General features: G+C 50.5%; 1 protein-coding gene and 1 long non-coding RNA gene across 8 annotated transcripts; both read right to left on the bottom strand.

The window, feature by feature from the left end:
• Positions 1-1,678: 1,678 nt before the first annotated feature.
• LOC149997144 (uncharacterized) lies at positions 1,679-6,226 on the bottom strand. Its single transcript, XR_016514192.1, has 3 exons — positions 6,138-6,226; positions 5,470-5,595; positions 1,679-2,122 (listed from the first exon to the last, which is right to left on the bottom strand). It is a non-coding gene; the product is annotated as an uncharacterized LOC149997144 (long non-coding RNA).
• A 3,506-nt stretch (positions 6,227-9,732) lies between these two features.
• On the bottom strand, positions 9,733-36,140 carry PPM1F (protein phosphatase, Mg2+/Mn2+ dependent 1F). Of its 7 annotated transcripts, none has more exons than XM_090290982.1 (9): positions 36,022-36,140; positions 35,018-35,168; positions 29,910-30,158; positions 24,957-25,099; positions 20,214-20,416; positions 19,446-19,634; positions 17,551-17,694; positions 15,116-15,209; positions 9,733-13,794 (listed from the first exon to the last, which is right to left on the bottom strand). In XM_090290982.1, exons 2-9 carry the CDS (start codon positions 35,041-35,043, stop codon positions 13,415-13,417), a joined length of 1,428 nt encoding a protein of 475 aa, XP_090147108.1. In that variant the 5' UTR covers positions 35,044-35,168; positions 36,022-36,140; the 3' UTR covers positions 9,733-13,414. The 7 variants fall into 7 exon arrangements, with proteins under 7 accessions (XP_090147108.1, XP_090147107.1, XP_090147106.1 ...); XM_090290981.1 differs by having other exon boundaries at positions 35,018-35,191; positions 36,033-36,140; XM_090290980.1 differs by having other exon boundaries at positions 36,033-36,140.
• Between the last annotated feature and the right edge of the window lie 24,808 nt (positions 36,141-60,948).

Here is a 60,948-nt window from a genome sequence, read left to right as displayed (position 1 = left end):
CTCAGCCTCATTCTTTACTGACCCCAATGGTTAATTCATGCCCAAATTCTGCTCCCTGAACTGCATAAATATTTTTTTAATTTACAGAAAAATTGCAAAGATAGTACAGATCGTACTATCTTTCAGTAGCCCACACCAGGTTCCCCCTGTTATTAACATTTTACATTAGTATAGTACAATTAATGAACCAGTATTGATACATTATTATTAACTAAAGTTCATACTTTATTCAGATTTCCTTAGATTTTTACAGATTTTGTCTGTTCCAGGATCCCACGTTACATTTAGTCATCCTTAGGCTTGCTCCTCTTCATTTTGACATTTTCTCAGATCTTCTGTTTTTGATGACCTTGACAGTTTGGGGGAGAACTGGTCAAGTATTTTGTAGACTGTCTCTTAATTGGGATTTATTTCATGATTTGGTATAACACATCTGGGTATGTAGATTTGGGGAAAGAAGACCATAGGGTTAAAGTGCTATTTTTATCACATAATATATCAAGGTTACTTATTATTAATGTGGCATCACTGTTGACATTGATCTTGATCACCTGGCTGAGGCAGTGTGTCAGATTTCTGCCCTGTAGAGTCACTCTTTTCCCACCTTTCCACAGTGTACTCTTTGGGAGGAAGTCACTATGCAATACTCATTCTTAAGGAGTAGGGAGTTATATTTCATCTCCTTGAAGGTGGTGTATCTACAGAAATTATTTGGAATTTTTCTGCATGGGAGATTTATCTCTAATATTTTTTTATTTATCATGAAATAATATCAAACTTAAAATTGGCGAGAATAGTATAAAAACTCATCTATGGCTTCATATATATTTATGCATATATGTACATGTATATGTTCACATGTAGATATATATTATCATTATCGTAACTCTTTTTCGAACCATTTTAGGGAAAGTTAAAGAGTTGATGCCCCATCATGCCTAAATACCCCTATGGGTGTTTCCCAAAACAAGAAGTCTCCTACACAGCCACAGCACAATCATCAGAATCAGGAACTCAATACCGATACAACACACTGCCATCCAATTCCCAGACTCCATTCAAGTTCCACTGACTGCAACACAATGCTTCTTTTACTTTTCTGGTCCAGGATTTGATCTAAGATCATGAATTGCATTTAGTTTTTGTGCCTTTTTATTCTTCTTCAGTCTGTAACACTTCCTTGGTCTTTCCCAATCTTTCGTGACCATGTGCTTTTGTTTTCTTCGTGTCTTTTGTGAACTGTTTTGAAATTAATTTTTAAAATTACACAGTAATACCCTGGCCAAGTAGCTCAGTTGTTTAGAGCATTGTCCTGATACACCAAGGTTGTGGGTTTGACCCTCAGTCAGGGCACATACAAAAATCCATCAACCGATGAATGCATAAATAAGTGGAATGATGAATCAATATTTCTCTCTCTCTCTCTCTTCACACAGCCTGGGATTTTTACAGCATGGTTGCAGGGTTCTGAGAGGCAGCATTCCAGGAAGAAATGCTCCACGAGATGAAGGCAAAGCTTCAAGGTCTTCTGACCTGGCCTTGAGTCACAGATCATTCCTATCATGTTCTATTGCGTATCAGTGAGTCCCTAGTGGCAGAAGAATATATGGGGTGGGAGATTTTGTTAAAACCAATTTTGGAAAATACATTCTATATTTTGCAATATTCTGTTCCTCACCAAACTTCTACCCATTATTAGGGCATCCATAAAGTCTCTTGCCTAAATCAACCCACCACTATAACAGCTTCTATTTCTGTCACCCCTTCTACATTTATTAGTTGGCTTTGTACTGTAAGAGATTTCCCTTCTCCTTAATCAATATGGACCCACAGATTCCTATGTTACTCAGTAGGTTGTAGTGTGTTATCATTTTTATTTTGATGATCCAGTTGCCCCAAATTTAGTCAGTGGGAGTCACTCTGACTGGTTCCTATATCCTTTTGACTGTCATCATAATTACTTGAATCCTTTACTACTCTCCAGGTGCCCCAGCCCTGGAATCAGTCATTTCTTCCAGGAGCTCTGATTCTTTTTGGTGTAGTTGTTGTCCATGATTTGGGTGTCAGGTGTGCTTATTCCTAATAGGATGACATTGCTTCTAGGCCTTGTCAGTAGACAGAGCTAGAGAAAAACAAATAAACAAACAAGTAAATGAACACACACACACACACGCACACACATACATGTACAGATAGTTCATACTATGTCCAGTTCCTCGGGGTTCTTTCTAGCCTTCCCCCTTTCCAATTCTCTTCTCCAACAGTGAAAACCCCAGCTACCATTATGCTCAATATATTTGCCCAACTCCCTTACATGTAACTAATTTTCTAACCACACCAGCTGCCTCCTTGGCTTCCAGCCATGTTTCCGTCTCCAAGGAAAGGGAAGGGAAGGGAAGGGAAGAGAAGAGAGAGAAAAGGAGGAGGAGGGTTTCAAACACTGCATAAGCCAGTCCTTTGCTTCTTCCCTACTCCCCTTGCCTCAGTGGGTCCCGACCACTGCTTGCCTGGTCTTAGCCCATTCACTCCTTCTGGCTTCCAAGAAGGTTTCTTTCCTTTCTTTCTATTTTATGGCATTTTTAATTACAAAAATATTTCATGCTCATTTTGACAAAGTCAAATAATACCAAGCATGTAAAGTAAGGCATGACAACCCACCTCAAAGAGGTAGCCAGACTTACGTATATTTATACAATTTAAAATATTGAAATAAGATAGTTTTATATATTTTCATTACTTTTTTCCCCTAGGCCTGAGCAGAATAAATCTACCGCAATTTTTTAAACAGACACATGAGAATCCATTATAAGAATGTACATAATGTATCTTTTGACCTCCAGACTATGCTTTTAAGGGTAACTTTCTTTTGTGCAGATGCCCTTCATGGCCACCGTTCCCCTCAGAACCCCGTTCTGCAACTGCAGGCAGGCTTTTGACTGGGCTCAGCAAGGGGAGGGTGGCAGGAGTTTGAAGGGAGAAGAGTGAGTCTGGTGATTTATTCCCTAGTTCCTTCCTTCTCTATGGCTTAGCTCCTGCAGGGGTCTATGGTGGCCTGACCCCTTGTTCCGCCCTTCTGCCCCACGTCTGTTAGTTTGAGTGTCTGTCTCACATCTTATCTACAGACTCAGCATGAATAGTCGTTTGTTAAATGGGTGAATAATAGAGAGCAGTCTCCCTGGCTCTAGTCCACCTGGGACTCCTAAATGCACCTGCCCCACATCCTACCCCCAGGTCCAGGCTTCCTAGCTCCCTCTCGGTGAGTGGTGAGTGGGCCACTCTGACCCCCATGGCCCAATGGTCCATGGCTCCCCATTCTGTTCTCCCATAGTAGCCCAAGCGAGTGCGGAAAAGCATCAGTCTGGCCACTCTCTTAGGCCGGGATTGTCCAGCAGCTTCCAGATACACCCAGAATACCACAAGCCACCAGGCCTTGTGGTCTGGCTGGAGCTTCCCTCTATGGCCACCCAGCCGTTGTCCCCTTGCTTACAACCTCCAACCCCTCACCCCATCTCCAGGTCCCCTTGGGCTTGCCTCTCTCAAATCCGAAGGTGTAGCCAAATAGCCCGGACTCCTGGCCTCTGCCCCGCTGCTTGCTCTCCCAGGCACTTCCCACTCACTCCTGGATGTGCTGCCCTGCCAGCAGCAAAACCCAGAGGTGCGGCTCCAACCCTGGGTTCCCTACCCCAAAGTCCAGACCAGCAGGCTAGCAAGCATTTGTGAAAAAACCATTTTGGTGTCTGGAAATAACGTTAGAAGTTTTTTTTTTTAAACCCTGATTTTTAAAAGTAAAACATACTATCAAATTTAGGGGAAAAAAATTACAAAAATACCAAAACCAAAATAAAAATCCAACCACTCAGAGGTAACTATGATCTAATATAGTGATTTCTTTTGACTTTTTCTGTGTGTATAGAATATATGCATTTCTTTGCATATTTGTACACTCATGTACATAATTAGACATATACTTTCATACACTGTCATTTAACATAATTTATCCTGTTTTTCTCCTAATTTATATATTTTTCTAATTATTTCTATTTCCTAATTTTTCTTTCTATTTAAACTTGTAAAAGTTATTTAGCCCTGGTTGGTGTGACTCAGTGGATTGAGTGCTGGCCTGCAAACCAAAAGGTCACCAGTTCGATTCCCAGTCAGGGCACATGCCTGGGTCGTGGGCCAGGTCTCCAGTTGGGGGCACATAAGAAGCAACCACACACTAATGCTTCTTTCCCTGTCATTCTCCCTCCCTCCCCCTCTCTCTAAAAATAAATAAATAAATAAGATCTTAAAAATATTATTTAGGAACAGCATTTTCAAATGCTGAGTAAAATTCCATCCTGCGAAGAACTCCAGCTGGTTGATATCTAGACTGTGTTCCATTTTTGGCTGCTGTGGCAGTCCGGGGTAAGTATGTTTGTTATTCATTGTCCATGCCTCTTGTCATGCACAGTGGCCAGATGTCCTGGTATTTGCCTATTGGCCCTTGCTCACTCTGCTCTCAAAGTTCATCCTCTGGACAATAGATTACATAGATCCTCCTTAAGAGGGCTCAGAGGCACCTGGAGAGGACCAGGAGTGGGTGGGATAGGGGGAAGCGGGTGGAGGTGGCTCCTGGGTTCTATTGTGGGGACCTGGGTGAAGGATGGTGACACCAGTCCCTGAGATGAGGTGGAACTTGGTGGGAGGGCAGCGAATTTTGGACACCTTGAGTCAGAAATGTCCAGGTGACTTTCCAGGGACATCTAGGGGGTAGCTGGAGATACAGTCCTTGCCCACCAGAGGTCACTTTGTTGGTGGGGCTACAGCACTGGGGATCCCCATTTTTACTTTCCTGGGGTCACTCAGCAGCTTGCTGGAAGGATGAAGTTATCCAAACATTTCACCAACACCTGCGTTAGGGCACCAGTGAGGTGGGGGGTGGGGAGAGAAGGCATCACTGTTTTTGACAATTCCTCATGATCTTGTCCCTAAGCTTGTCACACTCACAGGTCTCAGATGGCCAACAATGAAATGCAGTATTGTTCTAAATTGTACCTCAGTCCAAAAAGGGGATAGGGGCACGGTGACCATCTCAGCCAGAGCTCTAGCTTGTTGGGGTTTACCTTTTCCAATTTTGAACCTCTGTCTCTGTCAGTAGCTCTGGGGCCCATCAGCGGGGAATCAGTGATGGGCCCACTCCCCTCACTGATGGAGAAAAGATCTGGGCCCAGAGAGAGGGACAACCCATTAAGTTCAAGGTTGGATCTATGGAATGCATCCTAGCACTCAGAGTGAGAATAACAACCACCAATTCCATATCCAATTCAATCCTCAAGGTAACCCTAGCAGGGGGGTGCCATGCTCCCCATCTGCAGATGAAAAACGGAGGCTCAGAGGAGTGAAGGTCCCTCTCTCAAGGAGGTAGAGATCAGCAGAGGCCGGTTTTGAAGGAGGCCTTTGCTTTCTGACCCTCCAACTGCTACACACCTGCTTCCAGAGGAAAGTCCCCAACCTGTGCACCTTTATTGACACAGAGCCACCTGGTGATTTACAGCCTTCATTCAGTAGATGCGAGAGATGCATGTTGACGCCGTGTCTGGGATAGGCTCTGGGCTGAAGATACAAAGATGAAGAGAGGTTAGAGTTTAATGCAGAACTATAAAGCAGCATGTCTCTATGCTCAGATGAGAAAAATGTGGCCCCAGGAGGGAAGTGGTCTACCAAAGCCCACATGGTCATTTAGGGGCAAAAACAGGATGAGAGTCTAACTCTGCACACTGTTCCTTAAAGAAAAAGTCACCCAATGGTCGGTATATACATAGGCTGCTCACCCTCTCAGGTAACCAAGGAAATGCAAACTGAGACCACAAGGACATGCCATTTTACATTTGTTACACTGACAAAAATTTAAAAGTCTGATGAAGCAAGTGCTGGTGAGGATGGGGAACAGAGGACACTCTATGCACTGCCATCTGCATGGCACAAGCCCTTTGCATGACCCCATTAGATGGGTAAAGACGCAGTGGCAGGTGGCCTCCTGGTTGTCCACCTATGCAGTCACTGGGGCCTGCACCTGGCACAACACTCTGCTGGTGTTGTCTTGAAAAACCTAGTAATAATTTATCAAGAGCCCTGCATTTTTATTTGAACTGGACCTTGTAAATTCCATGGTCAATCCATCCCAGCAGCTTCACTTCTTGGTGTATGGAAGTTGGGAGACCTGTTGAGAATGTTTATAGTAGCTCTGATTCTGCAAAAAGCCAGAAACCAACAGAGGATGGATGAATTCAAGAAACAGAATGTTGAGTGACGAAAACATGAAGTAGAATACATAGAGCAAAACTTTTTTCATGTTTTTCATTATTTTTCTATCTTTTCACAAAAAGACAAGCATAATGAACATTATTTACAATAGCCAAAATATGGAAGCAACCCAGTGCCTATCAATAGTCAAATGGATAAAAAGGCTGTGGTCCATGTATGCAATGGAATATTACTCAGCCATAAAAAAAGAATGAAATTTTATGTTTTGCAACAGCATAGATAGGCTTAGAGGGCATTATGCTAAATGAAATCTGTCAGTCAGAGAAAGCCAAATAAACGAAAAAAAATTGCAAGACTCATAGATAGAGAACAGATTGATGGTTGCTAGAAGAGTGGGGGATTGGAGGACAAGGTAAAGGGATTAAGAAGTACAAATTGGTAGTTACAAAATAGTTACAGGGATTAAGTAAAGTACAGAGAATATAGTCGATAATACTGCAATAACTATGTATTGCATTGGTTGGAGAACTAGAAATATCAAGGGGAACACTATGTAAAGTATATAATTGTCTAACCACTAAGCTGTACACCTGAAACCAATACAAAACGAACAAAAGAAGATAAGCAAAATAAAATAATGTTGTACGGGGAGGTATACATATGTAGTAAAATTTATTTTTAAAAGCCACCTTTAAAGATGACGCAGAAGGTAGACTCTCAAAGGCAACATTATTGGCAAGATGATGTTTTGAGGTTGGTTGGTGGGTCTGTAATTTTTACGCTTCATATCTAATCTATGACATTGATTCTCAATGTTTATGTCAAATACCTCATATTTTAAAAATGGAAGCAGCGGCCCATGTGTGCCACGCTGTAGGGATCAGGCATGGAGAGATGGACGGCACGCGGCAGGGCTGGGTGGCCTGCATCTGTCACACTGGCTGAGCCTGGAGGGGAAGAGAGGCCGCTATGAAAGGGAAATATTTTGCTGAGGCCCGGCCCTCCTGGAAGTGAATGATGGCTGCTGAGAACCAGCTTCATGAAGACAGGCTTCATTCTCAACCATGATGCAAACAGATATTAAATGTACCAAACTGCAGCCTGGTTTTGACAATGTATAGCTCTTATTTTTAATGTTTCATCTTCAGTGACTTTACATTGTTTTAGGCTCTCTGAGCAAAAAGGTGCCTTTCATTTCAAGAAGTTTAATTTTTAATTTTTATTTTTTTAAAGATTTTATTTACTTTTAGAGAGAGGGGAAGGGCAGGAGAGAGACACACACACACACATCAATGTGTGAGAGATGCATCAGTTGGCTGCTTCTCACACGTCCCCAGGTGGGGACCTGGCCCACAACCCAGGCATGTGCCCTGACTGGGAATTGACCTGGTGAACTTTTGGTTTGCAGGCTGGCGCTCAATCCACTGAGCCACACCAGCCAGGGCTCAAGAAGTTTTATATTTAAACTGTACTTCTAAACACTTACCTTGGTTATTTTGTTCCGTATCCTACATCAAATCTTGTTTTTCTTCTCTCTTGTTCAAGTTATGTCATGTTGTCATATTGCTTTTATAATTTAAAAAAGGAGGTGGGGGGGCAGGGAGGAGGAGGAGGGGGAGAAGGTGAAAGAGGAGGAGGAGGAGGCCTCCCCTATTGTAGCCGGAATGGCTAAGAGTGGTATAAGGAGGGGCCTGCCTGTGGTGGGCCATGGAGCCACTATGGGCCCCTGTGCTGTGCCCGGAGCTGGCACCTGGAGCAATCCTCAAAGTTACTCTGAGGAGGCCATGTCCACTCCTTGGTTTTGGGTGCCCAGATGTCCGGGACTCCCCCGGCCGAATCCCAGGAGGCAGACCTAAGATGAAGCATGGCTTTATGCGTGGGCTTGGCTGAGACCTGTCCTTCAGAGCCTGGCTGCCCCAGACCAGCCTGATGAAGACAGGGGGACAGTGCAGGGCCAGAAGGGGCATCTGGGGAGTCGTCAGAACCCTCTGAGGGCAACCCTGGGGGTGGGCTAGTTAACAGCTTTCCCACCTGGGCTTCTTGCCTCTACCCACCCTGCACCACGCCCCCCCCCCCCCCCCCCCCCCGCCAAGCCCTGGCTTCAGGGAACCTGGCTCACCCCTTGAGACCCAGTCTCTATGGCCCCAGCTCCTACCCCTCCCCTAGGCAGACCTTGTGCTGGACTTGACCTCTGGGTGCAGATTGTCTCCCTGCTGTCAGATAGCCTGGCTGATGTTTCTGACCCGCACCCACCTCTGCCTGCCCAGGGTGCCCTGTCCCTCAGGCCTCCCCCACCGCACCCCCAGCCAGTGGCCCCAGAAAATGCTCTCCTGTGCGTTAAGCTCTGTGGCGGTGGGAGGAAGTGCACAACCACCATCTGGCTGTAGTGATGAGATTCAGACACACAAGGCATCTCATTAGGAACAATCAAGACAGCATATACTTAAGACCAAGGATCTGCTGGGCAGATTCTGTGGGAGCTTTGAAGGAGGAAGAGGGGGCTAGGGAGGGGGATGGCAGATGGGTGAGTAGGTGGGGCTGGGGGGAGAGCAAGGGTCCAACTGGAAGCCCCTCAGTGATAGGTGAGGAGATCAAGCTGCCTGGAAGGTGGGGGACCACTGCCCCAGGCTGCCTGGAGCAGAAGGGGCGCTGAAAGCTTACAGGGTGATCTGGGAAGGAGTAGGAGAAATGAGGCCAACCAGGCCCAAAAGCAGGCAAGAGGATCCCACAGGCAGGGAGAGTGGGCAAAGGCTGCTGGGCAGAGGCTGACAGGGAGGGAGCGAGGCAGCAAGCCCGGCTAGCTGGCCCCAATCAGCCTGAAAGCACAAGCTACCCCACCTGTTTGGGGAGTTCAAGCAGCATTTTGGGGCCCTGGCTCAGCAGCTTCTGCATGGAGGAGGCATTTAAAAAAAAAAATCCTCATCTGAGGATATGGTTTTTGAAAATATTAGAGGAAGGGAAAGAGAAATGATCAGTTGCCAGGATCCTCCATGCGCCCTGGCTGGGAATCGAACCCACAACCTACCAACTGAGCCACATGGCCAGGGCATGGAGGAGGCATTTTTGACATTGCTGACATTCTCTTGAAGTCTGAATTTAGCCACGAGCACAAGGACCTCCCATTGGGCTGCCAACCTGCTCTCTCCTGGCTGAGTGTTGCACAGGCAGGGTCTCCATCCTCAGTGGCCCAGGGACACCAAGGACTTCTGCAGATTTCCCAGGGGCTTTGCCTTGGTCCCATGACCCCTGCACATGCTCACAGTGAATGTGACTTCTTGCTGCTGGCAAGGGTGGGCTGGGATTCCATGGATGTGAACCCGGCAGGGCAGGCTGGCTGTGGGCCAGTAGGGCTCCCTCCAGAACCCACCTGCTACCCCTGCCAGATTTGTAGATGGTTCCTCTGCACTCCAGGAACTTCCAAACCCCTGGACATCCAGGGGAACCAGGAATTCAGAGATGAGAGAAGGCAGGATTCAGGACTCGAGATAGGTTTCAGAACTTGTGGTTTATTGACAATTGAGCACAGTAGCCCTGGGAGGAGACCACCTTTCTGGCCTCATCCTGGGACTTGTACCTACAGTCAGGGTAAATCACAATTGTGTCCTAGAAAAGACCCCCCACCCCCACAGAACCTCACGAAACGTGCACAAATAAACTCCTGGCAAGGCTGGCACAGCATGTGAATGGCAAAGCTTGGCAAATTTGGCAAAGCTGTGGAGCCTTGGAAAAGCACAGGCCCCAGGGGCTGCCCCCTCTGGATTGTGGGCAGTCAAATCAAAGTTTTTCTGCTCAAGGCCCCCCCAGCTTCTGTAGAGCTGGTGTGGGGGCCAGGCCTAGGAGCTGTCAGAACTGTGCCCATAGCCCTAGGAACACTGCTGAGGTAGCCGGGGAAGGGCCAGGCCAGGACTACAAGTGGCCTCAGAGACGGGAGACAGGGCTGTAGCCAAAAGCTGGCCCATGGTTCTCCTTGGGGCCGGGTATCTCCCCAAAACACACCCATTTCCTAGCCCTGGATGCTGAGGACAGACTGGGTTGCGGAGGCCATACGTCCACCTCAGAATTTCGGCAGGTTGGTAGCTTCACTAGCCGCCCTGGGGAGCCCAGCTGTGCCTGCCTCTCTCCCAGGCGCCGCCCCCAACCTGAGCTGCCTGCCTCTCCCGCCGCGGCTGGCTTGGGATCAGCTCTACCTGTAAAAGCGGTGCTGGAATTCTCCAGCTTTTGTATTACATATAAAGCACTGGCATCAGTAGCTCAATTCTTTTCCAACCCACTTATTTTTAAGAATAGACACTAGTAATACTTAATCACTCCCTCCCTGCTGGCAGTGGGGGAGGGGCCCTCAGTCCTAGCAACTTCTCCCCAGAATGTACTGTTTTCCCCTGGAGGGCCCCCCCGCACCTTCAGAATTCCAGGAGCTGTTGCACAGACTCAGTACAACCCTGTGCCCTAAAAAGGGGGAAATGAGGCCCAGGGAGGTGCAATGACTGATTCAACCCACATAGGAGCTAGTGGCAAAACTGGGACTTAAGGAGGGGCTCGAGGTTTCCAGACCAGTGTCTCAGCTGGGGGCCCTTTGGGACTGTGGCCTGAAGAGGAAGCGGACCAGGATGTAGTGGCTCCCAGCGCAGCCCAGTCAGGATGGAAAAGACCTGCTCTGTGCCTGGGTGTGTGGCGGGAGAACAAGGGCTCCTTAGGCTGACAGGCCACACCACACAGCAAAGACCTCCGCTGGGGGTGAGGGCTTTAACCCCAGCAGCCTGGCTAGAGGTTGGAGAGGCGTCAGGACAAGCCTGGAGGAACATCTTGGTGGAGCCTCAAACCAGGGCACCAATCAAACCATCAAGTGGTGCAATCCAGACCCCACGCTGTGAAGCTTCTCTCTTGGCAGCAATCAACAGAATAAGATTAGCAAAGAAAAGAGAAAAACAAGCCCATTGCTCCCTCCTTCCATTAAGGTCATGCCCTCAGGGTGCCAGGCTGGTAGAGAAGGATGGGGCCACATCCAGCCTGCCCTCAGCATTGTGCTGGGAGGGTCTGACAAAGGGGCTTCTGGCCCCCAGAAGGCAGTGGGGCCTTCAAGTTAAATGGGGTGACACAGTCATGTTGGCTGCCAAACATTCTCTGAATTGCAGTGACCGTGTGTAAGAGGCTTTTTATCACAAGACCCTCAGAAAGGCACAGATGACAAGGCCTCAGGGTCCTCATCCTGCTATAGGGGAGGGGCAAACTCAGCCCACAGGCCGTGGCCCCCCATGGCTCCTTCCCTTCCGATGGGCAGCCCAACTGCTTCAGGAGGGATGGCTTCCACCATCTGCCCCTTCCCTGGGACTCCCCTCAGCGCTGCTGGGAGCATGGGGCTCCCTGCACAGACCTTCCTGGGGCCTGGCTGCTGTGGGACTCAGAATGCTCCGACAGGAGCTCCTGGCCTTGAGGCCCTGGTACCAAGCTTCCTCCCACTGCCCAGCCCCCCAGACACTTTCTGCTAAAGGCAGCTGAGCCACCCACTCCCCCTCCCAGACTTGCCAGCCTCGGCCTGCAGCAGCCCTGCCCACCATTGCAAGCCCAGGTCCTACCTGGAGCCCTCCCCGACCTCTGCTGCTTTGACTTCACACACCAGTTGTAGCAGCCCACCTGTGAGCTTCGCCTTCCCAAGGCAGTAGGGGCCATGAATGAGCTCTCTCACAGGCAGGCAAGGCCAGGGGCAGACAGAGCCAGGCAGCCGAGGCTGCCACTATTGGCAGAAAGAGGGGCAGGGGCAGGGGCAGGGGCTGGACGGGCAGGACAGACTCCCAGCTGCACTCCTGTTGCCTCCCCAACAGACCCAGAGGCTACATCAGACTTGCCAGAACCTCTTACGTGTTTCTGAATGAAACCAATCCAACTACCAACACACAAGACATTCTAGAACATTCTAAACAGCAGCAAGGACCTGCCTGCTCATGGAGCTCAAGCTCTCAGCCTAGGATCCAGCCAGATACCGAGTGGCAGGGCCAGGGAAGGTGGGGACCAGGCAGGGACCATAGTCACCCTGAGCTCCTGGAGCCCTGCGGTCTGGCCCAGGCCACGCTCTTAGGGACCAACCACTTCACTGTCAGTGACACAACTCAAAGAGGCAGAAAGAACTCTTCTGGGAAGAATTCTAGCCTAAACCATCTACTGTAACAAAATAAGTCCTGTTTTTGTAGAAACTTAAACATGCCTATTAGAACCCACTGAAGGCTGTGCAGATCTAGCCTTACCTACAACTGTTTAAGGCACTTGAATGGCTTAGTAACACTACCTGGAAAGGTTTTTGCTTCAATCTTGAAGAAAAAAACTCAGTAATACTGCAAAAGAAGTTTCCCCTAAAAAAATATCAGTATGTTGTTTTCTAAGGAATAAAATAAATGCTAAGCTCTGCTTAAGTTATTAGCCACAACAGGTCACCTTGGCACCAACAGAACAAAGACAAAACCTGAAGTACTGCTTCTGAATTAGACTTTTCCCTGGGGAAAATAAAAGAACACAACAGACACGTGCAGCATCTCGGAGCTTCCCCTTGCTGGGTGTGGGGGGGGACGAGAGGGACTAGTGAAGCCAGGGCCACACGTCCTGGCCGCCATGGTGCAGGCGGGGGGCCACTGCAGACCTGATCCCAGATCCTCTCCCGTTTGGGCAGCGAGCTCTGCCAGCCTGGCCCCGCCAGGTGTGTCTGCAGACATGAACCCTCCCAGCTGCGGCCTATGAGGAATGGATGAGAAACCTGCACTGGGGGCCCAGGACATGCTTGCAAATGACCACGGCTCCTGAGTCTGTGCTCAAGGGTCCACACACAGTGTCCCACTGCCCCATGCACATGGCCGGTGTCTTTGGTCTGGCTGCAGTCAGTAACTATGGCCTCTGGTTCCACCCCTGCCCTGTGGGAGCAAGAGTTGGTCTAGTTCCTGGGTCATCTTCGCTTGGTGAGGCTTCCTTTGTTCTACTGTGTGTCATGAGCAAGGTGTGACACCTGCCAACCCGTGCAGGTCCGCAGTCAACAGGATGGGCCAGCAAGCAGCACAAGGGCTCGGGAATCCCAGGGGAAAGCACTGCTTGGGTGGTGCCCGCCTGCCCACCACTACCTGTTGAGTCCTAAGACATCTGAAGGGTAGGATCACAGGGTGGGGACCACGGGGGGGGCCTGGACCTCCTAGCTTCTCCATGGAATGTTGTTCTCTGGCTCTGAGAGGTCAGAGGGCAAGTCTTGACTTCTCCTGTCTGCTTGGGTGTCCTTGGCCCCCTGGACCCCACCCTCCAGCAGGTCTTGGGGATCCCTGAGGAAGACCACCATGACCGTGATATTGTCATGGGAACCCCGCTCCCGGGCTGCGGCCACCAGCTCCTCAGCGACATGTAGCCCACTGCCCTGCTGCCTGACCAGGTGGCTCTGCACAAGGCCGGCCACCTCCTGGTGGGGGACTACATCAAAGAAGCCATCACAAGCCAGCAGCAGGTAGTCCTCAGAGCCGGTCAGCTCCCGGGAGGCTGTGTCTGCCTCTCCAGACACATAGGGCTTCTGGAAGACATCCCCTGTGCATGGGAGAGAAGCACCTCGTGTCAGAGAATTGACCCACAGGCTGCTCCGTCCATTTGCCAGCCTGGTCTCACTGTGGCCACCTCTCCTCCAACCCCCATGCTCACAGGTAAGGACACAGGGTAAAAAGGTAACTTCACATGGAGGGGATGTGACAGATTTATTCTGCTATTCCAGAGGGAAGAATCAAAACCCAGCAGGGCGGGAGTTCGGCACCACAAACTCGTTTTTTCACTCTCGGTGGAGCAGGGCCCGGGGCACTGCCTGGCTGGTGGCCCTGGCCCTCCTGGGCTCCCAACAGCACCCCCCAGACACCTGACAGGCGCGCAACCAAGCTTGCTTTTCCTCCCTCGCGCCTGCCCTTCCAGGCTCCTCAGCTTGGAAATGGCACCACACTCCCCAGGTCCTTCTGCCCAAATCTAGGGGGTTTCCTCTGATTCTCTCTCACACCCCACATCCAATCTGTTGGCTTTACCCTCAAAATGCAGCTCACACTCCCCTCCCCTCCTGGTTTCTGCAGCTCACACCTCATGCAGACCCCTCTGGGATTCCTGCCGGCCCCCTCCTTCTGCTCTTGCCCGGACAGTCACGTCCCCAAGGAGCGTGAACCAGACCCTGTGGTCCCTTAGTTGGAGCTGCCCAGAACTCCCCTCTCCTTGGAAGGGCTCATGATCCCCAGTTTCCATGCGGAGAGGCCCACGACCACCTCCCTGCCCTGGTGTGTCCAGAGACTCAAGGGCAGAAGCTGCAGGGAGGAGGGCTATAGAGATGGCAACCGTTTGGCAAGAAGGACAGACATTTGAGGAGGCTGGAAGGACAGATGCCCCATCACAGGCGTTAGCAGGAAGAGGGTGATTCCTAAGTATCTGAAGAAGAGATGTGGCTGTTGAGCCCCAGACTGAGGCCTGGCAGGTGTGGGATGCTGAGAAAATAGGATGGGGCAGGTGAGGGGTTGCTTTTATTTCAGATTATAAAAGAAAGAAAAAAAAATCATCAGCATGAATGGGGGGAATACACTTCACTTACAGAATGTTTAAAACTCATCTCCCAGCTAACCAAAGATTTCCTTCTAGATATTTTGAGGAAGTTTCAACAAAGAGATAATGACATAGAAGTTGACCCACGATTATCTGTGCAAGATGGAAGTTTCTAAGGTATCTGTGTCTGCACTCTCCAAACTCCCTTCACAATCTGACTGCTAACAAGACCCCACTGATGACAGGCACCTTTTCAGCACATGGCACTGCTGTCCCCAACAGCTGGCTCCAGAGGCCTGAGCCCTCGGTGACCTTTCTCTCCCACCCCTTGCCTCCTTACCAATGGCTCTAGAGACAGCCAGGGTCCCGTTGACTCTCCAGCAGTCCATGTGCGACACAAAGCCACCCAGAGCTTCAATGCGCTCCTTTTCGTCCTGTGGGAGACAGCCAGAGTGGGGGGCCTAGGCGCTCCGACGGGGCAGGTACCCAGCACTGCCACCTGGGATGGGATGAGCTGGTTTCTAAGACAGTGCTGGGAGCCATAGCTCTTGAAAGATGCCCAAACGAGGCTCTAGTAACACAGTGAGGAGTTGGGAATGACCTACTCATCACTCGGTTGCAGGGATGGCTACACAGATTATAGTGCAAATACAGACAGGCCACACTCAGCCTGTTCTTGAGCAGCACTTCAGGGTCAGGGAGATGCTCACGAGGCAACAGAAAGAGCACGAGGAGCACGAGGAGCCCCGGCATGAGACGGCAAGACCCCCAGCAGCTCCCTTTTTGTGCAGGACACTGTCCCTTCTCTGTACAATGCTGGGAGGAGACCAAGCGTGTGCTACATGCGGCCATTTGGCAGGGCTGGATGAAACCCAAACCAGGCCCTAGACAAGCCCTATGGCCCTGGGTCCTTATCCTTCTGCCTGCAGACCCTGCCCGGCTCCCAAAGGACGGTGATGCTCCCACCCTGAGAGGACAGGACAGAGGCCCAGTCCACCCATGGCTCCTAAAACCTCTTTGGTCCTACAAATTCCCCTGAACGGGGTTTCCAGACGTGAGCTTGCTGCCCGAAGGGTGGTAACAAGAGTGTCTGCTGCTTGATGTGAACCTGCAGCTTGGAAGGGGTGGAGCCAGGGCCAAGCACGGCCACCTGTCCTTGCTCTTTGCCATGGTGCCACACTCCTGAATTCAGGCAGTGTTTGGAAAATGCTGCCTGCAAGAAGCACCCAGTGGGCCTCAGAGGAGGTGCTGGACGCTGAGCTTACACAGATGAGGCCAGTGGGTGCAGAACCAGCACTCCAAGCAGGAGCCGTATTTAGCACTAACCTGGGCCACAATTCACCCAACTGCTTGTCCCAGGGGAGGAGGGCCCACTGGAGAGCAGGCACTGGAGGCCCTGAAGTGACAGAGAATACCTGCCACTTTCTGGCTCTGCTTTGGGCAAGTTACTTAACCTCTCTGGGCTTCAGTTCTTCCTTTATACAATGGGGAGAGCACACGTAGGAGGCTGAGCACAAGGTAGGAGCTGCCATGAGGCTAAGAAGCGCTGTCATTCCTGGCTGTTATGATACTCCCTGCAATGCTTTCTAGAAGCCACAGAAAAGAGAGTTCCACACAATTACATAAAACCAACACTTCCATGTGGAAAAGCCCATAAAGAAAGACAACAGAATTTTCAAATCACTGCACAGAGAGCCAACCTTCTTAATGTATGTAAGATGTATACAGATCAATAAGAAAAAAGAGCAATAGTTCAGGACAAAAACGGGCAAAGGACAGAAACAGTGTTCTCAGGGAAGGTGATGTAAATGATCTTCAGTGTTTGAAAAGAGGCCCAAGCTGGTTCCTTCACAGAAATGCAAACTAAACAAAGGCCTTCTCAGCTCTCCTATAGCAGGACCCCACACAGCCTGAGGGGGGAGTTTGGCAAATCTGTACTGTGTAGATGTACCTGACCCTGACCAAGGAAATGCTGTTAGTATTGTTATGTATTGCTGCCTTGTTTCTAGTACCAAGACTGAAAAAAAAAACTTTGAGAAGAGACAGAAATGAATGGAACTCCAACAGCCCTAGGAGAGGGTGGAAGCAGTTTATGTGCTGACGTGGAACCCCCACCAGGCGTGTAGAGAGGTGAAACAGCCAGTGCAGAGCAGTGTGTGGGCCCCCAGGCACCCCCAGAGGTGCACACTCTTGGTCTCCCACCTCAGGAGACAGAACGGACACTTCTGTGAGATATGGACTGAGAAGGAATGTCATCCTTGGTTCCAGGTGAGAATCCTGGGGCACAGTGGGTGACTGGCCTCAGGGTCTCAGTGTAGCTTCTGCCTAACAAAGCCCCAAGCCTGGTTCCTCCCAGCCCAGCCTCACCTCTTCCCTGAAGCCCTCCTTCCCCGTAGCCTAGGTGGGCCACTCCTTGCAAGCATGCACGACAGGACCCTGCACATTGACCCCATTTACTTGGCTGCCTGCTGGGTAGTCTAGCTCTCCCCTGCAGCTCTGCGCACCGTGTCACTGTGACAGGAGGGGTTCACTTGAGACCACTTGCTGTTATAGTGTCCCAAGTTTTAGGGGACACTTGGCCATTGGAGTTTGGGAGGGGAGCTCTCCCTATGGAGAAGCACCAGGGGTTTCCCAGGAAGATGGTCCAAGGCCCCTTTGACTTCCTAATCTGCCCCAGTAACCCTCAGCCAGGGCTCCCTGACCACCTGCTTCCCTGATGGGTGCAGCACAATGGGGCCAGGGATGTCCCAGGGGTGGGTGGAGGGAGCCCCTTACCTGTCGCTCAGGTTTATGTGGCTCCATCAGCTTCACCACCTGTCCCTGCTGTACCAGGATGACCTGGGAGTCCCCGAGCCAGGCGATGTGCAGGGTCTTTCCTGTGATGAGTGCGCACACACCTGTGGTTCCGCTCTGCAGCCGCTGTGAAAAGAGGAGGCCGAGGGAGCAGGGTGAGGGCGGGCCTGGCCCTGCCCCGCAGGCCCGCACGCTCCGGACCGAAGGACTGCTGGCAGAGTGCTGAGTAAGAGGGGAGGGTTGCAGATGCATGACGGGCACCGTGAAGGTCACAGGGTCACGCTGCGTGGAAGGACAGCACAGCCTGTGCAATCTCATTCATATCAAGCTCTGGAAACACCAAGCAGCACCTGTTGTGTCAGAAAGCAGAGGAGTGGGGAGCAGGAGGGGAGAAAGGCGGGAAAATGGCAGGAAGAAACTTCTGGGGGTGAATACGTTCATTGCTGTGAGGGTTTCATGGGTGCAGACATATGCCAAAACCTAGCACATCGTGCACTTTAAATATGTGCAATTAATTATGTGTCAATTATATCTCAATAAAGATGTTTAAAAATACTAAACTAAACCAAACACCTGCTTCAGAGAATCCTTACTCAACTATGAGAGGCAGCCCTGAGCTCAGAGACTTTTCTTACCTCGTATGGGGGACAGTGGCCAGAAGGGCTGAGGCAGGTTAGCACTTCCCTGGTTCCCGCCTCGCCGTTTTCAATGCCTTACGGTTTTCTGTTATGTCCGGGTTTGCTGATTTCCATTCTGTGCTCACAGCGTCTGATGATGGTGCAGCTCCCACCCCAAGTCGCCCCACTAGCCATGTCAACTGGGGCACATCAACTGGGCCTCAGTTTCCCAATATCTAAAAGGGACCTGATCTACCCCACAGGGCTACGAGAAAACCCACTGAAAAGAACAGGTAAGGTTCAGTGGTGGTGGTGTTGGGGGCGGATGTACTCTTTCTTCTTTCAGTAACAGACGCCTCATCCCTGTGTGGCTCTAACTCCCACAGAAAGAACCCTCCCAGCGGACACCAGCTCCTGCTGAGACCCTGACAGGAGAACAAGGGGAACTGGGGGGGGGGGGGGGTGTGCTAATCACGCATTTTGTTTTCTGTATTTTATGATGCTTTGATAAACCTGGGGCCTTGCTAACCCTGGGGAGAATCCCCACCTCCACCCCCGGCCAGCTAATTCCTGAAGATAGCAAGCGTCTCCCCCAGGAGCTCCTTTCATGCACAAGCCAGCAGGTCTGGAGCCCATGTCTTCAACCATCTTTGTCTCTCCTGCTGGGCCAACGTTCCCCTGGCCCGGATGGCTGGGGACTGCTCCTGTAGCTCAGGGCCTGTAGAGATCATTCCAACTAGCCAATCCTAAGCTTGCTGTGACTTGCTGGCCCTGCCTCACCCATGCCTTCCTGCGGCCATGCCTTCCCCTCTCCCTCTACCTCCCTCTGCCATGCTTCCCATGTGGCACTGTGTGGCATAGCATCTCCTTTTGAGAACTGTAATGAACACCTCTAAGTAATAAACTGCTCTTTCAGGACATTTGTCCCTGTGTCTGTCATCTCACACGCTTGATTAAAACAAAATCCTGGGCACATTCTAATACAGCCAGCCTGTCCTTCCCTGCAAGGCCGGCACACCCTCTGCAGTGGGGCACGTCCATATTGCAGCAGGGCCTGGCTTTAGGGTGCCTCTATTCAAATGAAAAGCAAGCCCCCCTTGGCTATAAGAATGAAATGACACGGCTGCCAGCAGCAATTAGTGAGGACCTTCCAGCAACACCAACCACGTCTATTTCTGTCCCTCTGCAGGGGCTAGGCCTTTCCGATGCTCATGGCTACTGGCTTCCCAGCTGCACAGAAGGTCGTCCACCTGTTCTCACCTCCCGCTTGGCCTTCCAGAGGAACATCTCATCGGTGCGCCGGAAAGCTTCTCTGAGGGCCCCCTCAGGGTCTGTGGGCAGCTCCGGCCGGCGAGCTGCATTGCTGTGTATGTGCACAGCGGCATACCTCGCGGCGTCCACTCCTCCGTGACCGTCAAACACTGCAAAGTAGGCGCGGTCCACGGGGTCCTGGTGGGGAACACAGTGGGAGTCACTGCCCTGCTGGCCTCATGCCCGACCAAGGCTGTGGCCCAGCCAGAGACTCTTAACAGGCGCTGACTGAAAGGGTCAGGAGGGTTCTGGAAGAATCAGCATGGCCTTCGCCATCAGACAACCCTCCAGCACATCAGATCCACCTTCTGCACCGAGATGCTGGGAACGTGAGATGCAGCAGGCGGCTCCCAGTGCTTGAGACAGAGCAGGGCTCTGCGATCCTGAGTCCAGGTGAATACGGTGCCCAGGGCCTCCCCCCACAACTGACTGGGAAAAACCGTTCCTTGCCTCAGTCCCTCAGCTGGGGAAGCAAGGTGGCTAGTGGCCGCCCTGGTCCAGACGTGCTGGGATGATGAACTTCCAGACTCCCTGGAGATGCTTTGAGAGATGTCCAGCAACTGGGCCTTCAGATGGAAGCTGTCATCATCACTCCTGCGTCAGCTCTGCTTGGCACCCAGAGTAGTTTCCCATCCCTTATGCACGTCTCCTAAGCTGTCCTGACTGGGGACACTGGCCTCATGAGCTGCCCTAGAGCCCAGGAGGTGGCACACTCACCGACAGGCCAAAGAGGTGGTTGAAGGCAGGAAGGCACACGTGCCGGTCCTCCATCCTGCGGCGAGTGTTCCGGATGGCGTGAATTGAGACCAGCCACTGCCGCTGCGGAGCCCGGGCAGTCAAGGGCACCTGTTTCTGCCACTGGCTGCACACTTCCCAGAGCTGGTTAAAGAAGCTCCGTGCCAAGCCCTTGGCATCCAGCACTGATGGGCAAGATGGAGGATTGTTAGGAAAGCCCCAGTGCAGGTCAGCTGATGCTCCGTGTGCTCACCCTGCACCCCCTCCCTGTGGCCCCTGCAGCTCTCCAGACAGCCTCATCACAGGCCTGCACAGGCCCCTCTAACCCATCACTGCCCGGGCACACCAGCCAATAAATTACATGTGACAGGCTGTGTCCTAAGCAGTGAGAAGTGTCTGGTTTAGCAACAGGCACCAAGAGCCTCCTGTCCCACGTGGAACACCTCCACTCATGGGAGCTCACCCGAAGGAAATAGCGGAAATACATGGGTGATTTAAGGACAAAGTATAGACTCCCTTATAATTTTGCATTAATTAGAAACAATATATATCCATGACAGAATAAATGACAGTCTATTCTTCTGACAAAGAATTAAGATGCTATTAAAAATAATTTTCACTACCAAACATGTAACTGCCACTGGCCCAGCAACTGCACCCCTTGGCATTTATCCCAGATAAATTAAAACTAGTTCATACAAAAACTTGTGCCTGATGGTTCACAGCAGCTTTATATGGAATAGGTGAAAACCGGAATCAGCCCAAACGTCCTTCGATGTGTGAATGGTTAAACAAACCTGGGTACATCATGCCACAGAACACCACTTAGGAGGAAAAAGGAAGGAGCTACTGATACATACAGAAACCTGGATGAGTCTCCAGGGAATTATGCTGAATGAAGAAAGCAAGTCCCCAAAAGTTACACCCTGTGTGATTCCATTTATATGCATTCTTCACACGATAAAATTATAGCAACAGAGAAGGCGGGTAGCTGTCAGCGGTTGGGTGGGGGTGTCAGGGCAGTCATACAGGGGACATGACTGAGGGATGGAAGTGTTCTGCATCTCAACTATGTTAGGATCCCGGCCATGATATTTCACTAGTTTTGTAAGACGTTACCATTGCGGGCAACTGCTTAAAGGGTGCTTGGGATGCTGATGTGTTATTTCTTTTCTCTTTTTTTAAAGATGTTATTTATTTTTAGAGGGGAAGGGAGGGAAAAAGAGAGGGAGAGAGATATCAATATGTGGGTGCCTCTCGCATGCCCCCAACTGGGGACCTGGTCCGCAACCCAGGCATGTGCCCTGACTGGGAACCGAACCGGCGACCCTTTGGTTCACAGGCCAGCACTCGACCCACTGAGCCTGTTATTTCTTATAACTGCATCTGAGGCTATAGTTCTCTCAAATAAAGTTTAATTAAAAACAAAAATGGACTTTTACAGAGTTTCAAAGTACATAAAATGCTTATGCCATGATATGAAGGAAAAATACTGATATTAAGAAAAAATGTTGTGGGGAAAAAAAAAAGGGATGGAAAATTCCATGTACAGTTCAATCATGAGTATATGAGAAAGTTTTCAACCACATGGACCCAGAAAATAAAAGGCAGGGAAGGCACCAACCACAGTGTCAGCAGTGGCTCTCTACAGGTGGTGGTTTATGGGTGATGTTTCTTCTTAAGTACACTTTGTTAGTGCTTTCCCAATTTGCCATTTCAAGTGTTAGCCCCAGGCAATGGTTTTAAAATACATCCATACTTTCACTGATACCTCTCCCTTTAAGAGTGGGAGCTCAGTTTGCTCCCCTTGAGTGCGTAACTTCATGACCTTAGTGACCTGCTTCCAATGACTATAATAAAACCAAAGTGACCAGGAGCGGCTTCAGATACTAAGCCCTAAGAGGCACTGTGGCTTCCATCTTGTGTGCCCTGTCTTTCTCACTGTCTCTCTCTCCTCTTCCGTCTCCCTTGTGAATCACTGGCTCAGAGGGAAGCCAGCTGCCATGTCATGAGGATGCTCAAGCAGTCCTGTGGAAGGTCCACATGGTATGGAACTGAGGCCTCCTGCCAACAACTGTGTGACAACAATTTGGAAGTGGCATCTCTGCTCCCAGTGGCCTTTATCTGATCTCATGAGACCCTGGGCAAGATCCACCTGCTGAGCTGCTCCCAAACTCCAGACTCACAGAAACTGTGAGACAATAAACGTTTATTGTTTTAAGCCACTAAATTTTGGGGCAATGTTATGCAGCAACAAGTAATACCGTCTATAATACAGATTTTAAAAGAAAAACTTAAATCCTACCTAAACCTGGCTCTAACATTAACATTAACAATAAACAGGTCCAAAGGAAACCTCAGATGCCACACTTCAGAGACTCAGTTTATTCTGATGTACAAACCCCTCCTGAGACCCCTGCTGGCCCAGGTGCTGGTGACAGATACCGGTGAGTCAGTGCTGGTCACCTATGTGGGGGACCCCAGGGCAAATAACTAGAAATGGCAGATTCAGGAGTGTTGCAGGCCACACTTGAAGAATTTGGGGAGTTAGAGAAGGAACAGCTTGTGCCCCAAGGAAGTGGCTGCAGAAGGAAAGGAGAAGAGCTGAGGCCAGGGGAGGCATAGAGGGCCTGGGAGTGCAGGAAGCCCCGGAGAGATACTTCTGAGGAAATCCATGCCATCGGGGTGGCTGCTGCAACCACACTCAGGACGTGGTGGCCATTCAGGCATTTTTTGAGAACTGGGTTTTATCAGCTCTTAAATACCTAGGGAGGCACAGAATACCGTTGACTCTCTTAGGTCATGCAACTGTTTTCATCAGCGTGTTTAAACCTGAATCTTGGCTCCAGCAAAGGGCAATTACCAATGAGAATGATAAGCTATGGGGAGGATCACCTGGCCCACACACGCTGAGGCTGCTCACAGGACACGCCGGCTCTCCTGGCACCTATAGGAACTGCTCACTGGGGAGGGGCTGTGGGTAGCGCCACCTGACCCTACCGCCTGGAGGTCTTAGTCACATCTCTGCCCTTGGGTGATGATTCCCATAACACCCACTGATAGATTTTACTAAGTCCTACGCCCATGACAGGGACAGCTGATCCAGGACTGCACGGAGGGCAGGAGCAGGAGCCCCCATGTGCAAGGATCTGCCGCTCTCAGCCGCCGCACTGCTCCTTCCCGCCAGCAGGCGGCGATAATACTCTGCCAGGACGCGCCGGGCGGGGCTGGAGGGCGCTCCCTCTGCAGTGGCCGAGAGCCTGCTGGTTTTGCAGAGGCAATGGCTGCCTGTCAGTGAGGTGCTGTCTCCTGCAGGGGGAGACAGGAAGCTGTGCTAGGAAGGAATGAGGACAGGGAGCCCAGGAAAAAGGGCAGGGGAGTCGAACATATGGGCCCAGGCCCAGCACCTACAGCAGGGACAAGCTGCGTGTTTTTCTTCTCTTTTGCCTATCTGTTCATTGCTTTGCCTTCAATGCTCCCACTAGTGCTGAGACAGTGGGAAAATACAGGAATACCTTGTTTTATTACGCTTCACTGTATAGTGCTTGACAGATGTTGCAGTTTTTATAAACTAAAGGCAAGACACTCCCCCACCCCATCCACCACCACCAGCAAAAAGATTATGACGCTTTACTGCAGTGGCCTGGAACCAAGTCCCCAATATCTCAGAGGTATGCCTGTAATTAAGTGACATAGGGGAGGTGTTAGCAAAAGTAATGTATACATGAACCAAACAGACACACTGTACACCTTAAACTTCTGCAATGTGATGTGTCAATTACACGTCAATGAAAAAAATGATAAAAGTAACACAGCCAGATAGGAAATGGCAAAGGAAGGGGAATCTGTTGAGGCTCCCACTACCTTGACAACCAGGCCGCGCCCCAGGACCCATTCTGTCTTCTGCATCCCAACTGGCCTCACCAGCAAGCACAGAGAGACCGAAAGCTGGTGCCTAGCCTGGCCCACCACACACTGTGCCATAGGCCACAGCTGAGCAACCCTTGCTTGCTGCATGTAGTTCTGGTCCAACATGAACTGACATTTTGGTGAAATACAATAGAAACGAATTACTAGGAAAGTGAAAGGAAGACATGCAAAATAAGAGCCCGCAGGTTTTAACATGAGGCTCACTCCCTGCTTCTGGGTCCCTCTTGCTATGTGGCTGGAGGCCACCCTGCTGACCAATGTCCCAGAAGCAGGCTGCTTTCTCAAGCTCTCATGGACCAGCCCAGGCAATGGGCGAAGCTCTAACATTTTCTACCAGCTGGACATCAAGGCTGCCCCTGGGAACCCACTCCCACATCATCCTCCCAACTCCCACATCAGCATGGGGTGATGTTGGCTGAGGCAAAAGAGCAGAAGCATGACATAGTCAGGACCTTGGGGTCCTCCCGTGTAAAACGGGCCACATGTTATTCATCCCCTGGCTGTTCTGAAGCTCAGTGAGTGGCTGCTGTGCTCCCCCTGATGATTTCAGGCTATGAGTGCTTCCTCTGCATCCTGATCCTGCCCCTGTCATGAGCACACATACAGGCTGTTGCCCCTCCGAGGTTCTCAGTCATATGCTGCCACAACCATCTTCCCACCAGCAAAAGAGGAAAGAAGACAGAGGCCAGGTGAGCCCTGCCCTCTCCCACCAGTGCTCACAGTGGCCTGCCCCTTGCCCAGCTGGTAAGTCAGCTGCCTGCTAAGCCTGGGGTCCCAAGACAGAGGTGAACTCACAGGTGACAGGGGTCTTCTCCTCCACTTCCCCGTTGTCTTCCTCCTCCTGCCTGGGCAACATCCTGAATTCAGAAAGGTCTTTCTGCAGCAGCTGGGAAACTGCTTCGTGGGCCAGAGATGAAGCAAGTGGTGGCGGAGCGTTCCTGGGATGGGAATACGAAGTGAACTGGGGCCGGCTCCTCGGCAGAAGTCAACACTCCAGCACCAGTCTGACCCCTCCAGGAGACCTCAGGCCCCTTCCACCCAGGGAGGCCCCCCTGGAGGTAGCAATGACCACTTGCACTCCCTTGTGGGGCCACAACGAGCAGGTTGGCCTCTGGTCCTTGGGGAGCCCATGTCCACATGGTGTCGTTTACTGGGGCCTGTGCCGCACCAGATTTGGGCTGAGGTTGGTGGGGAGGGCGTGTCACAGACTTGTGAGCTGTGTCCATTGGCCTGCAAGGCCAGCCCAAACAAACTGCACAATGTCCAGCCTGGTGACAGGTGCCTGATCACCAAAGCAGCCAGGGACCTCTGGGTATGGGGGAGCTTATGGATAGAATTATGTCCCCCCAAATTCATATGTTGAAGTTCTAATCCCCAGTGCCTCCAAATGTGACCTTGCTTGGAAATAGGCTGGTTGCAGATACAATTAGATGAGACTCAGACACAAGACACACACAGAGAGAACAAGGTGAGAATGAAGGCAGAGATCAGAGTGATGGACTCACAAGTCAAGGGTGGCCAACAACCACAAGGAACTAGGCCTACTGACACCTTGGTCTTAGACTTCCAGGCTCCAGAAATCTCAGACAATACATTTCTGTTATTTAAGGCACCCAGCATGTGGCCCTTCATCATGGCCATCCCAGGAAGCAAATCTTGGACTACACTAGGAAGGCTAGGCTGTGCATGGCCCATTGGGTCCCTGGTCCATCAAAACAGCTGCTACAAGGGGATGCTAGGGGGAGGGGTGCAGGTGCCAGGGCAATGGGGAGCCATTACTTGGTGTGTTTTAAAGAGGCATGTGACAGGATGGGATAGGCTTGTCTCTGGCCTCTCCATTCAGGATGGATTGCAGGGTAAATCCTGCGAGGCAGCCAAGGCCCTAGCTAGGCAGGGCCTCGTGGTGGACAGTGGGGGACAGAGCAGGTGCTGGGCAGGGGATGGACAGGTTCCACGTCCACAGTGAGTCTCAGTTTCAGCTGCATGTTGAGAGGCCTGGGGCTAGTGGGCATGTGGTCTGGAGATGGGGCCTCTAAATGAATGGGGGTGAGGGCTACAGCCCAAAGGAGCACACCTGGGCAGACAGCAGCTGGGAAGCTGGGAGAAGCTGGAGGGGTGGCCCCCCAGGGCTGTGGAGGAACAACTCTGGAAAGCAAGATTTGGTTGAGTGCTTTGAAGGTCACTGCCAGGCCACCCAGAACAGCCCGGGCGGGTAGGGAGGTGGCGTAGGCAGGAATGGGAAAGCAAATGGAGGGAGGAAATGGGAACCTCAAGTACAAGAAAAGAGGGACAAGGGGCAGCTGGCTAGAAGTCATGGGGATAAAGAGACTGAGGCCAATGGAGAAGGACTATCAAAGATTCTGCCACAGGTGCACTTTTCCACGGGCTCTCTGGCCTGCCTGCTCAATCCCCAGCTTCGGGGCTGGCTCTAACTCCCTGTTCCTGGGCAGCTCTCCCTGGCTCCCTAAGGCATAGAGGTCGTTACCCCTGGTGCCCCTACAGCTTCAAGAATGTATCCTGACCCCAATATCTGCCTCCCCACCAGTGGGAGCTTCTTGCAGGCTGGAAGACATGTGTTCACCCCCATGTGCCTTTCCCTGAGGGCTGGGGGTGGGTAGCCCGTGATTTTCCGCTGCACTGGGCTTCACCCTGATGGCATGGGCCTCCCAACAGCCTGGTGGACAGTTCATGTCCCCTTGCACCTAGGCATCTGTGGTGTCTATAGATGGTCTTAGGAATCTTCGGGGATGAATGAAGGTGATTGAGGGGGAGGAGCCTCTGGAACTGCCTTTGAGAAACAACCAGCCAAGACATGAGAAATGAGTTCCTCTGCTATTTGGGGATTTCCTGCCCACCACTGGGTTTTCCATTTTCACAGGAGGGGGAAGGGGCGCCTGTTCTCCTTGTTCCTGGGGAGGTCCAGCTGTGTCTTCCTGAAGTCCCATTGCTGAGGCCACTGAGCTTCCGGCCATGGGGACCCAGACAATGCCTGGCTTTGTGCCACAGGCTTGCTTCCTGGATGCCTCTCCCCCAGGGTCCCGCCCAGTACAGCCCCAGGCACTCAGGCCCTGCATCAGTCAGGGCTCCTGAAGTGGCCCGAAGAGGCAATATGAGTGGGACAAAGTGTGTGTGCAAGGCACAGGGACAGATAAACACTCCAGTCCTGTACACTTTGGGGATTTTTCAAGGAATTCCCAGTTTAGCAGCAGAGAGGAAAACACACATAAATAATATAGTGTAAGGTAGGCACTGCTCAGGGACCTGGGATGTGACAGGGAACTGCAAACGACAGGGGGAAAAACAAGATGTAAATTATCATACCCCTGAACTCAGTGATCTGACTTCCAGACAGTTTCGTAACAGATACCATTCACAATCTGAAAAACTCCATGGACCAGTATGCCCGGGGCTCCTTACACTCAAGAGCCGGCATGCTCTGGCTCTAGCTCCAGGGCTGGAGCCCAGTGGGAACATGTCAGGGGTGCTTCTGACAGTCACATGCAGGGTAGACAATGTGTGAACATCTGTGTCTACACAGGAAAGAAAGACTAGGAAAGGACAAAAATAACTGAAAATAAATCTACTAAGATGGCTGGAAAATATAAGACTTTAAAATATCACATTTTAAGGTAATTTAAGGTGGATTCACAGAGGCGTGCACAACCCCTCCAGGGGGCTGTGACCCTGGTCTCTTTAGTCACAAACAGTCTCAGGCCTGCTCTGTGATCCTGCTAATTAACAGGGTGCTCATTTAACACCTGAGCCCAGGGCCTGCTGCCACCTCCCGCCCTCTCAGACGCTGTGGCCAGGGCCCCGAGGAGTCCCACCCACCTCCAACAAGTCCTGATTTCCCCTGCATTTAGCTTGAGACACCTGCCCTGCATCTAAGCTAACACTTACCCCCAAGGCCCTGCGCCCCACCTCCCAACTTCTCCAGCTCAGGCCCCTCTCTGGGCAGAAGTGTGGTCACCTGCTCCTGCTTGGCTACCCTCCTCTTCCTCACCCCCTGCCATTTCCACTTATCTGAAGAAAAAGCAGCCTCCCTGCCCCCATCCTTAGTCCTCCTCCTCCCTGCACATCCCTTCTCTGAGCCCTCTCCTTCCGTGACCTGGGAACTGACCCTCAAACTGGTGTCCCTCCTAGGCTCACCGCTGTGGCAAATCCCTCTTCTAATGCTGTACCCCTTGCCCAGAGGCCCAGCTAACGTGAGGCTCCGCTGTCACCCAGGCTGGCTTTCCCACCTTGGTCCTGTGCCACTCGCAGGACAGACTCTGCGGCCCTGGGACCCTCCATTTCCCTTCTCCCCTCTGAGTGCAGCTGCTGTGCCTGGCTGGCTCCCCCTCCTCCCGTCTGTCCTTCGCGCTCCTGGCCGAGGGAAGCAGAATTCTAGGACCCCTCTTGCCCTCCCCTCCCATCTCCCGCATCGCCAGCACCCATCCAGCACCCCCAATGCGGCGGCGTCAGGTACCAGGCCCGCTCTGCTCCACCTGCTTCTAAAATATTTCCTCAAAGCCAGACAAGCTGGCAATCTCCTCTTCACATGCCATCCTAAGGGACACGGTGACTGGGCCTTTTCTCCTGAGCTGTGTGGGGCCAAGGGAGATGCTAGGATGGGCATGGCCACGAAGCAGGCCCACAACCAGAGGCCTTTGTGCTCAGCTACCCAGGCTCCCACACTGCAGCAGCACCGGCAAGAAAGAGTGGGTAGCTCTGCTGGGGGTGGGGTTTAGCGGGCGGGGGATGGAGCTGACCTGCTGAAAAGGAAGCAGACCAAGGCCAGGGCCTTGTCCTGATTTTACGGGTGATGCAGTGACTAGGGACTGTGGGTATGGTCCCTCAGGGTAAGATGAGGTTCACGTGAATGCCACATGGCCCGCCAGCCCACACACCAAGAGCTTCCCTGTATCCTTCTCGGAATTTGCTATGCTAGTCACACTCCTTTCCTGTGTCTCAGCTTCCTCACCTGGGAAACGGGGGAAGTATCACTGCCTCTCTGTGGGGCAGCGTGGTCTGCATGCTGGGTACACGGCCAGGCCTCACCCTGCCCCCGAATGGAGGCCTTGGCCAGTCTCCTAACCCATCTGGCTTCTGTCTCCCCATCTGTGAAACAGAACAGAAACAGGACCCCGGAACCCTCCACTGCTTAGCACCTGTCATGAACTGAATTGTGTCCTACAAAATGACATGCTGAAGTCCTAACCCAAGTGGTTCACGATGGGACCTTATTTGGAATTTGGGTTTTTGCAGGTCATACTGGAGCAGGGTGGGCCCCATATCCAATAGGACTGGTGTCCTTACAAGACACATGGAAAGACAGGGAGATATGCCATGTGAAGACAGACACATGGAAAAATACCATGTGACAACAAAAGCCAGAATGGAGTGGTGTGTCTCCAGGCCAAGGAACACTAAGGGCCACTGATGACACCAGAAGCTAAGAGAAAGGTCTGGAACCGATTCTTCTAGACAGTCTTTGTTTGAGGACATGTCCCCACTGACATGCTGACTTTCGGCCTCCAGAGCTGAGACAATTCGTTTCTATTCCTCTGAGCCACCCAGCCTGTGGGGCTTTGTTATAGCTGTCCTGGGGAACCAGCAGAGCGCTGTCACAGGGACTCACATAGGGAACATAAACTGCATGGGGCAGGAAGTGGGGGGTAAATGCCAGGTTCAAGGTCACCATGTGGCACATGCCATGCCTCGTTCTCCCATCCTATTCTGTCTCCTCCGGGGGAATACATGGCCTACCTGCTGCCCAGGAAGCCCACTGCCAGCTCAGCCAGCTCGCCCTCCACCTCCTCCTGGCTCAGCACTGTCCCCGGAACCTTCCACGGCAAAGGGCTCTCTGGGCTAACTGCAGCTGGGAAGTCGCGGAGGAACTCGTCCAGGAAGCCGGGGGTCTCCTCTGCCATCTGGTGGCTCTGCTCTGGGGCTCCAGAGGCCATGCCCAGAGCATCCCGAGAGGGCCTGCAGCCAGGGTTCCAATCAGGCTTCACGCTGGGGAGAGAGAGGAGGGTCAGCACAACAGGGAGCACTCAGTACCCTGCTGTGGCGTCTTCGGGCCCTGCAGTGCTGACTTCCTGGTGCCTCGCTATCGCCTGCACCTCCAAGCAGCACATGGCAGGGGCCACACCAAACCAAGGGCCTAGGGCAGAATGCCAGGGCCATAAGCTTCACACACAGTTCAGGGGGCCCAAGTTAAGTGGGAGGGCCCACGCTGGCTGGTCTGATTTGAGAGGGGACTTGGGAGAAGCTAGAGAAGCAGCTTCAGGAGACTGAGCCAAGAGCAGCGACTGCATGATGTCCTGAAGAAGGAAGGGGTGCTCCTGGCAGAGATGGCAGTGGAGTTAGTGCTGGGCAAGAGAGGGACATTAGGACCAGGCCACTGAGGCAGGTGAGGGGGTTCAACCTGACCCAGGACCTGGGCACCCAAGAGGTGAGGAAGTGATGGCACCACGTCTTGTGAGCCTAAAAGTGGTACCCAGAGTGGAGAAGGAACACCTGTTAAAGGAAGAAAATGCCCTGGACAGGCTGGCTCTGGGCTATTTCAGAGATGGACCAGAGGGGGAGCAGGAAGGGCTCCACAAAGGCTGTGGGGCACCCCAGGCTGTGGGCAGCAGGAAGCAGAGGGTTAACCCAAGACAGTCAGGAGACTTCTGAATGTGTAAGTCCTCTCCAATGGGAAGAGCCCAGGCTTCCCATGGCCGGCTGGAGGAGAAGCCACTGACCCCACAGTCTTGGACACAGCTCCAGCCCCGAGGGCACATCCTCCCAGCAACTTTAGGAAGGTGGAGGGCTTACTAGCTGCTAGCCTCTCAGGGTCACAGAGGGATTATGGAGCCCAAGCCTGTCATCCTCCCCCACTTCCCACAACCCACTTCTCTCACATCTGGAAGAGGGCGTCACTCACCCCCATCCTCCACCCAAGGTGGAATCCAGCTCCTCCCCCTCAGCTTGGGACCACTCTTTCCACCTCACACCCACTCTTTTTTCCTAAGGCCCTGCCTGTCAGACACCCAGATAGCCCCAAGGGCCACTGGACTCCCGCCTCCCACTCACAGCCTCCGGATCCAGTCACATAGGTCTTCCATTCATTGCCTCTTGGGGTCAGCTCTGCCCCCCACCCTCCCTCAATCCCACTTAGGGGCTGCAGCCCAGCCCTCTCCAGGCCCCAGTTCCTAACACACACCTGGGCAGTCACCTCCCATCGCCACCTGCTCCTGACAGGCTCCTCCCTCTCGCCCCCTCCTCTCTTCCTATCCATAGCATCCAGCTCAGAAACTTTCTTCAGACTGAATCCCACACACTTATCCCCCTGAGAAAGTGTTAACAAACTGACTTGAGAGCCCAAGCAACTCCCCACATTCTAGGAGATTTGGGGGAGCATTTTCATAGCCCATTCCCTCCTGAGGAGTGAACAGAGACAGCAGGGGCACAGGAGAGAACCTTCTGGAATCAACCATCTTAGACATCTACAGACCACAGCTGTTAACTCTACCAAAGGGCAGCTGTAGGCAGCGGTTTGAAGTTGGAGGACAAAGGCAGCTCAGAGCCCACTGCAGAATGTAGCCAGGGGAAGGGTTGTCCTTGTCAAGAACTAACTTAGCACAAGTCTTCTGAAGAATAAAGATGGAAAATGTGAGGGTGGAGGGGAGAGGGAGAGTTAAATGTCTAATCAGCAAAGGATTCGAGGGTAACGGGAAAATGGTGGTCAATTAAAAAACAAACACACACAGGGGGGCAGGGAGAGAAGGGGAGTAAGTAGGGGAAGGGTTAGTAAAGAAACTAGTATAAATAACCCACGGACATGGACAATGAGGTGGGGATTGACTGTGGGAGAAGGGGTGGGCTGGGGAGGCAGCAATGGGGGGAAAAAGTGGGACAACTGTAATAGAAGAACAATAAACCAATAAAAAATTAAAAAGAAACCAAAACACAAAATCTCTCCCTTCTTCCAGAGACAGGAATCAAAAATTAATTTTTAAAAGGAGACACACAAAAATAATATAGAAAAGGGGCCACTTGTAATAGGACACGGGGACAGATTTAAGTTCATTGTTATCCTTCAATTTACTCACCAGAAGTGCAGACAATGCAGCCCCAGGTTACAACAGCAAATGAGTAAAAAAGGTCAAGAAAGTAAAATAAAGAAGGAAGACCGCTCAGTGCATTATAACGAGCAGGGTAAGACTGTGAAACGGGGAGATCAGGAAAGGCTGGGAACCCATGGGGTGGTGAGGGTCAGCTGTGGAGGAGGCCGGCCAGGCCACACCAGTGTCCACAAATACAAGAATCAAGCCAATGAAAACAAGATGACAACAAGAATTTCCCAGCAGGCTCGGACACCCTTGGGCAGAGAAAGAGGCCTCCTCTGCTTTCCCCGCCTCTGCATTCAACCATTCTGGTCTCCTGTTGCTTAGAGAGAAATGTAAGTAACACAGAGCTGCCTCAAGCAATACTGAGTGCCCTGGTAGGGTTGGGAAATGCCCAGCCCAGAAACAAATACTCCAGAGGCACTGAAATGTCGGAATCCGTGTGAAATGACAGTGTGCTCACTGACCTCCCCAGAATGCGCAGGAGAGCCCCTTTGAGAACCCTGGCCCACAGTACAAACCAGAGTTCAAGGCCCTTCACCTTTGACCTCACTTGCTGCAGGTGGCACCGCTGGACATTTTGTAATATAGGAGCCTCCTAACCTCTTAGCCTTGGGATACTGTTTCCTGTGTCTGGGACCCCCTCACCCCAAAGTGGGCCAATTTCCCTGGGGGTTGGGGACCCCTCCTCTCTGCACTGCAGCACTGGTCTCTGCCATGCCCCTGCTCACCACGCAGGGGGCTGCGGTCATGTGCCCTGTGCCCACTGCCCTAAGTCCGGGCTCCAACGTGGGCCTGGATGGCAGTCTGAGTGGAACATGTGCATCAAGGGAGGTCTGGAATTTGAGGCAGTGCAGGAGTGACAAGTGCTCATATGCAAGCTCGACCTGCAGCCTGGGGAGCAAGCTGGCTTATTCTCAGGGCCTGCACCAGCTGCCCTCCTTCGCTACCCTCCTTCGCTAGACAGGTAGGTGGCCCAGAGCTACCCTGCCTGCTGGCTTGTTTCTGCATCACCTAAAGGACATGAGGTGCCAGAGAGGGACCAGGACTGGCTTCCGTTCTCTGGGGCCCAGCTGCTTTATAACTTACAAGTAATTTCCTTCCTTGCCCTTCCTTTTTTCAACAAACTCCCGACTCTGTGATGAAGTCACACGGATATGAGCAAAACAATCCCTACCCTTGGGAGCCCAGGGCCTTGAGTTGAAGGCATGAAGACAGCAGGAGGGAGGAATGTCCCAAAGTGGGAGCCAGAGGTGGTCCCGGGACTGTCAGGAAGGGCGGGGGACAGTGCTGTGGCCCTGAGTTCTCATAGGACCAACTGAAGAGACAGAGTCTCTGGAATGCAGCAGCTAGCAGGCAAGCAGCAGGACCAGGCAGGGCAGAATGAGGTGGAGCTGAGCCTGGTGCAGAGATATCCCGACTGGGGATGATGGTGAGGGACTCAGGAGGGGCTTGGGCATGAAGTTTGTGCAAGTCACCAAAGACCTGGGCTGAGTAAGGGAGGGACACTGAGCCCCCAGCCCCCAGTGCCACGTGCCTTGACCAGTCCGGCTAAGCCTGGCTCCTGGAGTGATGTCCTCTGAACTGCTCATCAGCGGGCAGCCAGGGTAGCCGGAATGACAGTGCTGCCAGCTAACAGCTGCCAAGGGTCCAAAGGTGCCATCGCTGCTCTGAGCGCTCACCCTGGATCACCTCTTTTCATCTCCTAACCTGCGATTATACCTACTTTACAGGTGGGGGCTGCAGCATAAGGGCCAAGTAATTTGCCAGTGTCCCTGGGTGGCATTCATGACTGGCTCCTAACTGTGCTGGCAACCCTGCCGACCGTGCATCAGTCACCAACACCAATTCAGCCTCTCTCATGGCCCTGTTTTTCAGTTCTGTGCCCCCTACCCTGGCACAGCCCCTCACCTCCTGTACCTTACTGGTGGGTGGCATTCCATTTTGCCCCAAGACCTCTCTAATCCAGGCTCTGCTGAAATCATAACACCTTTGGTGTCCAGCCCTGTCTTCTGTGGCTCTAGAGCACTTTTGCTGGCACCTGACTTGTAAAAAGTCCTTTTTTTAACATTTAAAATATTTCTTTTCCTCTAGTTTACTAGTGTTGACTCATAAGCTCGACTAACGCTTATTTGTACGACTGCATTTTTCTAGGTCTGGACAAAATACTTGTTGAGTCCTGCTTAACCTCAGAAGCCCTGTGAAGAAAAAAATAGTGATCCTTAGAAAAGGAAACTACGTCACTGTTACAAAAGTATTCAATGTTAAAATTTTTTCTGCAAATAAAGACTCTTATTTCTTTACTTCTGAATAACTACTGGGAAGATTTTTGTAAATGTTTCTAGATCTCACATATATATATTTATATATATGTAAATTTTATGACAAAAAATATAAAACATACAATTTATCATTCTACCCATTTTTAAGTGTACAGTTTTGTGGTACTAAGCTTCCTGAGGTCGGGGGGCCCACCCCTGTCCTCTCCCATGTTAACACGGCCTTGCTGCATGGCAGCCGGCACGTGTGACGACAGAGGGAAGGCGCTGGCTTCCTTCCACCACCAGTGGGTGGTGTGGGCTGAGACGTGCAGCCTGAGGTCTGGAACCTTCAAAGAGTTAGCTAAAACACTCCGGGGAACATGGTGGGCCGCAGAGAAAGGTTTTAAAGACAGGGTTGGCTTCAGGTGCTATCTCAAAGGAATCCTACAAATGAACTCGTGTAGAGGTTTACAACTTTCAAAGTGACATTCTTTTTGTTTACCTCTCACAACTGCGCAGAAAGTACATGCTGTTAGGTTACAGTGCAGATGAAGAAACAGGCTCAGTGACTGTGGGCAACCCACCTACGGCTGAAGTAAAGGTGGACTAGGACAGGATCTTCAAATGCCCTTATCAGCTCCAGTTCACCTCCACTGCAGGAGGAAAAGAGGGAAACCTGACAATAGGCAGGATGTGAGCATACAGGCCAGAGTGAGCGGAGATGACCTCAGAGTTCTGGCCCTCACAGCCATCCAGCTTGGCCCAGGTGATGCCATGAGGACATGTGTCAGTCAGGATATGGGTCTGGCTGGCTGGAAGGCTGGTGGAGGTGGGTGGGGTCCATCACCATCCACTGTGTCAGGCCCTACATTAAAGTCCCTGTGATCGGGTGCCATTTCTCCCTATTGCACAGAGAGGTTAAAGGGCTTGCCTGAGGTCACACAGTCGCAGCGGTGGAGCCCGTGGCCTCCCTGTCTGAGGTTCTATTTCACACGTGTCCCGCTAAAGCTGCTGCAGCCCAAACACTGGCTTTAACAAAAACACCTGAAATACACCTGGGGGAGGGCCAGGGGTGGCGGCAGGCCATGGGGTGGGGGCATTTGGGCAGCCATGCAGTCCTGCAAAGGCGCAGGGACCGGTGGGGTAGGGGTCTGGGCAGTGGGACCGGCCCAGATGCTCCTGGGCAGTGGGGTGCAGAGGGACCGGACTCCGGAAAATGGGGGCGCTTCACCCCTCAGCACCCCATTCTGCTTCGGCCCTCAGTCCACACCTGGCCTTGGCTCGGCCACACCCCCGCCAGCCCAATGGCCTCCCAGTTCTGCACCTTTAGCCCCCCAACTCCCCACCCCAGGTTCCTGAGCAGCTCCTCCCACTCTTCAGCCCCCCAACTCGGGCCCCTAACCCTTTCAGCCTCTCCATCTCGGCCTCCCTGTCTCCTCAGCCCCCATCCTGCCCCCTCTGGATCCTCAGCGGCCCGCCTCACCCCTGCACAGCTAGGGCCCCCACCTGAGCCTCACCCCAGCGCCGTCAGCCCCGCAGTCCCGCGCCAGGGGGTTCCTCACCCCCAGGTCCCCGCGGGCCTCAAGTGCCGCTCTGCCGCTCACCGCCCAGCAAGCCACTCCGGCCGGCCCCGCCCACTTCCCGTCTCCGGCCGCCGTGGTCGTCACGCAGGCGCAGTCGAACGCCCCGGGAGTGGCCTCTGCTGCCCCCTGGCGGCGTCACGACTCGTGACTTCGGCCCTTTCTTTTCAGGTGAAGAGCGGCCCTCATCCTGGGTTCTGGGTGCTCGCTGGTGACTTAACATTTTGAGCCTTGAGTGGATGGTTAGATGGGGGAAAGCAATCCCTACCTCACAGCGCCCAGAAATTAAGCAACTTGTGTAGTCAACAGCCGTTAAGTGGTAGAACAGGGATGCACACCCAGACTGCCCAGGGCCCGCCATCCATCAGGCAAGGAGGTCGGGGCCACCGTACTTTTAAGGACTATATCAGTTTCCAGTTGCTGCTAAGACAATTACCACAAGCACGAAATATTTTTAAAGATTTTATTTATTTACTTTTACAGAGAGGGAAAGGGAGGGAGAAAGAGAGGCAAAGAAACATCAATGTGCAGGAGAAATATCAATTGGTTGCCTCTCACACACCCTCAACTGGGGACCTGGCCTGCAACATAGGCATGGGTGAGAATCGAACCCGCAGCCTTTTGGTTTACAGGCTGGTACTCAATCCACTGAGCTACACCAGCCAGGGAAACTTACACGAATTTATTAACAGTGGTCAGAAGTCCGCAAGGTCTCAATGTCAGCGCTAAATTCAGGGTGTCAGTAGGTGTGTTCTTTTCTGACAGCTTTAGTGGGAATCTGTTCCCTTGCATTTTCCAGCTTCTAAAGACGGCCCCACTCCTTGCTTGTGGTCCTTTCCATCTTCAAAGCCAGGAATGTAAAGACCGTTGTGATGACATTGGGCCACCCAAATAATCCAGGATAATCTCCCTATTTTAAAGTCAGATGATGAGCAATCTTAATTCCATCTGTAACTCTGATTCCCCTGACCACACCGGGGCCAGAAGGATGTAGACATCTTTGGGGGCCATTTATCTGCTATCATAGAGGTACACAAAGATGTTTTAACAGCAAACTAAGTTGGCAATGAGGGTGGGAAAAGAATTGTAGGTATGGGGAACATTTTGGGGGGAGGTCAGCAGGGAGAGGGAAGGGGGGAAAGGGAGGGAGATGATGCAAGAATTAAGAAGCATAGCAGGAGGGAGTGGAGTAGATAGGAAGATGTTGAGAAGAACTATATGCACAACCAAGGGGCATGGACTAAGGAGGGGGGACCACTGGAGGAAAGGGGGTCACTGGGTGGAGGGGATCAAAGGGAAAAGAAATTGGGACAACTGTAACAGCATAATCAATAATGGTTTTTTTTTTTTTTTACAAAAGGTGTTTTAACACCAAAAGAAATAAATGAGCTTTTAGGTCAAAGAAAATATTTTAATATATAATATTAATATATTCATATTTATACCAATACAGTTGTAAAGTATAATTTAAAAAATCTATTTTATGGAGAAAGGGCCCTCAAAACTTCTACAGTGGCCCTGCTCAACTGACCTTTAGGTCCACACACTGGCCTGTGTCCTTCCTTCCTAGGAATTAAAGCAGTGGTTCTCAACCTGTGGGTCGCGACCCCTTTGGGGGTCGAATAACCCTTTCACAGGGGTCGCCTAAGACCATCAGAAAACACATATATAATTACATATTGTTTTTGTGATTAATCACTATGCTTTAGTTATGGTTGGGGGTTGGTGGGGATCACCACAACATGAGGAACTGTATTAAAGGGTCGCGGCGTTAGGAAGGTTGAGAACCACTGAATTAAGGTTTTTGGGATGCTTCACTAACACAAAGGTTTGGTGAAGCTAGGAACCCAGAAAACTAGCAGTTGGCCAGTTTGAAAGAAAACCATCTGGGGTGGGGGTAGGTCTAGAAGGCAGGGGTGTCTGGGCAGATAAAGCAGAGTGGGGAGGGGGTCCTGGCTCATCCCATTCTTCTACTCACGCCTCCCTAGTCCTTGTTGTCAGCAAGGCCTGAGATGATGACTTCTTATAACCTGTGAGCCTGGATATGTTCTTTAGCTCCCTCAAGCCTCAGTCTCCCTACCAGAAAAATGGGACAATAGCAACCAACCTACTGTGAGAAGTGCCTTCAACCTGTCCAAAACTCAAGAAATGCACGTGTAGACAAAAGGGCACAGCGAAAGCGAGGCTTTAATATTGACCTTGCAAGATCGGGTGTCTGTCTTGTATGCAGGCAGGCACACCCAGTGGGGGTATGGTGGAGGTTTTTATTCCCTAGTGTGTGTGGGGTGGGGTGGTCCCTTCCTCCATTTCCTCATTGGTTGAGTACTCTGGGAGGTACAATCTAAAAATGATTGGCTATTCCCTCCTCCCTTTGTTCTCAAAGGTATTCACAGCAAGTCTCAGAAGTCTCCAGCCCCTGCCACACCCTCTTTCAGGGATCCTATTCCCTCTTTGTTCTCTGGTTTCCTTAGAGACCCTCTAACCGATACCCTGCAGTTTGGTGGGTCCGCTAAGCTGTTTTCCATTAACTATACTACCCTGAAAATAGACTATTAATGTCTCTATTCCACCTACCTCATAGGATTGTTGTGAGAACCTGCATTGGTTTTTCTCAAAGTGTATCCAGGACCACCAACAACAGAATGACCATGGGGTGAAGTTTGAGAACCACAGTGCAGGTGAGGTGGTGCGTGCTACAGGACCTCCAGCACTGTAAGTCAGTTGCCCATGAAAGCTGATATATCTGCAGACCTCAAAGGGGGCCCACGTGTTCTAGAGCAGGTTCCCTTCAAAGTTGGCAGCTTGGAGATGAGGCAAAGCGAGACACTGCCATTTGGCTATGTGAGAAACGCTCACAATAAATCACAAGGACACAGGATTTTAGCAGTAACCGAGCCCAATAGTTCCCCATTCCTTATCTGTCAGCTCTCTCTTTCAGGATCTGGGGTACGTTGTCATCAGCCTCCGTATAATAGTCTAGGAAAGCATGTGTCATGTTACTCTGGATCATGGTGAAGTCCAGGAAAGGCATGAGTCCTAAGAGAGTGTCCTCTCCAAATGTCCCAAGTTCCAAGAGTCCAGTTAGAGTCCGGGTCTGCAAGACAGAGTCCTTGGGGCTTCAGAGTCAGCTGGAGTGGGCATGATCAAAGCAGCAGCATGCCTGCTTTCCTACTAGCCCGGGCTGCATAACTGGATCCTGATGGCAAACTGCATAGCTGCGTCTTCTCACATGACAGCTACAACCTGCTGACTCATCATGCTCCTCTAACATGCTCCTTCCATTGGGCTCCTTCTCATGGTGGACGGCGGGGCCCTTCCTTCACATCAGACTTCGTGGCATTACCGCGTAGCCCAGCACGCAAAATAGCTGCCGCCTTTTAAAAAATCCTAACTCTGGCCTGTGACTCAGTGGGTACAGTGACCAGTCGCGACCACCAGCTTGAATATCACACAGGCCCCATGAGCTCTCTGCCACCACTCTATGGCCAAAGTTCCTCCCATCTCCCTGACTCCAGGCAGTGGCCACAGCTATCTGCATAACTAAGAAACTAGCTACCAGCCATAGATATGCAAAGTACCTTAAAAGCTGTATTATTTCCTTCCCCCATCCCCAAGACCAGGAGCTGTGGGGACTTCGGGGAGGGCGCTCTCTTACAATCACACACCGCCAGACTCATTGTAGAAATGTAATCATATTGGTCTTGGACTTTCCTACCATCACTGAGCTGTGACCTTGGGAAGGAAGGGCAAACCCTCACCCTGACACTCCAGGACATTTGCATTGGGGTGCCCACCTGGCTTTCTGTCTACTGCTGCCTTCTAAAGGGGGCCCTGGGGTCTCCCTTGGCCACTGGTGTCTTCAGGTCTTCAAGGGTGTGACCCATGGAGGCAGGAAGGGGGTGGGTTAATATCCTCAGGTGTGTGGCACATTCTCCTGTCCAGCAGCCCTGGAAGGGAAAACACATCTGGGGCACTTGGTGTCAACATGTGCTAGGGTCTCAAGGTGTCAGGGATGGGGTTCATCAAGGACAACGGTCTGTGTCTAGCTAATTCAGCTGGACAGACAAGCCCTATCACCGTGAGCCATTTGCTCCACCATTGGAATATAAGCCCTCTGCAGGCGGGGAATTTTGTCCATTCATTGTTTTATGCCCAGCTTCTGACTGGCACAGAGTAGATGCTCAAACAGTGTTAAATGAGTGAATGAATGGCACTCCAAGATTCAACTCCTGCCCACCTGTCTAGGCACATCTCTCACCTTCTTACCCTGCATGCCAAGGCATATTTAACACCTGAGTCCCCCTCTCACATCCCTGTGTCCTTTCTCCTTTTCTTCTTTTTCTTTTTCTATTTTTTAATTGTTGTTCTATTACAGTTGCCCCCTTCTCCCCCCACATTGCTCTCCCCTATCCCACCTTGTCCCACCCCACAGTCAGTCACCACCCTGTTGTCCATGTTCATGGGTCATTTATACTAGTTCCTGTTGTAAGAAATAAGAACATAGTGACTCCCAAACCAGTAAAAAGTCATTGGTAACAAAGGGAAAATGTAATTAAAGGGTCTTAAGGGCAAATGTAATTAAAGGATCTCTGAGAAGGGAGTTGACAGCATTGGCATATTCACAAATCACAATAGGGGCTTTTAGATGAACTCGTTAGATTGTAACTCTGGAGTATCCAGTCATGGAGAAACAGGGAAGAAGGAGAGGGGAGGGGAAGCTAGTTGCATTAGGGAGGGACAGCTAATTGCTCTCACCTTAGGGTGGCAATTTTAGGGTGGGGTGACCCGTCCCGCAGGTCGAGCAACGAGGACCCTAGAGGGGGAGTGAGGATAAAGAAGGGACAAGAGACACAAGGAGAGGAGACAAGACAGTGCTCTGATTAAGTCTCATTTATTCTTAGTCAAAACAGTATTCTTATAGCTCAGGAGAAGAGGAATTTTTCATTCGGTGGGAACGCAGCTGCAGCTTGGGCGTTATCTGGTAGATATGAGTTAAACTGCAGGACAACAATCCCAGGAACAGAAAGAGGGTCGTTGCCCTAGTAAGGAGTAAACAACTATTATGGGATGGTGAGGCCATGCCAAGCAGAACTTTAGGATGCCAGTTAGTAAGACTTCACTGAGGAACTTTTTAGTTCCCCACAGTGGGGAAGCCAAGACTATAAAACCAGTCTCCTTTGTCTACTTGGCACGCACATTCTCCTGGCTGTGAGGGTGTGCCCGGCTCTGCAGACTCGTGAATAAAGGCCTTGCTTTACTGCTCAAGTCCTGTGTCCCAGTTTTTATTGTGAGCGTTTCTCACACTGTCAGGGCAGCCTTGCTCTGAGAAATCACCTGGAGACCACTGTGGAAGCAGGCAATGGGTTTATTGAGGGAAAAGGGGGAAGGGGATGGAGGGAAGAGGCAACTCCCGGACCGACTCAGAGCCCATAAGAGCAAGGGAATGGGGACTCCTGGTCCTCCATGTGGGCCCGTGGGAGTCCCACTTGCACTTCTGTAGGCATGCTTTTTAAACTTGCCAACCACACATTTCAGTGAGGATGAGTTTGCTTATTAACATATTCAGTAGGTCATTTGCATCTTGTTGCTCCCTACACACACACACACACACACACACACACACACCAGGTTAGTTAACAAATCCTGTTGGTCCTGGCTTAGTCTATTAACATATCCTGTGGGAATGGGCTAGGTCTATTAACATATTCAAAGTCCAGGTGTGCATTCTAACTGTCTCCATGTTCTGACAGTTCCTTGACCTCCTTTTCTTCTATAGTAATAGAATTTTTAGTTAGGCACATCGCCCAAGTCTGAAAACTATGTTTCCCAGTTTTCCCTGTAGCTGGGTGTGGCCGTGGGATTAAGTTATGACCAGTGTGGTTCATTTGTATTTTATGCATGAATTTGCATGTTCTTCCCCTACAATCTTGACTTATCTATTGGGTCCACATCTCCAGAAGCTATTTCCTTCCTGCTTTATACCCAGAACAGAGGACGGAGAAAATATCATGCATTTGGCAACATTTTTTGTAAGAGTTTCTGCCCTTTGAGTAAGTTTAAGACCGGATGCAGCTTTCTTCCCTGGTGTAAGGAGCAAGGAAATGGTGACTCCCAAACCAGCAGAAAATAATTAGCAGCAAAGGACAAATGTAATTAAATCTTGAATCAAGGGGTCTCTGAGCCAGAGTTAACAATATCAGCACACTTATTGGGTTCTAAAAGCAGCAAGAGGAAGGACAAGTCCCAGTAGCTACACCTCTTTTTAAAGATCATTGCTTGTGTCAGGTTTGCTAATGTGAGCCTGGAGTCGCCAAGAAATCAGGAGAAGGCAGCGACCTTATAGCAAAGCAATTGATTTATTGGGGTGACTCTGCAGCGAGAGGGGAAATTAGTCAGATCAGGACCAATTCCCACCCCAAAGGGGTTCAGATACTGGTATTTAAAGCAACAAGCTGCACTAGGGGGGAAGTGTATGTTGTATGCGTTTCTACTGGTTACTTTCTGTATTTTAGTGAGCCGTGGTTCCCTTATCGGCTAGGGGGTGTCACCACCCAATTCACCCTCTGCCCTGTATTCTTTCTGCTCCTGGAATGTGTTTTGTCTGTTCTCAATGTTCCGTAACCGCTTTTCTTTTTCATTTTTGCGGTCATTCTGTTCTTTTCTGTCCCTTCCTGTTTTTCTGTTCTGGGTTGTTAATTCTGTTACCTACCAGCTAATGCCTCCTTGATCAAAAGAAGTCACATGCCCTGCTTCAGGTGATGGAAAATAGGCTCCACTGTGCTGGAGCTTGAACTAGAGTGGAAAAATTTTGCAAAGCCCCCAAACAAGTCATATTGCCCCCCCCTAAAGTCATGTATCGGGCAAAGCCCCATAGTGACAGTTACCCCCAAACAAATCATGTATCGGCCAAGCATAGATACCCTTAAAACAACATCACCTCACCTGGCTTCACAACGGATGTTATATTCTATAGTTTTGTTATTTACGTTGCCCATGGTTATGACAGTTGTGTTGTGCTACTACCCGAGCTAGCAACCCAGAATATGGGTTTATACTATATAAGCAGCTTTGTACTGAGACTCGGGGCTACTCACTTGAATCCCCGCGTGGAGTGAGAGTGGGTAGTCGCTGGCCAGCTAATAAAGGCTCTTTAATTTCTAATTTGGTTGTCTCCAACTGTTTGGTTCTCGCACTTGGTCCATAACACATCTCTTAAAGGAACTGCAAGTCAGCCTTGCAGAGGGGTGTGCATAGTGGGATGGGAAAAATTTGAGAGCATCATTTTAGATTTTCTTGGATAATCTCTTCGCACTGTGGGGAAAATAGTCCTGCTCTCCACCAGGGGATTCTCTGCTGCCCCATAAGAAACATCTGTGAACACCCATTCATCTGCTATGTACATGGGCAGGCAGGGACATTCAAGGAAGTTGACCCCCCATGGAGCAACCCTTGACCAATGGAAATACAGGAACCAGTGAATGTGTAGTTCCCTCTTACACCTCTCAAGAGAGGCGCATTCTACACTGCTACTCAGAGGGTCCACAGTGGGATCAATCCCAAGTTGCACGTGGTAATGATCAATTTAATGGTATTCCTTGGAATGGCGTTTCCTCCTTGTCAATCAGCCACACCTGTCCCCTTGACATCACCCTCATGCAAGCCCTTGTCTCATGCTCTGCTTTTAGGAACACTCAAGCTAAGTCAACACCTTACTTTATGGCACAAAAGGGCAGCTGGAAACTGTAGGAACTGTATAGGAAGAGCAACAGAAATTGTTAGGATCTGGATCAATGGGATAGCCTATTTTCCCCTCTTATATTATGTGATATAGATGTGACTTGAAAGAAAAGAAAAAGTATCCCACAGTTTTAGAGGATGACGTTCATGGGAGAAGGTAAAAGAATCTGTATAGCTGTCAGGCTTCTACATTCACGTAACCGATAAAATTTTACCTCTAATGACACTGTGAAACAATTTGTATACTTAGTGTTCTTCCCAGAACAACTGAACAATAATTACAAATTCACTCAAGACAAGTTGGATAACTTCCAGGGTAGTTGCAAATAAAATAGCTAAAAGATTCACACAAAGGTTTTTGTGAGAACATAACTTTTATTTCTCTTGTTAATTGCCTAGAAGTGGAATTGCAGGGTCATGTGTTAAGTATGCCCCCCGCCCCGACTTTCAGGTGTCACCCAAACAGGATCTGAGTGGCATGGGCACTCTTGATTTTAGTGGCTCTCCCCTCTTCTCCCCTTCAGTGTCCCCAGGGGAAAGAGCAGGAGGATTCACAGGTGCTGATGCTAAAGCTGCCACCTGTGTGTAGGCGGCTGGGCTAGGGCCCCTGCCCCCAGGAGTTCCTCCTCAGCTTGACATAACCGCTCCCCACTTTCATGCTGCAGTTACTTCTGCTAGAGCTGCAGGGCTAACCAGGGAAGTAGCCTCTATCAACATGCTTGGGGCCGATCTGCACCTTTGCTGGCCCTGGGTCCTCATGCATCCTTTGCATGTGCACTCTGTGTGTGCCCCTCCCCCAGAGTCCTCGTGGGCGACATTGTTTGCTGGCACATTCCAAGTGTATCCCAGCAACAGGCCCAGTAGTGAGCTCTTGGTTTTCAGTACTGTTGGCAGCTGAATGAGCACAATGGGAGCTCTCTGAGTACAGATGTCACCCAAACGCTCAGTGGGCAGTTACCTGGGCAGGCTCTGTCCCCACCTTCTGCCTTCAGCCCTGGGTAGGGCTGGGATGGGGGACCAGCAGCACACTCAGTGTTCACCATGTTTCAGTTTTCCATTGGTCCACCTGCTGCACCCAGCTCTCCTTATTCCGGAATCTATTCGCAGGCCATCCTGCAAGCATACACTGAGTGAGCCTCTATGCTGTGCCACAGGCCTCTCTGAGTTTATGTTCCAGGATCCTTCAGACTGTGTGGGGTTCCTGGACCTGCATGACCCTTGGTGCAGGAAGAATGACCCAGAGACCATCTGCCTGAGGAGAGAAGGGGGAGCACCTCTTAGAGGAGAATGCTCCCAAGCTCCTTCTCTCAAGAAGCTTTACAGCATACATTGTGCACAAAGGTAGGACACTCCCAAATAGCAAATATGATGAGGGTACATTATTTTTGTTCCCCATCTTACAGCGCGTGACTGCTTGAGGCTGTTTTCAGCCGACGATGAATGCCTCTGTTGTGCATGACATGTTGTTCAAGCTCACAGCCTTGGATACCATCATAGACTGCTCCCTACAAGACTGTGCTTTTTGCTGGGGATCATTACCTCAATCTGCAGGCATCAAAGGAAAAAGATGTTATCTTCTCCTAATTCAAAGTGTCTGTAGGAGGCAAAGTCATTCTCTGTGCATGGCACAGGAGCAGATAGTCACCCCCATGCTGCTCACAATGCCCAGGTGTGTCTAAGATGCCTGCACAGAGCAGATCATCCTGAGAGCCCTCAGAGAAAGGGAAAGAGATGGCCAAGCAGGAGACCTCACAGTTTTAGAGGCAGGCTGCACCAGGAAAAGGCCTTGATTACTCTGGGATGCACAATCTGCATTTAGGCTTTTGGGGACCCAGGGAGGCCTCTCTTCCTTCTTGCCCATGCCTGGGCCTCTACAGACATTCGTCCACATGCAGAGTCCAGAAGACGCAAGCAATAAGAAAGAAATCAACAGGCCCCCGTAATGAGCTCCGTCCTTAAAGAAATGCCATCGCCAGCTCCTACAGCTTCACCTAAGGTTTCCCACCAGTGCAGAGGAGGAGGGGTCTTGCACTTGCCAGACTGTCTCAGATATCCTCAAAGACAGGGGCCAGGAGGGCCCTCAGGCTCCCTCCTCAGCTTCCATGTTTCCCCAAAGGCAGAGCCAGAATGAAGAATATGAAGATGCAACCAGTGGGCAGAAAGGATCCCAGAGGAAATGCTCATCTGCCTCTGCCAATTTCAGACTTAAAGAATATAGGATTCTTCTAGTGACACGCAAGTGAGGGGAACCTCTGAGCCTGCCACCACCTCCTGAGCTGGGTTTCCCAGTCTCTGTAGGAAGATCTAGATGAACAGAACAAAACAGTGTTCCAACGCATCGGCAGTGCTTTGCGTGGTAAGATGGAGGCCATCTCAGGCTGTGGCGCTCCAGAGCCTTCGTGTTAGTCCTCCCTGCCTGCAGCAAGGGCTGCTCCTGCACCAGCTGTCCCTCCAGCCCCCAGCACAGATCCACAGCTGGTGAAAGACAACAGGAAGCAGGACTCCCCAGGCCCAGATTCCATCTGGAATCTGCAGGAGAGGACACCCTCTGTGCATCCTTTGTCTCCCAGGAAGTACAACCCACCTGCCTCCTCTCCTCCTTGTCAGAGCCCCCAACCCCAGTCTCCCTGCTTCCTCTCCGCTACCAGGCAGGGCTGGCTTGTCTGCAGGGGGTGGGGCCCCAAACCCTCTGCCTATGCTCCCTCCCCAGGGCCAGGCATGGGCAATGCAAACAGAAGCCCAGCTGCTCTCTGGCCCACTTCAGCTGCTGGGCGTCCCCTCCCCACTTCACGTTGAAGCCCATCTGGGGCCCCCTCTGAATGGGGGGGAAGGAGGCCCTTTGCAATACAAGGTGCCAGTGTCAGTTCTACCTTCCTTGCTGCTCCCAGCACCTCCAGAATGGAATCCCCCACCCCCACTCCGGGCACTGTTTCTAGTGCCCCTCGCTCCACCAGCCTGTTAATTTCTCCTGCAGTCTGTGCCAACTCCTCAACCAGCACAGCTGCAGGCTTGCTTCTCCAGCCCGCCTCTGGCACTGAGTCATCCTGATGGACACTATACCACCTGTCTAGTCCCTCCTCTCAGGGGCTCCCCCTAGCTCTAGTGGGAGCTTCCCGTCCGCACAGGCCCTTTAGGCACCTTTGAGTGACAGCTTGGCCTTTATCACAGGGGCCACCAGCCTGCCTGCACTGAGTTTCTGCAGCCACACCCCAATTTTGAAACTTCCCATGAACCCTGGAGCCACTGTGCAGTCTGACGTTGGGGCCCCTGATGGGCAACAGTTCGGAGTCAGCACTTTTGACAGCTCCATCCAAGGGTGGAAAACAGGCCACTCCAGCCACAGCTCAGGCCCCGACCTCTGCTCCAGGCCAAACAGCCTTGGGCAACATCACACAAGAGGCTCTTGGAGGCTCATTACCCACAACTTCCACCTTGGGTACCCATGCCAGCCCCTGGCCAGCTCTTGCTTGACTACACTCGTATAATTCCTTCTGGCAAGGTCAGCTGCCACCCACAAGCCCAGTACTGTGACCAATGCTGGGACCAAAGGTGAGTAGCACCGCCTAAAGTCAGGCAGCACAAGCTCCACACACTTCAGGTTGGAGGTTTGGGCTGCAGCCGTGGGCCCTGGGAGCAGAGCAGCGACCCCAGGTCTGAGCTGTGCCTTTAGTGCGCAATGTAACTGCATAAATGAGAGGGGCCCCCAGCACTGCTCACCACCCTGGGGGAAGCTTGGGCAAAAAGTCACTGGGGCTGCTCTCACCGGAGCACCCTGTGCAAATCATGAGCCCCAACAATAAGAACCACCCTGTGTTAGGAAGCACTACAGTTCCCACTTTAAGGAAGAGTCTGGCTGTTAGGGCCCTCTCATCGCCTGCCCAGGGGTTGTTTGATCACAAAACCGTTTAGCCATCAATCAAGTCTTTTCCTCCCAGTCCAAGGGTCGAATGCTGGCCTGAAAAAGCAGCTTTCTCCAGAAGTAGCTCTGTCTACCTTCACCCCAGGCTGGATTGTGTTTAGATGTACAACGCAAGTCTAGCCTTGACCTCTGAGATCCAGCAGTAAACTGGGTGCCCAGAGACAGAGCATCGCACCCCGAGCCCTGCCCTGCAGTTTTCCCCAGAGCTTGGGTGCTCTGAGGCTGGCATCCTATCGCTGTGTCTGCAGCCTCAGGACCGTGGACAGTGCTCTTAGCCAGTTTCCTGCAGTCCTGGAGCAGGGGCACCCCCCCCCCACAACTGACTGCACCCCTCCCCCTACTCACTGCCCAGAACTCAATTTTGTCTTCTCCATCGGTTGTAATAAAGCTTTGTTCTCGTTTCTTTGCATGCACCTCGCACCTGCATCTGTAGGCCGAGTGCACAAAAGCACCGGCTAGTCCACATGGCGACGTGGGAAGCCAGACCCGACAGTTTACAGTGTCCTGTGGCCCAGCTAACGGGGAATGGGGAGCAGCACCGCTCCAGGGCTAACAGGACGGACACCAATATATTAAAAGTGTGTTTTCAGTTTAAACAATGCAGCCCAGGATTAAAGGGGCGGGGCCCCAGGGAGGGAGAAACAGGAAGGGTCACTCTTGCCTGTTGCAACTGCTGCTTCTCACCCGCTTCTTGGAGCCAGAGGGAGCAGGCTCTGCCCTGGTGTCCAGCAGGCGTCCCCGCTCCACACAAGTCGGGCTTCTCGAATGTAACGATTGTTTACTATTTTTTTTTTCTTTTAAAGTCCTAGGTAAATCACCCACACAAACATTTCAACCGATTTGTAAGTAAAGAAAACCAATATAATTGATTTCATTTCATTTTAAAAAGCAGTGTCTTCTGTAATCTTTCCACATTGGAATACATTAAGCCATAAAACATTTTTTTAATACCATAGCATCATGGTTTTAGGTTAAAAGGCACAGGCAAAAGGTGAGGATATTAGGGAAAAAATTTATTAGGGGAAAAGAAACATGCTCCAGGTCTCTGTTCATTTTTACTGTGAAGACCTCATGACTGGGTCAAATTGCATGTGAGGTGGAGGGGCAACTGTCACCACTCTCATCTGTGTGACCAGACCTGTTCCTCACAGAGCTCAAGGGAGGGGGACTCAGCCTTTTTTTCCTGGAGTCCTAGAGCCCCCTCCTTCTCTACATAAATTCCACTGTACAGGGAACCGGCCACCTGAAGGTAGCCCAACCAAACGCCCAGGTTCAATCACTCCTGCAGAACATTTATAGACACTCAGCAGACAGGCAACACCTGCAGCTGGGAGCAACCAAAAGGCTCCAGGGTCTTGTGGGTCTGACCCCTGGGGATGTCAGGGCCTAAGGTAACTTCTAGGATCTTAGGAAAGTCCCCACTCCAGGGAGCCCTTCTTCAACTGTTTCTGTGCCTCCCCAGGGATTTCTCACCTGCACTAGTGTTGCAGGTTCTACTGATAGCTGTGAGTGCTGTAAGCTGGCGAAGGCCTCAGCCTGGGCCTCTAAGAGATGGAGCTTACACATTGTCAGGACGTTTCAATGAGATGATATGTCAAGAATCAAGAGCAGTCTCTTGGAACTACTGTAGCATAATCAATAAAATACACTTAAAAAAGAAGAGCAGTCTCACTGCTCAGGTAATTTGGTGCCAGTTACTTTGTGTGTGGCATTGTACAGAGTTAGGTTTAGAGAGAGGTTTTATATTTAATGTTGAAGGTTTTTACATTAAACATTTATCTCCTACCAGTTTTATTTTATAAACGTTTATGCAAAATAAAACACAAATATAGGATGACCCTTAACAAAGGGAGCTGTCAATGAATTATTACGGGGACTACACTTTATGTAGCAGTAGGTTTTCACTCGAAAGTCCAAGTGCTTCGGAGAAGTGTCTGTTTTCTCGCCCTGCCCCCTAAAGGCCTCCTCGGGCTTCCCCAGCTCTCAGGCTGGGTCCCCCTCCACTGAAGGATGCTGCCACATTCATACTGAGCTAATCAGGTGCAACCATTGTGCTTGTAACCTAGTCAAGTCCAGTATTAGTCTTATCTCCTCTGACAGGAGGCTGCCAGGGCACGGGAGACATTCTCAGTGTCAGACTGGGTGTTGGCAACAAATGTGTTGCTGTTGCTAAGACACCAGGAAGCTTTACACTTATGATTTGGGTACTTTATTACAATGAGTAAAATAAACATCAATTAAAAAGAAATGCAAAAATATTTTCCCCAAAGTCAACTTCAGGCCCAGGTGGCTTCCTCTGATTTCTACCACATATTTCAGAAAGAATCCCAGTCTCCGAGATGGTATTTCAGAGAACAGATACAACGGGCACACTGGCACTGCGCCCATGGACGGGATCAGGGGGTCTGGATACCACCTGCAATGAATGTGATAGGAAAGGGGGGTTACAGTCAACCCTCCCCGTGTCAATGTCAAATCTGAACCCAAACATCAGCCGTCTAAATTCCGAGAGTTTTGGAAAGGAAAGGACCTGGGATTCTGCAGCAGGATTCCTGCGGGTTGAAGGGCACAAGATCGCTGGGGGTCGGTGTGCTGCCTGGAGAGTGGCGAGAAGGGACAGTGCCATCGGGCAGGTGGAACTAACATTCGGTGACAGAGGTTAGGGAGGGTCTGAGAGATTCTCAGAGAAGGTCCCTCTGTGAGGACAGGAATCTCTGTCCCCTGCCACAGCAGGGTCTACAGAGGGATGAGGAGTTAGTCAACACTGGAGTGCAGCGAGGAAGGAGTGAGCAGAGCCAGGGCGGCCACGGCTGCTCCCAGCCAGGCCCTCACCCAGGCTGCTCAGATGGCTGCTCACGTCAGTAGCTGGCAGACACTGGGGCATGCCAGTTTCATCCATTGAACCACCAAAGCACCAGCCCAAAAGCTCACCTTCCTCATGAATTTGCATGGACTGTTTATCAAGGTTTGTCACTGAAGGCCAAGCTAATTAATTCACCTCTCAGCCACATGGGAGCTACACTAATACCGGTCAGACCCTCAGGAGGTGCTCCTTAAGCTGCTGATGTATGAAGATGGTGAGGGAGGAGAGACACAGATTGGACCCCTTGGTCCTCCAAAGGGACTTCCGGAAAAAGTCATAGCTTTTGGGCCTGGAATTGAAACGTATGGGTGGAAGCTGGGTAAGACACGTGCCCTTCTCTTGGCTCATATATCACCTGTCTCCCTCCAGCAACCTGGGGGCAGAGGAATGTGGGGAATGGAGGAAGGGTTGCCGTTGGTCCAGGACTTGACCTACAGGACTTGGGGGATTCAGGGATCTCTGGCCCCAGGGATCTGACTACATTCCTGTCCTAGGTTCACCTGTCATCAGTGTTGAAACTCTGGGGCAAGTCACTTAAAATCTCCAAATGACAGTGCCATGAACCCTGAAGTATGGGTCACAGCCCCTTCTCTGCCCACCCCACAGCGCTCACATGAAAATCACAGGAGATAATAACAGGTAGTTATTATAACAGGAGCTGTTAAAAGCATCACGTCATGTATAGACCAAAAAAGTAACTTTTCACCCTCCCCGGGCCTGTAGCCACCCAAGTGTCCTCTCTGGAAGCAGAGCCACTATCTCATTTCATGCTTATTCTTCCAGACATTTCACATTTGAACACGTATATAGCACTTATGAAGAACCAGTCATTTTTCTTCAGGCTCTAAGTGAATTTTCCCATACTTAGCCTCACAATACTAATAAGTAGGCCCCATGTTACAGAACACGGACTGTGGGCAGAGGGGCTAAGTCACTTTCCCAGGTTCACGTGGCTTCCAGGATGATTTGATACCAGTCATCAGACATCAGATCCCATGCTCAGTCACTGTGTTGACTTTCTGCATTGTCCCCTCAAAACAAAGTTGTGTCCCCACGCAACCAGTGTGCTGGATATTTTAACAACCCTCTTCTAAGCCCAACTCAGAATCAGTTGGCAGCTGGTGAACAGGAGAACAGAAGTGTGACCTGGGAATACCCTGCCCCCTGTCATGGCCTTCCTCCAGCAACATGTCAACAACAGTTCTTTCTAGTTTGAATTTCCAGGATTATAGTTCAGATTATGAAAAGAAAAGGATGAATGGAAGGGATTCACACAAAGGATTCAATAGAAAATCATCTGTGGTTAAGAGAATCCAGCGTCCCCAGCAGTGGTTCAGCAGCATGAAAAGGGACATCTACCCAAATGACAGGTAGAAGCACAAATGTTCCCCCACCACCCACTCCACTGAAGGTGCTGGGAAAATAACACCAGTAGAATCTAGTCATTAGACTGGAGTGTGCCCAGCAGAGACTGGTTTTTAATGAGGAAGGATTCTGGACACCCAAAAGCCAGTGCAGCCACTGCCCACTCTCAGCCAGGCCTCAGTGTGGGCTGCTCAGTTCAGTAGTCAGCGAGGCCCTGGGGGATGCAGACTTCACCCCCGAAGCCACCAAAGCACCAGACCAGCAGACCCCTTTCCCAGGTATTGATGTTCACTGCTCCTTGTCCAGGTTTGGCCAGTTGAAGATGAAGCTCACTCTTTGGGCAACTGTCACGTGGGCAGTTGGTTTGGAATGTCCTGGGTTCTGAGTCATTTGGGAGTTAAACAGATGACTGGTCATTCAGGGCAGTCACTTGAACAACAGAAAAGCTCTGATGCTGAGGGAGGAGGGTAACAGATTGAAGGTGCTGGGAAAATAACATCAGTAGAGTCTCGTCATTAGACTGGAGTGTGCCCAGCAGAGACTGGTTTTTGATGAGGAAGGACTCTGGACACTCAGAGCCCGGCCTCAGTATTGATGTTCACTGCTCCTTGTCCAGATTCGGTCACGTGGAGACAAAGCTAACTGCAACTGTCACATGGGCAGTTGGTTTGGAATGTCCTGGGCTCTGAGTCAGTTGGGAGTTAAGAAGATGACTGGTCGTTCAGGGTGGTCACCTGACCACTGGGAAGTCTCCCTGCAAGGCAGCTGAGAGAATCAAATACCAGGGGAGGGGGAGAGAGGGGCACATGGACACATATTTGGATCCCCCAGTCCATCCAGGCAGTCTTTGCCTGGAAGAAAGGTATTGTATTTCCCGACAAGGAATGAAACAGAGGCAGAAGTTGGGTCAGGATTTGAGTCATTCTCTTGGGCCAGGCACCTGCTCCTGGCACCCGCTGTTTCCTTGCAGCCACTGTGAGGCAGGAGCACGTAGGGAGTGAGGAGAGCTCATGATCTCCCCAGGATGTCATCTCATGTACGGGTGTTCAGGGATCTCCGTCCCCAGGGAACTATCTCTACCCTCTGCCTCAGACCCATCCCTCAGCAGTGTTGTGACTGCTAGCGAGCGAGCGCCTCAAGCACAGCACATGTAGAAGCCAATACTCTAGCACTGGCTTTTGGTTTCTATTGCTGAGTCAAACAGCAAAGAGACAGGAGGCAAGCCTGAAATCTGTCTCCTGGAGAGCGGGGTTTTGGACTACACTTAAAGGAAGAAGTGGGGAGAAGTGTGTATTCTACAGAGCTACGTTGTTTCAACATAACGAGAGCTTAGTGCACAGGGGCTTGGGAATCATGGCTTTTCATGTGTAGCATGTTTGAACTTTGGGTGGGAGGGGTGTTAGTATGTAGTCCTAGTGGATTTTGTCTCAGTGACTTGAAAGGTATAGAGTCAATTCCTTTTCTAGTGTGCATGCCTAACCGTCCCACTGCTTGATTTGCTGCTTGTTCTGCTAGTTCTGAAAAACGACTTAGTATGTCATTAGGAACAGGACAAGGCCAATTTAGATTAGCTCTGTGGTTCCAACTCTGGGCAAGTCACCGAATCTAAGTTTCAGTGTGGGTCACAGCCCCCACTCTGCCCACCCCACAGGGCTGGTGTGAGCATCGCAAGAAGTAACAGATTCTCTCCACTAATGAAAATTAGAGTATTAAAGCACCCAGCTATTATTGTTGAGGGGTCGGTTTCTCTTTTCAGTTCTGTCAGTTTGCTTCATGTATCTTTGAGATCTCTTGTTAATTGGAAAATGTATATAATTGTCTGTTTGAAGGATGGAAACTTTTGTCCTTATAAAATGTCCTTATATGCTTTGGGAAAAAATTGTCATAAAGTTTGTCTTATATTAATAAGATTAGCACTGGCTGGGTAGGTCAGGTGGTTAGAGCGTCGTCCCAGTATGACAAGGTTGTGGGTTTGATCCCTGGTCAGGACACATGCAAGAATCAACCAATGATGCATAAATAAGTGGAACAACAAACTGATCTCCCTCCCCTCCACCTTTCTGTAAAAATTACATTGATGTTTCTCTCTCTCTCCCTTCCTCTCTAAAACAAAACAAAAACAAAAACATCCTGCCTTTGTTCTGCCAGGTGCCCAAGCAGCTGTGGGGAAACATAGTGCTGTGACCAATGGTGAGCCATCCAAGGCATCGCTGCTCAACACTTGACGGCACAAGCTGGGGGTTTCAGCAGCACCTGTGGGCTTTGGGAGCCGCCGCTACTCCAGATCTTAGCTGGGCCGTGGGAGACTTCAGCACCGCAGTAGAAACAAGGGAGGTTCCCAGCACCAGTTACATCTGAGAGAAGATTGAGCCTGAACGCCTGCTGCCCTGCTCGCCAGAACCCCCCAGTGGTGCCCAGAAGCCCCAGCTCTGAGAACAACTCTGTGTTTGGAGGCACTTCATTCACCACCTGAGGTCTCACCCATGAGGGAGCAGAGCCCCTTTGACCCCCATGCAAGGGCCGGCACCACTGCAAGGGAGGCTGCCTTTAGTGGGGTGTTGGTCCTGGCCCCCACCCCCAGCTGCCCTGCCTCTGAGTAAGAGCCTTGCCATTAGGACCCCCTCACTACCTGTCTGGGGCTTGTTTGATCAGAAAACTGTTGGGCTATCAACCAAGCCATTTTCCTTCAGGTTGGAATCCTTTCCCTTGGGGTCTAAGAGGCACATGTGCTGGCCTGAAAGGACAGCTTTCTCCAGAAGTTAGTGTCCCTTTTCCTCCCATGCTGAATGGTGTTTGGGCCCCATGAACACGTGCAACACTAGTCTAGCCCTGACCTCTGCCCCCTGGGAGCAAATGGGGTGCCCAGAGATACAACATCCCACTCCCAGCTTGGCCCTGCACATCCTCCCAGAGCTCGATGGTCTGAGGCTGTCGCCCAATCCCAGTGGTCAGAGACCTCAAGGCAGTGGAGGTGTTTGGCCAGTCCCCTTTCAGTGGAGGCATTGGGACCCCCACGCCCCTCCACTTAAGGTTGACTCCTCCCTGCTCCCCATTTTCCTCCAAGAACCGTTTTGTCCTGTCCATGCTTTGCAGTAAACCCTTGTTTTTCTGCAAAGATCTTGTGTCTGTGTCTGTGTGGAGCAAGTGTGAAAAAGCACCATCTAGTATAAACAATGATGTGGGAAGCCAGGCCTGTTTCAGGGTTCCCGTGGTCCAGCTCGTGGGGCATGGGGAGCAGGGCCAGTACTGATGCCTCGGTACCACCAGGGCTGGCCTGCTGCATGCGATGGGGCTGATTGTGCCAATCCAAGTGTGTCCCCTGGCCATGGCCCTGCTGAGAAGACTGTGGGCCAGGCATTTCTGTGCATTAGGGGGAAAGAACCTGGACGAGAATGTACAGGAAAATCTTTCAAACACTGGGTTATACAACCTGAGTGATTTTTTGGCAAGAGGTGGACTTAGATGTCAGAAAGACAGATGGGAATTAGCTCTGCCCTTCATGTTATTCTAACACGGGCAACAACACCATGAATGAGAATCAGAGAAACCCGCTGACGTCAGGATTTTTCCAGTTAACATCAGTAATCATTCATTGAGCAAATACCCGCCAGGCAGCGGGGACAGAGTTGTGAGCAAGAGACTCTGGTCTGTCTTTCCTGTGAATTTCTCTCTTGCATTTCACCTTTGGTGGGAAGGTGCCCTTCAGACTGTAAACTCAAGTTCAGGTCCAGTTTCTTATAGCAGACAGTACTGACATGAGGGCAGTGGCAATGTCTGCGTGCAAGAACGAGGAAGGTTTCATGGAGGATCCCAAAGAACAAGAAGATCCGAAGGCTACAATGCTCAGGGAGTGGCAGTGGGGATGAAACAGAAGGAGCATAGTGAGAGAAACAAGGCAGGCTGAAATCAGATGCCTTGGCCCATAGCCGCATTAAGAAGTCTAAACTTGAACCATACACAAAAGGGTGGGAGACCACTAGAGGATTTAAGCAGCAGAATGACATTGTTCCCAGATGCATCCTTTTTCATCTACTGTACACCATATCTTAAATGAACTAATTCAAATCTTTCCATACCCCTTTCCTATTTGTATTTTAATTTATAGAACCAAAATATTGATGAGAGTGTGATTTAGGATCTAAGTAATTTCTAACTAGTAAGACTCCATTAGGTATAAATTGGGCATCATCAAAATTAAAAACTTTTTTTTTTTGATTCCAAGGACATTATTGAAAACGAAAATCACAACAATGTTGAGAAAATTTTGTAAATCATATATCTGATTAGAAACTTGTCTCTAGAATAGAAAAAAAATGACAATTCAATTGTAAAAACACAACCCATTTTTTCTATCAGCAAATAAGCTAAATAGACATTTCTTCAAAGAAGATATGGAGATGGCCATTGAGCCCATAATAGGATGTCAACCATCACTAGCTATCAGGGAAAAACAAATCAAAACCACAATCAAAATCAGTTCACATCCATTAGGATGACTATAATGAAAACACAGATCATTGTCGGCAAGGATGTGGAGAAACTAGAACCCTCATCTACTGACTGGAATATAAAATGGTGTAGCTGCAGTCTGGCAGTCAGAACTCAAACAATAAAACAGAGTTCCCAGGTGACCCAGCAATTCTGCTCCCAGGTCTGCACACAACAAAGACAAATGAGAACATGTCTCCTCTCTCAGCCCCCAGTACTACCAGGGCTGAGTGGCTGTAGCTCCCACATCCAGGCAGGAAACTCTTTCCCACACCAGGACCTCACTCCCCTGGTGCTCCCACTAGTCACGCTGAGGGGTGCAGGAGTGCCATGGAGGAAGGTGGCGCCCAAGCAGGAACCTAGCAACCCTTTCCCCAGGGAGACTTTGTTACTTACTTCATGTCAACGGAACGATGAGCTGAAGCACTTAGCCAGTACCAGGTAAGTGGTGATGGGTCAAAATAGTTTACTACCGTTACGATCTTGAGCCTGGATGAAACGCGGACATTGAGAGCAATGGCTTCTAAGTGGTTTGGGGGAAAAGTACAGTTGAGAAGGTGTTTGCAATTGAGCTGGGTACCAAGTGGGCTGACTCTACAGATTTTTACTAATTATTACTAATGTAATTAGCTGGTTTGGCTCAGTGGATTGAGCGTCGGCCTGCGAGCTAAGTGTCGCTGGTTCGATCTTCCAGTCAGGGCACATCAGAGAAGGAAAACTCTGACTCCAAAAAACCTCCGCTGCCTTGCGGCATACCTCTTCAGGGGAAAGGCTAAGGGAGTAAACCCCGACAGAAAATCCGGAGCCGGAGTCCCTAAGGCGGTTTGACGTTGTAGTCAACATCGGCAACTCCTGCGGCGCACCTGAAGCCAAGCTGTATTGACTCCGTCTTTCCCTTGGACCCTTCAGCTGCGAAGAGAGGGGGGGTCTGCTGCATGGGCAACAGCAGACCCTCCATATCACCCTGCCCAGGCTCTGTAGCTTCAGCTTCACTGGAGAGGACACTCCAGCGTCATCGCAAGATGTCGATTCAACACGGGAGGAGACAGATACCGTGTCACTCCCGAGTCGGACTGCACAGCCATTCTCGGCGGTGCAGATAGACTCTTAAGAAGCTACACCATCGTCTCTCGAGACGGACGGCTGCCAACGACGAATTTATTGCTTATACACACCTGGCCCTATGCTGAATGTTTTATATGCATTATCGCCTGCAATTCTCCCAACAATCCTTTAATCTGGAAACTCAGTGAATTAGCTCTTTGGAAACATGTACAAATAACAATAATAATAGTAATAGTAATAAAAAATAGAGAGAATGGAAGTCCCTACACTAATCTGAGTAGACAGAACTTCTAGCTGAAAAGATGACAAACTAGTGTTAAAAGAGAACAAATTTCAGATATTATTAACCCCACATTTATAGATCTTGATTCTTATTGCCTTGAGTTGCTTCTTTCTGAAAAATCGGGGGTAGAAAAGTTACTGAATGGCTGATCCTGCTACAGATGGGATGCCTTATTTTTCAAAAATGAAACCTTTTGAGATACCTGTAGCTTCACATGCAGTTGTAAGAAACAAGACCAAGAGCCATATATCCTGTACCCAATTTCCCCAATGGTAACACTTTGCAAAACGAAGTACAAGATACTGACATTGAAACAGCCAAGATATATTATAGAACAGGTCCATCACCACAAGTACCCCTCATGTTGCCTTTTTTAGCTACATGTGTCAACCAGCCTCTTACTTGTTTTAAGCATATTCTTCATTGCTATTTGAGCATTTTTATAATGGCTGCTTTAAAATCTTTGTCCAATATTTCCAACACATCTGTCATCTGAGTGTTGGCATCTGTTGACTGTCTTTGTTCAGTTCATTTAAGACCTCCCTGGTTCTTGGTGTGATCAATATATAATAAATAAGTATTTTTTGTTTTCTTTTTAAAAAATATCCTCACCAGAGGACATGCTTACTGATTTTAGAGAGAGGGAAAGAGAGGGAGAGAGAGAGGGAGAGAAGCATCGATATGAGGAACGTCAATTGGTTGCCTTTCACATGCACCCTGACCAGGACTGAACCTGCAACCCAGGCATGTGCCTTGACTAGGAATCAAACCCACAGCCTTTCGGTTTACAGGAGAAAACTCCAATCAGCTGAGCCACACTGGTCAGGGTGTGATGAATAACTTTTTATTGAAACCTGCACATTTGGGGTATTATGTTAGGAGACTTTGGGTCATATTTAAACACTGCTCAAGGAGTGCGGGTCCTGCCTCATCAGTGCCAGGTGAGTATGGACACCCAGGTTCCCCACTTGGCCTTTATTAACCCCTGAGGGGTGAGGTTCTCTTCAATATTGGAGGGTTAGGTGAGTGCCAGCTCCCCATAAAGGCTCCAGTGACCCATCAATGGTAGGGATCAGTATTGAAACTGGCTGAATCTCTTTAAATGAGTGAGAATGCTGTTCTATTATTATTATTACTACTACTACTACTACTACTATTATTATTTTGAGCCTCTCCTAGATACTCTTAAAGTTTCTCTTCCGGCACTCCCCAAAGAGCTCCACTCTGTGCATGCTCTGGTTGACACCTGCCGGCCAGCGCCAGCAAACATTTCCTGGAAAGCAAAAAGCTCAGCGCTACACTTGCTCAGGGATACCAATCCACAGCTAGAACCTGAAAAGCAAAGAGAACTACTCTGTGCCTGTATGAAGAACTGAACTCTATATAAGCCAGACCCTGGCAGCATTTCAGGGAGCCATGGTCTTTAATATTAGTGTGTGCTCCTTTGATGCACCAAGCTCTCTCCTTTTCTCCTTTCCCATCACTTTGTTTCCAGTAAACACCCTTATTTGCATCTGTTTTGTCTCTTCTCTTGATTTTTATCTTGGGGGTAGGGGAGGGCAGGAACCCCTGGCTGCAGGTAACAGTATGAGTGCATTATTAATATACCATGTGACCTCACTGACACCACGGGTAGTGAGGTGGCCTCATTGCCACTGGGTGGTAGACAAATCCCCCTCCGACACCAACCCAAGTGGGGAGAGGGTGGATCTCCTCTTTACTGCTGGAAGTGGGGTGCAAAAACCAGGCTTTCCCCAATGTCTACTGACAACAGGCAATGGAGGACTGATTTGCTTAGTATCTGAGAGGGAAGCAAGTCCTGCCTTCCCACTCAGCCTTTCCTGACACCACCACCAGCCACACCCCCACCAAAAAGGCGTTGGAAGTTAAGACTCTCCACTAGGTTTTAGCTGGTATGAGTGGGTGATTCTTTTAAACAAATGATCTCTGGTTTCTACTTTGTGCCCAGCTTCACTGCCCTGACCCTGTGATACAGATGAGAAGCTGAACAGACAGCTGGCTTCTAAAAATGAGGCCAGAGTCTCATTGTCGGAGAACAATCAGGGGAAAGGTGAGCAGGGAGAAACAGGGCTTCCAACCTAGATTAAAGCTTTGATTAGTCCCTATTTAAGATGTAACCAAATAACATGGCGCTGGCAAGCCAGCAGAGAATGACAACTGTGAACATGAACTTTGGAATCAGACCGCCCTGGGTGCAAATTTTAACTCTTCCCTTAGTTGGCTGTGTGACCCTGTTGGAGTTATTGAACTTCTCTGAACCTCAACTATATATGAGAATTGCTCATCTAACATATTTTTTAACCTCTACTCTGTGTAAATAACTTTGCTATTATTTTTATAACTACTTAGTTGCTTCTCATTGCTCTTTGCAATATCTCCAAAAATGCCTGCAAATTATTCTGCTCCATCTAGCTATGCCTTGTGGTATTGCCCTCCCACACTGACTCCAATGTGACTTACTCTGGCCACTAGGACGCTGGCCCACATGACACATACAGAAGCTTGAAAAGTGCTAGAGGTTGCTCTCTCTTGCTGCACTTGGACCCCAGCTACCATGTCAGAAAGCCTGGGCTATCCTGCTGGATGCTGAGAGTCTTATGGCCCAGTAGTGTTTCATCACCCCAACAAGCAGCCGACAACCACCAGACATGTGAATGAGGACATTCTGGATCATCAGCCAGGAGACGACCTTCCAGCTGACCACAGATGCAGAGCAAACACACAACCAAGCCAGCACCAAAGAGGTGAGCTAAATAATGTTGTTTTAAATCACCAATACTTTGGGGTGGTTCCTTACACAGCAGTAGATAAATGATACACAGTCTTTACCTTCTACTCAAAGGAAGAGGGAATAAAAGCTCAGAGAAGCTTGCCTGAGGCCATGGAGCCATGGCTAAGTCTCTTTCCTACACCATGCAGTCATGCAGCGAGGCCCCCTCGGCCATCCGTAGCCCTGTGAAGCAAGGACAATTATTGATAAGATAGCTGACAGGATGAGGGCTGTGCTCACTGCCTTAGCTGGGCGGCCCGCTGGCAGACACAGGCCATGCCTCTGCCGGACCTGTCATTGACTGCTCAGAGCTTTGCAGAGATCCGCCCTGCCTGGAGCATG

This window comes from Furipterus horrens, unplaced genomic scaffold (assembly GCF_987537825.1).
Source record: "Furipterus horrens unplaced genomic scaffold, mFurHor1.1.pri manual_scaffold_11, whole genome shotgun sequence".
NCBI lineage: Eukaryota > Metazoa > Chordata > Mammalia > Chiroptera > Furipteridae > Furipterus > Furipterus horrens.
Note: the sequence above shows the minus strand (reverse complement) of the source record. Positions and strands in the feature narration are given on the sequence as shown.

What these genes read in the sequence shown, in the direction of transcription:
- PPM1F (XM_090290982.1), bottom strand. Translation starts at nt 35,043, where the DNA reads ATGTACTTTCTGCGCAGTTGTGAGAG. An exon ending in ACCACCTCTTTGGCCTGTCG is followed by an intron (nt 19,635 to 20,213) that starts GTGAGTGTGCCA and finishes GTTCCCCACCAG; the next exon opens with GACCCCGTGGACCGCGCCTA. An exon ending in GGCTGTCTCTAGAGCCATTG is followed by an intron (nt 13,795 to 15,115) that starts GTAAGGAGGCAA and finishes TCCCATGCACAG; the next exon opens with GGGATGTCTTCCAGAAGCCC.